General features: G+C 36.0%; 1 long non-coding RNA gene across 1 annotated transcript; it reads right to left on the minus strand.

The window, feature by feature from the left end:
- Positions 1–7,800: 7,800 nt before the first annotated feature.
- LOC107649760 (uncharacterized) lies at positions 7,801–45,595 on the minus strand. Its single transcript, XR_001623969.2, has 3 exons — positions 45,565–45,595; positions 42,132–42,385; positions 7,801–8,411 (listed from the first exon to the last, which is right to left on the minus strand). It is a non-coding gene; the product is annotated as an uncharacterized LOC107649760 (long non-coding RNA).
- Between the last annotated feature and the right edge of the window lie 26,494 nt (positions 45,596–72,089).

A 72,089-nucleotide genomic window follows, 5' to 3' on the forward strand; every position in this document is an offset into this window, starting at 1 on the left:
CAAAATGGGTGAAAGACTTAAACATAAAGAAGGAAACCATAAGTAAATTGGGTAAACACAGAATAGTATACATGTCAGACCTTTGGGAAGGGAAAGACTTTAAAACCAAGCAAGACATAGAGAGAATCACAAAATGTAAAATAAATAATTTCGACTACATCAAATTAAAAGGCTTTTGTACAAACAAAAGCAATGTAACTAAAATCAGAAGGAAAACAACAAGTTGGGAAAAAATCTTCATAAAAACCTCTGACAAAGGTTTAATTACTCAAATTTATAAAGAGCTAAATCAGTTGTACAAAAAATCAAGCCATTCCCCAATTGATAAATGGGCAAGGGAAATGGATAGGCAGTTTTCAGATAAAGAAATCAAAACTATTAATAAGCACATGAAGAAGTGCTCCACATCTCTTATAATCAGAGAGATGCAAATCAAAACAACTCTGAGGTATCACCTCACACCTAGCAGATTGGCTAACATGACAGTTATGGAAAGTAATGAATGCTGGAGGGGATGTGGCAAAGTAGGGACATTAATTCATTGCTGGTGGAGTTGTGAACTGATCCAGCCATTCTGGAGGGCAATTTGGAACTATGCACAAAGGGCGATAAAAGAATGTCTACCCTTTGATCCAGCCATAGCACTGCTGGGTTTGTACCCCAAAGAGATAATGGACAAAAAGACTTGTACAAAAATATTCATAGCTGCGCTCTTTGTGGTGGCCAAAAATTGGAAAATGAGGGGATGCCCATCAATTGGGGAATGGCTGAACAAATTGTGGTATATGTTGGTGATGGAATACTATTGTGCTCAAAGGAATAATAAAGTGGAGGACTTCCATGTGAACTGGAACGACCTCCAGGAAGTGATGCAGAGCGAGAGGAGCAGAACCAGGAGAACATTGTACACAGAGACAAACACACTGTGGTATCATCGAACGTAATGGACTTCTCCATTAGTGGTGGTGTAATGTCCCTGCACAATCTGCAGGGACCAAGGAGAAAAAAACACTATCCAAAAGCAGAGGACAAACTGAGGGAATAGAAACACCAAGGAAAAGCAACTGCCTGACTACAATGGCTGAGGGGACATGACAGAGGAAAGACTCGGAGCGAACACTCTGATGCAAATACTAACAACATGGCAATGGGTTCAAGTCAAGAACACATATGATACCAGTGGAATCACACGTCGGCCACGGGGGGTGGGAGGGAGGAAAAGAAAATGATCTTTGTCTTTAATGAAAAATGCATGGAAATGATCAAATAAAATACTATAAAATTTAAAAAAATATATATTAATTCATCTGGGATGGAGTTTATAGGGCATAAAACCACTCTTCCTACTGTCTCAATCTTACTTGGGAAGTTACTATGGTTTTGGATCTGAATATGTCCTTTATATCTTTAGTTTTTCACTTCTGGCTTCAGACTTAGTTATACATGTTTCCATAGGATCTTTTTTCCCTTAATAAGAATAGGTGTTGATTGCTATTGTACTTTCCTTTCAGTCTAAAGGATACATTCAATTTTCTGCTCTACTCATTGCACAACCTTGTCTTTCTCAGCTCATTTTATTATCTTTGTGGGTTTCTATAGTTTTTCTTTGCTTACAAAGTATTCAAGTGTCTCTGGAGATTTAGACATATAATAACAATTAGATAATATCCAAGGGACCTAGTCACACAAATGAGTTTTACTCCTCAATTTGACACAGTCGGGGACAAAGGACAAGTCTTGACTGTCTGAACAATATCAGAGATAGGGAGGAAGGCAAATGAGAATAAGGAGGGAGAGGATTGCATCTCTCTCATTCATTTCGATTTCTTGATTTTACTTGCAATCCAAAATGCTTTTTAATATTTAAGAATTTTTCTCTCCTCAATAGCTGTTCTTGAGTTGTATAAAATCATATTTCATCACAGCATATCATCATCCTGTCAGGCACAAATTATATATCAGTTTCTGTTATATCCTAATGAAGTGATTGCTCCCTTATGTAGCAAAGCTCGGTATTTTGTGTATTTGCAGATCCTCCCCACTATGAAAAAAATGTTTATTATTTTAGGAACTAATACTTATAGACACAAGGCATTCTCCTATAGTTACTAAATTGAGTATTTAGTGAGACAATATGCATTTATTGCATGCCTACTCTAAGAGTTGGAGATACAAAGGAAAGAAAAAAAAGCTCCTGCTCTCATGGAGCTCACTAATGGTAGAGTCAACATACAAACTACCAGATATAGGCATGCACGTAGGCATATAAGGGCCCATGCAGAAAAAGAATTTTATATTCTTTTAAAATACATGTGCTGTTTCGTACTTGAAGGGACATGCATTTAGAAATTATTTCTTAAAAGCAAAACTAAATTCTGGAGCTTAGTTTATCAAGAATCAACTTGATATTTTCACAGGAAACAAAACTTAAGAGGACAAAAGGCAATTGAAGCTAAATGGAAGGATGGCTCCAAGGTTCTCTTCAAACAAAGGATTGGCAGTGTTCGGCTTTCCTATGTGCCCAAAGGCAAAGTGACACATCATTTAATGGGGCACTTGGTCATCTCATTTTTCAGTGCTCAAGATGAGCATAAGCATAAAAAATGACTACTGTGAAGATAATTGCAGCTCTTCGTCAAAATGTTTCAGAAGATGAAGAGGTCCAATAATTCTACAAAAAGCCTGATAAGTCAAGCTTTTTATTATTATTATTTAGGGACAAATATAAAAGTGAACACAGAGCAGTATGGGGAAAATTTAGAAAAAAATAATTAAAATTTGAACAATAAAAAATTCCAACAGCTTGTTGACCACTTAGAAAACTTACATTTGCAGGAAATTATGTTTTCTTCATAAGAGATAGTAGAGGTGCTGGTTATCGTAAGAAATTGCAACATGCAGACACAAAAAATGACTTTCACTGTATCTTAACAGACAAAACAATTGATTACTGGTTTGAGATGAATATCAGGTTTAGATATCTGTGTCAAGTTAAATCATCAATTAGTTGTAAAAAAAAAAGGTCATATAAACATTAAATCATGAAAAGGGATGAAGAGAATATGAAGGCACTTAGAACCTAGACAACAGCTTCAATCTGAACTGTTCAAATAAAAAATCAGTTCCCAGAAGTCAGAAATGGAAAAAGGCAAAGATATTGAAAGAGGGTTTCCTCATGGATTGGTTCTTCATATTAAACAACACCAAAAGTACTCCTATTTGAAATTTGTAATGTTTTTGAAGGCAGCAGAACATACGCTCTTTTTTCCATAATTATCTGTGTCTTGATAAATCTCACATAGAGCATACTTTCATCATTTACTTTCTCTACCCAAATTTATAAGCTTTTCAATAGTCCTCAAAAAAATCATCCAAAGGTATCAACGGGGTCCATTATGAATTTACACTTTCCAACAATAATTCTCTTAACTCCTTGATTGACCTTGCATTGTTCCCTTCATGGTGACTATTCCAAGACCTTTGGGAAGATACTTGTATGTGAGAGGCTTTTTTGGGCTCGCTCAATCCACGTGGTCATTCAAAAATTCAAAATATGAAGAGCTTCTGAGTCTTCAAAGCACTTGAAAAGTAGAATTTACTGAAATATAACAAAAGTTTGATTCATTTGGATCTTCATAGTCCATCTTTTTTGTTTCCTAAATATTTTCTCATATAAGTCTTTAATCTATACTAATCAGTTGTTTCCCTCTTAAGTAAGATTTGTACAATCTTGTGTGAGTTAATGGCAAAGATAGAGACAGAGAAGTTCAATGAGACATCAGTAAGGAGGTTCAATTATTTTCAGTTTCTACAGGGAAGAAAGGATAAAATTCATTTCCTTTCAGTTCCTGATCTCTTTCTGAAGGTGCTAACTAAATTGACAATTCTTACAGTATTTATGAAAGCCTGGACACCTGTTTATGTGCCAGATTTGCTGGAGACCACCAACTTATTTCACATTAATCAAGCTATTATTAATGGCAAGGACTGAACTCCTACATGGGCTCAATTTTTAATGTGCTTTAGACAAAATGGTAATAGATTTTTCAAGGGGAGTCCACAATTCACACTGTCCTACTAGAGGTCAAGAGAGCTTTGTACTGAAGTGTACTACTGAGCAGACAAGTGCACTTTCTTATGACTGAAAATACTTTACACAACAGCAACAATGGCAAAACAACAACAGCAACCACAAACCTCACAACAATAATCTGATTCAGGGATAAACTCAAGAAAGTATTGAGATGAAATATTTTCACTCTTCTTCTAGTATGTCTAGCCTTATGAAGATAAAATAGTGTCTTAATATCTTTTCTCTGATTTATTGACATTTTCTCCCACTTACTACTGCCTTGTTTTGATTCATTCCAACATCCCAACATTTCACCAGTCAGCATCTGAAACAGCATAGCTATGTCTCCAGCAGAGATGTACTTGCCCTACACAGCCTTATCACACTTGTAGAATGCAAGAAGGATCAAGAACACATATTCTGCTGAGGCAAGAAGGTCAGCAGAATTCATATTTTTATTTAATATTTCCCTCCCTTGCTTGTTGAAGGAAACAGATTGTTCTGAAGACCTGAAAAAATCCTCCAAGAATGCATGCTTTTTGTGTTCTATTCATGGTGACAGTTTCTGAATTTGTAAAACTACATGACATCATGAGATAACATCAGGTAACTTACTGACATCCTTTATTGCTAAACAAAAAGAATCAAAACACTTGACTGGGGAAAAGAAAACAGCAGGAAAGAATGACCTTTGGGCAAAGTGACCCTATTTTCAGACATGTGATGATATTTTGCATTTATAGAATTGGGACATTCCTTACAACCTTATGATCTCTGTAAGGAAAGTAAAATTACCTCCATTTTATAAATGAGGTAACTAAGACATGGGGAGGTTAGGCAGCTAGTATAGTGGTAGCTATTCATGAACAGAACTGGGACCCAAAATAAGCTTATTTTGTTCAAAGAGGAATGTGCTCTCCACCATGTCATGTTGTTTCCCCAATGAAAACTTGAGGAAAATGTCAGCAGGAAAAGTGGATCATTGCTAGTTCCCTGTTTGTCAAAGAGTCACATTGAGGCTTGGGACAGAAACTTTAGGAGAGAGGGTAAGCAAACCCAGGAGAAACCTATACTTCATTCTCCCAAATGAACTCTGAAGCTATGATATTTATAGCACATGATGCTAAGAAATAGAAAAGGCGAGATAGAGAAACACTGTCGGATCCCTTGAATGTTCTATGAAAATTAAGTCTGAAAATGTCATGGTCTTATGACTAGAGCTATCTTTTGAGTCTTGGAGTTTCTCTGGAGAAGACACTAAACAGCTGCCCAACTAGTAGAGGCAGTCAAAAACTGAGAGTATCTCAAGAAAACCAGATCAGTTGACTCCTTCATTCATTCTTCAGTGCAGATAACACTACCTTAGTTATTTCAGAAAATTGATAGTTTCAAATCACAACAAAGTCCACATTTTCAAGTTGTCCTATTTGAATTTATTCAGCTTTAATAACGGTTACTCAACAAAAGTTATTTGTGTAAACAATGAAGAGAAGGAAGGAGGCTATTTGGAAAGAAAAAAACATATAAAAAGAACTTTTTTTCCTTTATTCTATTTTTTCTCTTTCCTCTGCTTATGCATTCAAGACAGGAGAGTCACATAGAAATAACAGTTTCCACTACAGAAGCTGGTTGCTATGGTTATACTCTCTCCATGATATAACAAAGAAAATTATTAGGGCTTTTTTTTTTTTAATGGAGAGGCAGAAACTGCTTAGCCTAGCAAAAATGTCATTAAGAATTTCCGGAGGAAAAAAAAATGAATGTTTTTCTATTGGAAACTTAAAAATATATATGTAGGAGAAGAAATCAGTACCCTTGAGAAACAGAATTCCCTTTTGGAAATGATACCATTTTCAGGCTCATTATGTTAATCACCTTCTTGCATTCAGTGAGTGAATATATTTACACAGACCTGATCTTAATAATTCAACAAAAGAAATAGCTGGCTTGTAGCAGATATGTAAAGTAAAACAAAAACAAAAAAAATGGTTCAGCCACCAATCGCGGCTTGGGATTATTTTTTAGCATGTTGAATCTACCAAGCTTTTTCCTGGTCTACAGTCATGCAACTGAGGACTGAAGTGATCTAATGTTTTGAGTTACTACTCTTGCTCCACGAAGACCCTTAATGGCGATATTGAATTGTTTTTCTTGATGATAATCAACAGAATCCAAGAGAGCTTTGTTTTTAATAAAAACTGTCTATGTTACCCTCAATGAACATCAATGAAAAAGCCTTTGACATCCGATACACTGCTGTATTAATCCCAACAAGCAGCTGAACATTAGATGGCTGAGTGTCAGGAACTTCATATGCAAAATATACTGTTCCTGAAAAAATAGGAACCTGATTCCCTTTGTTCTTAGGGACAGAAGAGAGCTGATGTCATAAAATGGCTATGAAGAAGAAGAAGAATACCAATAGGGCTGTTTATTTAATTAGTAACAAGGTAAAAATCCTTTTAATCCATCTTGATCAAAGGTCAATTTCAGAGCCTTTATAACAAGAAGGTTTCAGAGATCGGCTTAAAAATAATCTCTAGGCTTCAATTTCCCACTACTAAATGGTAATATAATGTAGTATAAGCATTCCTATTTGTTCAGATCTTTTTTAGCCACTGATGATCTAATGTGCAGCAACTGAACAAACACCACCACCCATTCATGTCTGGTCCTAGATGACCTGTGAAGAAAGAATCAATCAAACTGAATCAAGAGAAGAAGGGAGTATTGGACATACGGAAAAAATGCAGAAACAGAAAAGAACTTTGCTTCGACTCACTAGCATCTACACACTCCTTGCAGAAAGTGGAAAACAGATCTAGAAAAGTGAATCCAAAAACATTGTAATTTGTGTCATTTCAAACTTGGGGTTGGATGAAAATTAACTATTATTCATTTTCAAATGTCTGTTTTTTTGTTCTAATGTTTCTTTCAAATATTTCGGACTTTACACAATAATCCCTTCCCTGTTTTCCCCCTGTCCAACAACAGAATCCTACTTTATAAAACACACACACACACACATAGTAACTGACTGAATGCATATACAACTTCATTACCATGTCTTTTGAAATTATTGTTATTGTTCAGTCATTTCCAACTCATCATAATTCCATTTCTGGTTTTCTTGATAAAGATTCTGAAGTGATTTGTTATTTTTCTCCAGTTCATTTTATAGAAGAGGAAATTGAGGCAAACAGGTGACTTGCCTTTAAACTTCAATGACTTGCCCAGGGTCATACAGCTTAGTAAGTAAGTATTTGAGGGTAGAATTGAGACTGGGAAGTTGAGGATTCCTAGCTCCTGTCTTGGTACTTGATCCACTGTACCATCAAACTTCCTAGTCTCTCATAACAGTGAGTATTTATATAGCATTTTAATGTTTGCAAAGCACTGTCATCTAATGAGGGAAAAGTCTGTTCCATTGAATTTAATCTGCTATTAGATTTCTTAATGTTTCCATTGGCATTATTTTAATCACCGTTTTCTAGCTTATAATAGTTTTCATCTTTTCATTGTTTTTATTTGTTATTTCTTACAGTAAGGATGAATGATACAATCATGGAATCCTGGATTAGTAAGTAGGAAGGACATTAGGTGTCATCTAGTCCAACAACCTCACCTTACTGGGTAACAATCATTACTCTGGCCTTCATTGCTTCAGTGTCAGCTGTGTTACATTTCAGCCCTCTCTCAGGATTTGTCAGTATTTAAGAGATTGGAGAGCAGCCTCTGCCTTTGACTCGGGTCCTCCCCAGTTGCATTCCCTCTACTTGTTTTAGGATTCAAATAACCACTCTGGGGTCACATTGACTTGGAAGAAGGAATATTTATTTTAAAGGTAACTAAAGAAAAAAATCAGTCATTTCCCTCAGCATAACAGAAATGCCATCTAGCCTGGATTCCCTCCATCTCTGGGGCAAGAAGGACATTCAGCTCACATTTGGCTCCATTCTGACTTAGCATTAGACCCACCAAAGCTCAAAGTCCAAACCCCATCTGGACATGCCTATCAAGATCCCAGCTTTTCAGAGCTTCCCTGGAAGGCTCGCTGGAAAAATAACAAAACCCAAACCCAAATCCATTTTTCAGGACCTGAAATACTTCTTCTCTGCCCTGTTCACTGCAGAGAGCCCCTCCGCAGGGTGAAGAAGCTTTTCATCTCTGGGGGCTCCATGAAACAAGAGAGCATTATTGCTTCAGTTGGGGAGACTTAAAGATGCAGCCAGTTCTGGCCAATGGAAAGAGGATCTCCCCAACAGCATTATAGATCCAATGTCATCTTCTAGAATCAGATCCCAGGGGTCTCCCATGGGCTGCCTCCATCATGAGTGATCTGGGCATGAAGCAAAGGCAAATATTACAATAGTCATATTTCATCACAGTCCTATTCCATAATGGGTTCAGTTATTTCCTAAATAGCTACTTATAAAAAGTGTTATGAAGACTTTTATTATCAGAACCTCCATAAGGATCACATTTTGAGATAATATTTTTAAAATATGTTGCAAACCTTAAAACACTATACACATGCTGGCTATTATATATATATATATATATACTTCTATGCATATAAACATATATGCACACATATATATTATGCAGTAACAGAATAGATGTGAAAACATTCCTCTATGCCAATCTTTTATCAGAGATATTTGATGCTAATATTTCCCCTCAGTTAATGACTTCCCTTATTTTTCAAGCTAATTATGGCAACATAATAGATTTTTCCCTCTCTAAAAGCTTTTAACATTTTACATACTTCAGAGGCAACTCAGTGGAAGCTGAGTAAGAACCAGGGCTAGAGATGGGAGCTCCTGCATTCAAATCTGGCCTCAGATACTTCCCAGCTGTGTGACCCTGGGCTAGTCACTTAACCCCCATTGCCTAAACTTTAGCACTCTTCTGCCTAGGAACCAATACACAGTATTGACTCTAGGAAAGAAGGTACGGTCTTAAAAAATTTACATAGAGCAAATTGTCTTTTACAATCATTCAACCATTTTTTAATTAGAGATTCTCATCATAAAAAGTTATGAAATAACTATGAAATAGTTATGAAAATAGCTATAATTTCTCTCTCCAATTTCTTTTTTTATTATTTTTAGTAGTAGTAGTAGCAGCAGCAACAGCAGTAGTAATAGCAGCAGCTGCTGCAGTAGTAGCAGCAGCAGCAGCTGCAGTAGTAGTAGTAGTAGCAGCAGCAGCAACAGTAGCAGCAGCAGCAGCAACAGCAGTAGTAATAGCAGCAGCAGCCGCAGTAGTAGTAGCAGCAGCAGCAGCAGTAGTAGTAGCAGCAGCAGCAGCAGCAGCAATAGTAGTAGCAGCAGCAGCAGTAGTAGTAGTAGTAAATTGACTATTTCTATTTATGTTGGTTTTCCACTTGGAGCTTGTGTCACATGCTAGAAAATGCTAGTCTAAGTCAACTTTCTACTTTCTAGTTTTCCTAGTAGATTCTTATTGAAAAAGGAGTCCCTGTGTTCTTGGTTTTATAAATCCAAACTACTGGGCTATTTTGCCCCTTGGTCTTATTTGTTTAATGTGTTTCACTTGATCTTCGTGTGTGTTTTTTTTTAAACTTTAGTAAATAATTTTGAAGATGACTGTTTTACAAAACAGTTTGATATCTTGCAATGTCCTCCCCTATTTCTCCTTTTTTCATTCTTTTCCTTGAAATCCCTGACAATTTGAAATAAACTATTTTTATAAAAATAAGAAGAATCACAGTACTGGAAAGAATTAATATTTGTGTAACTTCCCACTTAAAAATTGACCCTTTTATGTTTCTTCTGGGGGGCAGCTGGGTAGCTCAGTGGATTGAGAGCCAGGCCTAGACACAGGAGGCTCTGGGTTCAAATTTGGCCTCAGGCACTTCTGTGAAGATCAAATGAGATGATATATGGGAAGCACTGAAAAGTTTTTAATTTTGATATGAATCCCATATGAATAGGAGCAGCAGTAGCAGCAACAGCAGCATCTCCTGTTGCCAGTAAAATTTCAGGGTTTGGGGGAGGCAGAGATTTCATCTTGTGCTTTAGAATAACTCATGTTCTTTGTATAATGCAGGTCTTTAGCATACTGTAAGCCATCATGATGGGTCTCATTAAATGAGTGAGAGGGAGCTAGGTTGTGTTTGGCTCTAGAATCAGGAACACCTCGGTTTAAATTTAGCCACAGAGATTTATTAGCTGTGTACATCTGGGCAAGTCACTGAAGCTGTTTCTGCCTTGGTTTCCTCGTCTACAAAATGAGGATGATAAAAGGGACTGTTGTGAGGATCAAATAAGTTAATATTATTAAAAGATTTACATCAAACTAGGTAAAACCATATAAATGCCAGCTAGTATTAGTTATTAAATAATAAATGTTTGTGGCTTTTTTAAAAGAAGGGAAGAAGGGAAGAGAACCCATCGGTGTCTTAGTGCCTTTGTAATTGTTGATAATTTCAGAAACTTTCAAAGGTTGTGTTTTACAGCTTGTTTGTTTGCTTTTTAGTAGTGCCTCTTGGAATTCTTTTTCTATAGCAATTGGAAAATGTTTTAAGCACTATTGACACACCTGATATTACTATTGGCTAGCCCGTGGGCTTGTGTGCTCCTCCTGCACCACTATTTGAAGATTTAGCCTCCATATCCCTGCAGGTTTGCCCTCTGACTCCTTATTTCCTTAAATGAACATTCTAATGGCAACTTCCCTGTTTCAGACCTAAACTCTCCATTTCAGAGGTTTAATCCTGTTAGTTCTTCCCCTGAGGTGTGTAATCAATACAAAGGATTTAATTTTGTCTTCCTTTTGGGTTCATAGTTTAAAATTTAGCAGATTTAGGGGCCTTTCCTTAAAGGATTTGTTTCTAGACAGTTGATAAGAAAAACATTAAAAAAAATCTTTAGTTAGCTGTTCATTAAATTGGGTTCCTTCCTGGACTTTTGTGAACTTCACTTGACTATCAAAATTAAAAATGAGAAAAAAACAAAGTGAGATGAAGAAGTGTGACTGTGAAGTCACGAAACCTTCTTTAGGAGAGGATAAACATCTCAGAAACACGAAATCGGTAGAAAGCTATTCAGGTGCATGCCTTGACTTTTCTTGCTGTTTTAAATTGGAAAGAACATCTCCTGAAAGTAGAAATTAAGGTGGTCAGGCCATTAATAAATTATTTTGGATGCCCATTTCAAATTGCCCAAACCATTCCTCCTAAGAAAAAACGTGTCTGCTGACGTAGAGAATGCTAGGAAATACTCTTGGAAAACATTCCTCACCATTTGGCTCTCCATCATTTTGTTGTTGCTGAGTTGTTTCAGTGGCATCCAACTCTTTGTGACTCCATTTGAGGTTTTCTTGAGAAAGATAATGGAATGTCTAGCCATTTCTTTCTCCAGCTCATTTTACAGATGAGGAAACGGAAATGAACAGAATTCAGTGAGTTGCCCAGGGTCACACAGCTAATAAGTGTCTGAGGTCAGATTTGAACTGAGGAAGAGGAGTCCCCTTAACCCCAGGCTTATCACTCTATCCACTGTGCCACCCAGCCAACCTTCTTGTTACGGCAGACTAGACTTATTATTAATTGGTTACTTGATTCTCTGAAAGTTTTGCCTAAAGAACTTGTTTTCCTTCCATTATCTTAAAGTGATACTAGTCAGTAATGATTTGAATGAGCTACAGGTTATCCTTGCATGCGATCCTAAAGGAAAATGTTTCTTGGCTTACTTCCTTTTTCCTACAATCTTGATAAAAGGCTGAGAAACTTCTGTGCTGTGTTCTTTTTGGTGATTACTTACATGGGAAATTAAGCTAGAAGGAACATAACACCGTCTTACTATTTCTCTGAAAAGGGTGCATCTCTTGTTTATTCATTTAATTGTCTATAGATTCTCAAAAAGGTTGTTGCTGTATTTGTTTGGCATGTGTGGTGTGTTCCTCTTAGAAATACTGGCTTACCAAAACTGTGAGTGGCGTGTCAGATATACTGATAAGAGCTCTTGGTGTGGAAATTCTCCTAATAATGGACAGTATGTTGGATGTGGAGTCAGGAAACTGACCAGGAATATGTTACAGCTAGCTCAAATGACTCAGTAGAGCCCTGTTAACTTTCTTTCTTTCTTTGTAACTTTTGTCTTAGAATTGATATTAAGCATCATTTCCAAGGCAGAAGAGTTCCAAGAAGGGTTAAGCAATTAGGATTAAGTGACTTGCCCACAGTCCCCAAGCAGATTGAAGTCTGAAGGCAGATTTGAATCTTGGACCTCCCATCTCCAGGGCTAACTGTATCCACTAGACTACTAGCTTGCCCCCGTTTGTTAAATTTTTAATGTGAACGTTTTATACCTCTGAATTTGACAAACATTCTACATCAGGACTTGACAGTGTTTTATTGATTGTTTAAACTTATGAAAGTGATAGAGTAAATGAAAATGCATATTTGGCTGAAAACCATGTCATTTAGACCTATTTTGGAGTGCCAATTCTTAAACATTTACTAGCCTGCTGATGCATGTCACTAAACCCCTTAGAGAGCCTCAGTTTCTTCATCTATAAAACGAGAATGATCCTTTTGCACTACCTACCTAACGGTTGTGAGGAAAGCACTTTGAAAGTGTAAAAAACTATTTAACTAAATATAAGTTATTATAACTCATTATTTCCATTCCTAATAGTCTGGCCACCAGTCTTTGGGGATTCTATTCTTTTACCTTTGCCCTGACTGATGACCACTCAGAGGATTTGGATGAGTCAACAAATAAATGTACTCCTGGAGGGATAAAAGACCTCAAGATCTTCCCATCTGCCTTGCCATGTCTTCCTAGCATTTGTCTTTTCTCTATCTAATATTGCCATCTTAACCACAATGTCACTAAGGATCTCTGGGCTTTGCAATCACTGGCCCTTCCACTGGACCCCTGGGCTGAAACCACGTCTTTTCATCTGTCTGTTAACTGAACTTAATCTGTTGTTTCTTCTCATTAGAATAGGAGTTTCTTAAGAGCAGAGATTATCTCCTTTTTCAAAAAATTTCCCTGGAAAACTTTAATGGACTCCTAACAGAAAAGGCTGCCCACTGCCATAGAAGGAACTGACAGTCTGAATGCTGATTGAAAGATACCATTTTTCACTATATTGCCTCCATGAATTTCTCGCTAGTGTAAGTGATAGTGTAAGTGTCTTCTTTCACAACATGATGAACATGGAAATTGCATTATAACACATGTACACCCTAATAGCTGACACCTTGGGGAGGGAGATGGGATGGGATAGAGAGAGAGAGAATGGATCACAAAAAGTCAGAAAATGATCATTTCAATTTAAAAAAAAAAAAAAAAAAGAAGGAGGGGGCAGCTGGGTAGCTCAGTGAATTGAGAGCTAGCCCTAGAGATGGGAGGTCCTAGGTTCAAATCTGGCCTCAGACACTTCCCAGCTGTGTGACCCTGGGCAAGTCACTTGACCCCCATTGCCTACCCTTACCACTCTTCTGCCTTGGAGCCAATACACAGTATTGACTCCAAGACGGAAGGTAAGGGTTTAAAAAAAAAAGAAGGAAATGGCAAAAATAAATAAATAAATATTTTAGCCCTGATTCTTAGCTCAGTGAATAGCGCATAGAAGGGTTTAATAAACGATTTTGAATTAATTCTATGATTTCAGATCCCTATATTCTTCCAAGTGAATTATATGAGAAATCAATGTGAGGCAGAAAAGAATAAATGATAAATATAAAGAATAAATAGGTAAAGCCAAAGTCTACAAGTTATATTTTTAAAGGGGGCACAGAAAAGTAGGTAAGTGTTGAAAATATCTTGTTAAATTTAATATATACTTCAAAATTATATATAATAAAGATTCACGGTATTATATGAATACTCTTTCTTTTCACTGAATAAAGAAATGTTCGTTTTATTGATGCTTGTTATGTTTAGAATTTAAAAAGAAAAGATAAAGAAAAGGAACTCAGTTGTATTCTTCTACCTTGTCATAGTTTAAGTAGTCTGTGTGTGGCATGCTGGAAAGAAGGGATGGGAAGCATGTCTGTTTAACTCAGTCATTTTAAAAATGGTTCCTTTGAACATAAAAGGCTGCTGAATACTCTATTTTAAAAGTTGAATAAGAGCTTATTTAAAAATTTATAACAGGAAATAAAATTGCTTAAGGAAGGCAATGCATTCCAGACACCACCATCACCACCAACACCACTACCACCATCATTCTGCAGTAGCCTGATGCTTAAAAAGCAAATGTTGCCATAGAGCCAATGGCAGGGCTCGCCAAATAACCAATGAAAGACAGATGTGACTACTGGAAAAAGAAATTGTTGAGTGAGGTATGTGACAAAAGGCAATTAACAAGTTCCCCTTTTCTTTCCAGGAAATGTTCTGTCTCCCAAGAAGTCTCCTCCCCAAGTCCTTCCCTTTAGAGAGAAAACTCCAGTGAAGCTTATAGCAGAAAGAAATGCATTTTTCCCTTTATGACATCTGACCAAAAGATATTTCTCCTTCTTCTTGGAACAAATTGGCATCACTGGCTATGCTTGAAACTTGATATAAAATGGTACTGCTAACAAGGCATAGCTATACTTTTTGACACTATGGTGATCCCTTTCTCTCCTAATTATCCAGGGAGTGAGGACCAGCATTAGACTCCATGTGCTCCAGCTAATCACTTGTGAGTGCTGGAAGCAGGGCTGCACTTGTAAAAAGAACAGCAATCAAATATGGTAAGCAGATGGCTGTTTCTCAGAGTGAGGGTTACTACAGCAGGCACAGTTTATTTATAATATTATGGTCAAGTAGCAAAAGGGCTACAGTAAGAGCCTCTCTTTTATTAATTGGATAATACCTTCTGACGTACCACTGGAGTTTTAGCAGACCTGGGCTTGTACACAAGGGCATCTATTCGGATTCATAGCTCCTTTCCAGTGAAAAAATCTATAATACTTTCTGCATGGCAATTTCCTTTTAGAGTGTCAGGAAAAGGTTGGGAGTTTTCTTTACAATAAAGACTAAGTATGGTACGTTTTTAAGTATTCTGGCTACCTCCTAGGATGGAAGATGGAGGATGGAGAATGGGGCTTGTAGATGACTGTTCAAGGGATCGTGGTTTTAGAATTCTTTAATTTTGTAACATCTAATACAAAATAAAAAGTTACAGGATTCATGCATTAGAGGGCAGAGAGGGTGGAGAAGGATTGAAGGTTAGTCTTTAAACAAATATACAAATATTAAAGTTACTGTAGATCAATTCATTTCTGAAACAAATCCTTTTGTTTAATTACAAATTAACATTAAACAGAAAACTGAGAATTTCCTTAATCACTATCAATTAGTTGATCTGACTACATATATAATAGATATAAACATGCACACATTTATATACGTGTGTACATATATTTTGTATGTGTGTATATGTGTATTTGTGTGTGTTTATGGATGTGCATATATATGTGTATATATATGCATGTACACAAAGACCACTAATCTTCATCTGGCAAGACGTCAAATTGAGGTCTTTGAGGGCAAACTTAAAAAAGGCAAAAATGTAGTTTAGTGGTTAGATCTAACCATTGGAATTAGGCCTCCTGGTTCCATTATTGACATCCCAAATGACCGGTCTTTTGGTGCCCAGGTTTCCCTTGTTCTAAAAAGCCAAATATGATATTTATGGCAAAGGCACTTTTAGATTGTTAATCAAACTGCATGAAAAATCTGATGTGCTGCTTTCATGCTAATTCATAAGAAAAACACCCTGCTGTGTGAATAGTTCTATACAGGGTGATCATGGAGGAAAAGCCTTCTCAGAGTGAATGCATTCTACTGTCAATACAGTGACGCTTCTATTTTTATCCCAGTTTGAGGAATCTCAGTGGGTTTTTTTTTAAATAATAATACAAAGGATGATCAGTAAGCATTCATTTCTCTTCCTTTTGTCTCTATGGTAGAAAGAATTCAGTAATTTAGAACATGAGAAGAAAGCATCTTCTTTCTCAATCCATTGACACAGCATTCCTATTCAGGGTTTTCCAGTAGTTGTGATACAAATATTAAAGCTCGTTGGCTGTCATCACTCAAGGCTGCTCTCTAGAGACCGTCATCTGCATAAGCATCATTTCTCTCCCAGTTTCTACCTCTCCCACAAGTCAATGGGTTTGTTCCTTGTTAATTGCTCACGACCATCTAGGCTTTAATCACCTGATCCATCAAAACCCTTCTCTCCCTGGCTATCCTCATCTTGTCAGTAAGTGACATTTTGGGTAATGAAAACAGCAGAGCTATTGATAGCATCCCTCAACTGAGGAGAAGGCATCGAGCATCAGCTTTGTCTTCCAAAGCAACCTTTTCTATTACAATTGACCTCCTCTGGCTGATTACCACACAAATCATAGCCCTTTCCCCTCCCCTTCTATTAGACTATTTCTCCAGCAGCCTTTCAATTGCCTGACTGCAGTTGGTAATTGGATTCATGTTTTGGAGCACGGCTTTCTAAAGAGAAGCCTGGAATAATTCAAATGGAACACCCTGGCCTAAGGCTGGGACCATATGTTAGACTCAGATTTGTGTCAGAAAAGCCTGCTGCTGCCGCAATAATAAAATCCACGCTCCTGTCGCAAGTTACGTTTTATTGGCGAGTTGAACTTATTTAGGGTTGTCGGGGAAGCCAAATGTCCATGTCATTGCAATATTAAGATGTCTAAAAGGATGAAAACATTTCTCTGACTTGGTAAATTATTGAAAAGGAAGGAGAAAAAGATCCCACTTGGGCAACTACACTGTCTCATTCCAGTTCTCAGCCCTGGTTACAAGGAGCTCGCAATTATATAATATCCAAATTAGAGGCTCTCAAAAAACCAACAGTCTGGCAGTCCAGCCTGCATCGAACGCCCACTTCTGAGTGGAGGGAACATGGAAGCCTTTCAAACTTCCCTTGACTCTGCTTAGACTGGAAAATCTTCTCAATTCTCTCCGTGAGAGGCAGAGATAGCCTTTAGGTATGTGTAGCAAATAGCGAGGGGGTTTTGTACTGGTAGCAAGACAGTCCTTTAGTCTTCTGATGTATGTTTACAGGCTCGGAACTTTTAGTTTCTCCTTAAGAATTGTCATTCCCTCTCCAGTTCTTTTTACAAGTGAGGAAACTGAGGCAAATAGGGTTTAAACTGGGTCACACAGCCAGTAAGTATCTGAGATCAGATTTGAACTCAGAAAGATGAGTTCTTTCTTTAGTTTCTCCTTAAGAACCTCACACAGTCTCCAGATCTCCTTTTCTTAACAACACTAACACCAATCAAAAAGCTTCAGAAGGTCTGAAAAATAATGAACCCCAAAGAAATAAGACAAAACTATTCTGCAGGGATGAATCCGTTTCTTTATCCCATTAAGATAACCCTTAATCATTTGTTTTGGGTCATTTCAACATTTTCAGTTGGGTCCCCTTTAGGGGATTTCATGGCAGAGATACTGGAATGGTTTGCCTTTTCCTTCTCTAGCTCATTTTATAGATGAGGAAACTGAGGCAAACAGAGTGAAATGACTTGCATGAAGTCACACAGCTAATTAATGTCTGGATTTGAGCTAAGGTCTTCTTGACTCCAGGTCTGGTGCTGCATCTACTGCACCATCTAGCTGTCCCAATTCAATCATTAGCACTCCATGATGAGAAGGATTGGCTTAGAGTCCTGGACAAGGGGCCAACAAAAATGCTAATTTTGTTGTTGTTGCTGTTCAGTCATGTCCAGCTCTTCCTGACCCCATTTGAGGTTTTCTCAGAAGATACTGGAGTGATTTGTCATTCCCTTCTCCAGTTCTTTTTACAAGTGAGGAAACTGAGGCAAACAGGGTTTAAACTGGGTCACACAGCCAGTAAGTGTCTGAGACCAGATTTGAACTCAGAAAGATGAGTCTTCCTGACTGTAGGCACTTTATCCATTGAATCACCTGTAATAATGATAGCTAGCTTACACACTTTCAAGTTTTCTTAGAGTTTAACATATGTTATCTTATTTGCTCCTCACAATAAGGCTGGAAAATGGGTGCTTTTCTTATCCCTATTATACAGACAAAGGAAATGAGACAGAGTTATACAATTATTGTCTGAGGTCATAATTGAACGGCGGTCTCCCTGATTCAGCACTGTCACTTAGCTATGCCTGCCCCAACGAGCTAGGAAGACCCAATTTTAATTGGGTCCAATTTCTGATACTTCCTGACAATGTAACCAATAAACAAGTGAGTTAACCTCTCTGAGAGTCAGTGTTTTCATCTCTAAAAAAATAATAAAAATATTACCTGTCGAACTTCTCACATACAGCTTGTTTGTTTTTTTTTTTTTAACCCTTACCTTTGTCTTAGAATCAACACTAAGTATTGATTCTAAGGCAGAAGAGCATTAAGGACTAGACAGTTGGAGTTAAGTGATTTGCTCAGGGTCTCACAGCTAAGAATTATCTGAGGTCATATTTGAACCCAAGATCTTGAGTATCTAAGCCTGGATCTCTATCCACTGAGCCATCTTAGCTGTCCCATCGAGTGTCTTTATAAGATTTTAAGTTAATAATCGCTATCAAGATCTAAATGTGTCAGTGATAATTATACTAAATAATAGTGGGCAAAATGTGTTCAGGAATATACTTTAGATCATAATTTAAATAACTAATGATGATCTGCTTAGTTGGCTTCCGGCTATGTCTGTTTCTTCATGACCCCTTTTGGGGTTTTCTTGACAAAGATACTGGACCAGTTTGCCATTTTCTTCTCCAACTTATTTACAGATGAAGAAACTGAGACAAAAGAGTTAAATGGCTTGCCCAGAGTGACAGAGCTAGGTCTAGATCTGAGGTCTAATTTAATCAGATCTTCTTGACTCCTGGCCCACTTCTCTATCCACTGTGCCATCTAGCAGCTCTAACTAATGGTGTAGATCATGAAATTAACACCTCCATAATGCCCAGTAGGGAAATATCTCTGAGAAATTTTATTTGTCCTTTCTCAAAAAAAGGTGGTCTAAAAGGAAATACTATATATAGTTCTATGATGGGAAGGGGGGAGAGAGAAGGAAATTATAAGAGAATCTTAATTCCTTGGGATGCACCTCTAACCACTAGAATTCAATTCAATTGAAATCAAATGAAAAAGTATTAAAAATCAAATATATGAAAGTGGGGCAGTAAGATGGCCCAGTGAATAGAGTATCAGACCTAAAGTCAAGAAGATGCCATCTTCCTGAGTTCAAATATGGCCTCAGACATTTGCGACACTGGGCAATTCACTTAATCTTATTTGCCTCAGTTTCTCCATCTATAAAATGAACTGGAGAAGGAAATCACAAACTATTCCAGTAACTTTGCTGTGATAACCTCAAGAGGGGTCAAGAAGAGTTAGACATGACTGAAAATGACTGAATGATGACAGCATTAGCAATGTTGTTGCAATGTGCTACAGGATATCAAATTTGGGTAAAAAATACAACTACCATCAAAGAACTTCCTATCTAGTAACAGTGTTGTATAGTAGGAAAAATGCTGGATTAGTGATCTGAAGAGTTAGGTTTAAAATATGAGTCTGCTATTTACTACCTGCTATCTTATTGATTGTAAGCAATGTACTTTTTTCCTCCTCAGTTTCCTCATCTGTAAAATGAGTGTCAAACTAGATTGCTCTATAAAATACCTTAAAGTCTTAAAGCTTGATTGAATAATTTCTACTGCCTCTTCCTGCCCTAAATCCTCTGATCACAATGTACTTCCAAATCTAATTACACTAACTCTCCAATACTTTTGCAAACAGAAGCTAGATTACCAGAAATAAATCAAAATGCTGAATTGCATCTTTCTCCCCTCATACTAATTCACTTTAATTCGGCTTCTGAGTGTATTCTGTACTTATATATACCACTATGGGGCAAAGTCTTTTTTTAGACTTTGTTCTTCCTCATAGGCATATGAAAGTCCCAGGATTACTATTGAGCGGAGACAATGAGCTCAACTCCTGGACTCAGTTTTTCTTTGCAATTTTTCTCCACCTAGTCATCTATATATGAAAACTAGAGAAATTTGGGGTTTAAAAACTGAGGTTCTCAGATATTTTGTAATAATTCGGGCAGGTTTATGGTGTATTTTCAGAGGAATCATGAAGTTATAGAGTACTCATCATAAATCAACATGAGTTCTCTGATGGAGCTTGATCAAACCAAGTACCTGAAGAATGCAGATAAGTTGCACAGTTGATGGAGTACTGGAGCCTCAAACCAGAAATTTACTAGCCATGTGATTCTGGGCAAGTCACTTAATCCTGTTTGCCTCAGTTTCCTTCTCTATAAAATGAGCTAGAGAAGGAAATGGCAAATCACTCCAGTATCTTAGCCAAGAAAATCTCAAATGGAGTCACAAAAATTTGGATATAATTGAAATGACTAAATAAGAATATAAGGTGGAATTTTATATCATTTATTCCTGACTCCAAATCATCATTCTATCCACGAAACACAAAAGGATGTCCATCATTTGGGGAATGGCTAAACAAGTTGTGGAATTTGATTGTAATGAAACACTACTATTTAACTCTGTGACAAAAAGGTTAATTTTGGGACAACATACATGAAATTATGAAAAGAAAAATAAGCAGAACAAAGAATGTTATATACTGCCCCAGAAATATTGATCTGATAAATCAAATTTCCTTATTAATTAACTGTGTTCAAAAATGTCTCTTTCTTATCTGTCAGGAAGTGAGTAGAGAGTCTCATCTTCATTGCATTAGTTTTTCCCATACCTTCAAGGGAGTTTAGGGATGTCCACTCTCTGCCATTAGTTCAAACCTTCTCCAATTGTTTTGTCCCAATTCTAAGGGATCCTCGCAGGATAATTCCATTTAATTACCTAGACTAGCTTTTATAAGGGCACATTTACTTCAAAGTTATAACAAGAACATACCAATGTGTTTTCTATATCAGTACTTGGGCAGGGCAGGGAGGCAGTGCCTCACCACTCTATTACACTAAATCAGTCTCTAGAAAGTGACAGGGGAAGATGTGAGGGCAATTAGAATCTATACAGTTATAGAGTACAGTCTCAATAAGTTTTAAGTCCAAATTCACTCCAGGCTGACATCTCAGTAGCATGGCTTCTCTATTCTTCTCTTAAGAGCTGGCAATAACATTCAGCCTGAACATTTCTTCCACAGCCACTGTGGCTTGAGCTTGAGGAGCAAGATTAAAACCTAAAGCCTGTTTCAGGGGACAAAAAGTCCTGTAATGTAGCCTTTCTCTTCATATCCAAGTCAGTGCATGGTATTAAAGCCTCAAGTAAACAGGTACCCCCTCCATGAAAAAAAAAAGAGGGTAGAATATTGCCCCAGTCTAATAGCCTGAATGGCACAATCTATTCCTACCATATGAATTCCTACTATATATATTCCTACTATGGAGCCACTAGAAAGAAACCGTTCCCACCCACATGGAGGAGGAAAGCAGAATATCTTCTCTTAGAAGCAAGTCCTTGACATTTCCCATGTAGGTGCTTCGACTTTGGGGGCTCCTATTACCCCTATTTCAACATCTTTCCATCTCTGGAAAGTAGGTAGGTGGTATATTTTGAATGCACTCTTTGTTTCCAATTCAGAACTGTTCCCTAGGGATTCTGGAGAGGCACATGCAATGCTTGTTTACTTTCTTTCCCACTAACATACAAGAAAAAGTCTCCAAACAGTAACTGTTGCATGATCTTATACACGCCTCCACGTATAAAAATCAACATTATCCCCAAGTACAAAGTTTTGTAAATTGAATGAAACAGACATTTCTCAAAATTTACCAAATGTTTCTGCTTGATTAACCTTAATAGGTACCTTACAAAGTTTGTCTCAAGTCCTCAAATAAGAGAAAAAGAAAAGACAAAGAAAACTGATATCCCCTCTCAGAAAGAAACCTCTTCCACATTTACCAAGTTTTCCAAACTGCATGGGGTTGTCCCAAAATGAATATGGGACCCAAGTCATCTAGACGTCACTCCTCTCTCAGGCAAGAAAACCATTCTATATGGAAACTGTGACGCATAAGCCCATCCAAATACGGTCTGGACAGAAATTGACTCTTTCTACACAGGGAATACTAAAATTCTCTAGGAAAAGACTTGTACAAGAATATCCATAGTTGTGCTCTTTGTGGTTGTGGTGCAAAAAAATTGGAAAATGAGGGGATACCCTTCAATTGGGGAATGGCCGAACACATTGTGGTATCTGTTGGGGATGGAATACTATTGTGCTCAAGGGAATAATAAAGTGGAGGAGTTCCATGGAGTCTGGAACAACCTCCAGGAAGTGATGCAGAGTGAGAGGAGCAGAACCAGGAAAACATTGTACACAGAGACTGATACACCGTGGTACAATCAAATGTCATGGACTTCTCCATTAGTGGCAATGCAGTGATCCTGAACAACTTGGAGGGATCTATGAGAAAAAACACTATCCACATTCAGAGAAAAAACTATGGGAGTAGAAACACAGAAGAAAAACAACTGCTTGAATACATGGGTCAAAGGGATACGGTTGGGGTGTAGACTCTAAATGAACATCCTAATGCAAACACCAACATCATGGAAATAGGTCCTGATCAAGGACACATGTAATACGTAGTGGAATTGCACATTGGCTGCGGGAATGGTGGGGGGAGGGAAGGAAGGGAAGGAATATGATTCTTGTAACCATGAAATAATGTTCTAAATTGACTTAATTAATTAATTGAAAAAATAAAACCATGAGGGAAAAAATAAATAAAATTCTCTAGGAACTCTGAAATATAGATATTTGCCTAGGGAAGTGGACACAAATTTCTTCTGGTTCCTTATAAAAGAAGAATACCATTTCCTCTTGGACCCTTGCCACTGCAAAGGAAAATAATGGAGTTGCAAACTGTCCCACTAGGACAAGACAAATTTTCTCAGAGAAGTTGAAAAGAACCTCAGCTAGTCATGGATTTTTTGTACAGACATGCTTACCCTAAGAAGATGTAATACATAGTGCTTTTGTAAAAGGCAAGTAGTTTTTGTTTAAATATAAAAGCAATAGGAACATTTCTACTAGGCAGTAGCATTTTTATAGACGTATACTCCTGATTTTTAAATGAAATTCAGTATCAATACTTATAAAGAATTAAGAGTACAGATAGTATTAGTATTTGAACTGTCAAGCAATTAAACATAGAAAAGTATAAAATTTATATCAATGGAATTGGTTTTTAAGTGAATCCAAGAGAGCATTTTATCTCATTTCTTCTCAAATTCCTCTGCTTTTGGTGATCAGAATCAACAGTTTAGTGATTTTAAAATGCACTTATATCACAGATTTCTTTGGTATGTACTTATTCTGGCTCAGTCATATTTCTGTCTCCTTGATTGTCTTTTATGTATATTTGATAAAGATTTTTTAAAAAATCTAAATATAATGTCCCCTGATTTTTGCTGATGAGAACAATTCTTTCTAGAAACTCCAGATTTGTTCAATGTTTTATCTCTTGTCTTTCTGATTTTTTCTACAAATCCTTGATGTTGCCTAGTTTAGTTGGCTTTCCCATTAGACTTTCCACAGATTCATTTTCTCTGCAACAAGTATTTGCTGTTTTGTAAAAAGATAATATTTATAACTTTCCATTATTGTTCCTTACAGTTTTCCAAAGAAAGTAATTCTCTAAACTAGTGTTGTCTTTTGCTTCCAGCCCTTCTTTGCTTTGGTGGGTACTGGGTATTCTCATTTTGGTGAGTGTTTTGCATTTGGTAACTTAATCTAGGGAATGACAGTCATAATGACTCAGCCTGAATCATGCTCTACTCTTCACTTTTGCTCGTCATAGAAAAGAAGGTCAAGTCCTGTCAAGTCTTCTTCTACAATGTCTCTTAAACCGGTCTCATCTCCACTCACTCATCCAACACTCTTTTGCAGGTGAGCATGAACTTTCTGGACTGCTACATGGTTTCTTTAATCTGCCCAAAGCACAGGTCTAAAGATGCCACTCATGCTTGAGAAGTTTAAGTGACTCCAAATTGCCTCTTGAATAAGATATAAATTGGTCCATTTGGTATTTTAAAACCTTCAATCCTACCCCAATTAATTTTTCTTTGTTTTGTTTAGACTTATTTCTCTTTACTTCTTTTGACTCATGCTACAGTCAAGACAACCTGACCTACTTGCAAATTATCATTTCAGGCTATTTCCCCTCCCTCCACTATTTCCAGCAGAATGGGCCAATGAGAGCAATTTGTTCCAGCCGTCATGAAAGCAGCTTGAAATACTGTGGAGCTTTTAGAGCTTGGTCAGTAATCAAAGAAATCCTTTGCTCCATCTTGGACCATCACCAGTCATCCTGACTTTTGTCTTACCACTTCAGTGACTGGAAGAGAGAGTGAAGCTGACAACACTGTTCAACTCTGCCTCACTTCAATTAATTCAAAAGTCATCATCCTGTGATGTCACTGGTTCTCAGAAAAAAATAGGAACAAAAATTCAATTGCTATCTCATACAGTAGTTTGTCATTGTAATCATCATCATCAGTAGCACTTAAAGGTTTGCAGAGCACTTTATAAATATTTGAATTGATCCTTGCAACAACTATGGAAAATAAGAGCTTTTATTAACTCTATTTTATATGTGGGAAAACTGAAGCAAACAGCTGTTAATTGACTAGATTGGGATCACAAAACTATTAATTGTCTGAATTCAGATTTGAACTCAGATCTTCTTGATTCCAGGTCCATCATTCTATCCAACACTACCATTTGATCCCTCCTGTACTCATTATTTCATTCTCACTCCTATTCAAACTACTTTGTATACCGAGTTCAAATCATGCTTTAAATTCAGTAGTTGTGTGTTTCTAAACGAGTCACTCAACATCTGTTCACCTCAGTTTTATCAGTTATAAAATGGAGATAATAATAGAATCTACATCCCAGAGTTTTTCTGAAGATAAAATTAAATACTATTAATAAAACATTTTATAGACTGTAAAGTACTATATAAAAAAATGTTAGCAATTCGTAGTCTTGTCATCTATATACATACTGTTTCTCTCCAGTAGAATTTAAATATCTTGCATTCAAGGACTGTGAATTTCAAAACTATTCCACCCTAATCAGACCATTCTTTAGAATATCTGATTTAGCTATTTCCTGATCAATAACAATAGAGATACTTGGAATGACAAAATCAGTTCTTGGAAACTACATTCTCCTCCCTTCTTAGTTTAACAAGATTAGGAAAGTCTGCATTAAATTCAAGATTTAATTATCTGAGAAAATGGCCTTCAACAGACATGTGAAAAAAAAAAAAAGGACAGACCTCTGGACTGTCCTAAGTCAAGTTTGAGCCACCATTAGCACATGTGAGATGCAGGAAGTAAGGTAGAGAACAGCCTCTGGAATTCTCATGACTTCCTGTGGAGAGGGCTAGAGTTCAGTTCTATCCTGGAGCTTGAGCTTGGAGGAACCCTGCAGATAGCTTTCCTTCAGACCAGTCACGTGAGTGATAAAGACTAACCCCTTTCTTTGCCTTGGTTTTCCAAGGTCTTAATGCCTGCTTTGGCTCAGTCTGAGACAGAGTGGCTCTGACTTAAACTCCTTTCCTTCTCTCCCTCTTTCCTTCTCTCCCTCTCTCTCTTTCCCCCTACTATTTTCTTCCTCCTGTTGTAATTAAATCACCATAAAAATTTGGCAGCTGACTTGGGTATTTTATTATTTGGGATTTCCCTTGGCGACCATTTAAATTTAGATTTTTTTAGTCTCAACCATAATATTCACCCTTTATAGGACCAGATCATTTTTGTCTTTGTATTCTCAAAGATTAACATGTGGATTTGCTTTAAAAGACTGCATACCCTTTGATCCAACAATACCACTTCTAGGTTTCTACCCCAAGGAGATAATAAGGAAAAATACTTGTACAAAAATATTCATAGCTGCACTCTTTATGAGAGCAAAAAATTGGAAAATGAAGGGATGCCCCTCAATTAGAGAATGGCTGAACAAATTGTGGTATATGATGGTGATGGAATACTATTGTGCTATAAGGAATGATAAACTGCTTGATTTCCAATAGAGCTGGAAGGCCTCCACCAACTGATGTAGAGTGAAATGAACAGAACCAGGAGAACAGTGTACACAGAGACTGAAACATCGTGGGACGATCATATGTGATCAACTTTGCTACTAATAGCAATGCAATGATCCAGGATAATCCTGAGGAACTTATGAGAAGGAATGCTATCTTCATGGGTAGAAAGAGCTGTGGGAATAGAAATGTGGAAGGAAAACATTTGATTTTTCACTTGTTTATATAAGTATTGGATGTGTGGTTTTGGTTTTTAAAAGAGTATTACAAAAATGGTTAACATGGAAATAGATATTGATTGATAATACATGTATAACCCAGTAGAATTGTTTGTTGGCTCTGGGAGAGGGGAGGGGGAAGGAGGAAGGAAAGTACATAAATAATATAACTATGGAAAATTATTAAATAAAGATTTTAAAAAAACATAAGGAGGCGCAGTCAAGATGGTGGAGTAGAAACAGCAAAAGTTCAGACCTCTGAATATCCTTCCTTACCTTTCTTACAAACTAACTGCTCCAAGGGGACTGAAAATCAAACCTAACAAGACAGAACCAAGGAACCCTCCTGCTAGACTCAATCCAAAAGGTACGCCCCCCCAAAAAATGGAATTCAAGAACACTCATGTTTAAGGGGAAGGCAGAAGGAAGGTCCCACAACCCCGAGCCCTCCCCCACCAAGAGCACTAAGCCTCAAGAGGTAGCGGGAACCTCTGGGCGGGCAAAGGCGCTTGTCTGGAGGGTATACCTTACCAACAGGGCTGTACCAGGCTCAGAGCATTGAACACAGGTGGTGGGGAAGGAGCTAGACAGAGAGCGCAGAGTGGGCAGCCTGGTCACAGAGGTGGAGACCCTCCATATTGCTCCAGCCTTCCAGGAGGTTTTGAACTCAGAGTACATCCAGCCCAACCCAGCTGAACTTAATCCCATAAAAAGTCTTCAGACATCAGGGAAGCCCAAGCTCCAACACCCCTCCCCCACAGACTGCACAGAGAGATCTTCTGTCAAAGCTCCAAGAGGGGAGACTGACAGAAAACCCCAAAACTAAAAAAATGAGAGGAGCAAGAGCACAGACAAATATGGGGAGTAAAGAACAGTTAAATATAAGCAAAGAACAGAAAAAGAAGAAAAATTACAAAATACAGCTTCTATACAGGCAACAAACAAAGAGCAAAAGGAACAGAGGAGGAGGGATCATCAAACGATAAATCAGAAATCCCACCACATTGGATAGAGGCTTTGGAAGAAATCAAAATGCAATTCAAACACAATTAAGAGAGGCTGAAGATAATTGGGGAAAGAACTTAAAAACTAAGATAAGTCATCTGGAAACAGAAAATAATGATTTGAAAGCCAAAATAAACCAGCTTGGAAATGAGGCAAAGGAGATGAAAGATGAGGCAAAGGAGATGAGAGATGAGTTAAAGAGAACAAAGGATGACCTCCAAAGAAAATCAGACCAGAAGGAGAAGGATGACCAAAAAGCCAGGGATGAAATTCAGTCTTTAAGAACCAGAATACAACAACTATAATTAAGTGACCTTACAAGGGAGCAGACACTATAAAACAAAACCAAAAGAATGAAAAAATTGAGGAAAATATGAAGCATCTCATTCACAAAATAGAGGACAATTTAAGAATCATTGGTCTACCAGAAGACCATGACAAAACAAAAAGCCTGGACATAATACTACAGGAAATTATTCAAGAAAACTGCCCCGATATTCTAGAACAAGGGGGAAAAGTGGAGATTGAAAGAATCCACAGATCACCTTCTGTACTTAATCCCCATCTGACAACACCCAGGAATGAGATAGCCAAATTCAAGAACTATCAAACCAAAGAAAAAATATTACAAGCTGGCAAGTAGAAGTCATTCAGATACCATGGAACCACAGTGAGGATAACACAGGATCTGACTGCATCTACACTGAAGGACCAAAAGGCATTGAATATGATATTCCAGAAAGCAAGGGAACTAGGTCTACAACCAAGAATCAACTACCCAACAAAACTGACTATATTCTTACAGGGGAAAGTATGGTCATTCAACAAAATAGAAGAATTCCAAGAATTTGTAAAGAAAAGACCAGACCTGAACAGAAAATTTGGTGCCCAAACACAGAACTCAAGAGAATCATCAAAAGTTAATTGAAAAAGAAGGGAAAAAGAAAAACACACAAAAAAAATTTTTTAAAGAGACTCAATAAGTTAAAATGATATGTATCCCTATAAGAAAAGAGGTCATTGGGAACTCTTAAAAACTGTTGTTATCACCTGGGAAGCTAGAAGAATTACACTCAGAGGGAACAGTGACAAACTGTATAGGATGAAATAACAAGACATAAATAGGTATATATATATATATATATATATATATATATATATATACGCATAAATACATATGTGTGTATACACAACTTGAGCTAAAAAAAGAGGTTAATACTAAAAGAAATGGGAAAAGAAACAAAAGGGGGTAAATTTATATGTCACAAAAAAGTTCATGGCAGGAGTGGGGAGAACATCAATACACTGGAAGGGTAAAGAGGTTGGAGATAGGAAATACTCAACTCTTACATGCATTGAAATTGACCCAAAGAGGGAATAACAATCCAATCCATTGGGTCAGAGAATACATTCACTCCCTATAGGGGAGTAGCATGGTAACACATGGGACTTGTGGGGAGGGAAGCAGTATAAAGGAGGGAAAGGGTGGGGGGGTAGTCTTTAAAAGACTGCAAAAAAATAAGGGGGGAATAAGAAGAGAGGGAGTAGAAAGTAAAGTAAAATAAGGGTGGGAACTAGGGGGATTGATTAAAAACAAACATTTGTGTAGAAGGAAATAGAGAAAGAAGAAAAGGCTGGACTAGGAGTAGAAATCAAAATGCTGGGAAATACACAGCTGGTAATCATAACTCTGAATGTGAATGGAGTGAACTCACCCATAAAACGCAAGCAAATAGCAGAGTGGATTAGAATCCAAAACCCTTCCATATCCTGTCTACAAGAAACACACATGAGGAAGGTAGATACACATAGGGTGAAAGTAAGAGCATGGAGCCAAATCTATTAGGCATAAACTGATAAAAAGAAGGCAGGAGTAGCAATCATGATATCTAACAATGCCAAAGTAAAAATAAATCTAGTTAAAAGAGATAGGGAAGGTAATTACATCTTGATAAAAGGCTGTATAGACAATGAGAAAATATCAGTACTCAACATGTATGTACCAAATGGCATAGCAGCCATATTTCTAAAGGAGAAACTAGTGGAGCTCAAGGATGAAATAGATAGAAAAACTATACTAGTTGGAGACCTGAACTTTCCTCTATCCAAACTAGATAAATAAAAGCAAAAAATAAATCAGAAAAAGGCAAGAGAAGTGAATGAAATCTTAGAAAAATTAGAGTTAGTAGATATGTGGAGAAAAATAAATAGGGACAAAAAAGAATACACCTTTTCAGCAGCACATGGTACATTCACAAAAATTGACCATGTATTAGGGCATAAAAACATTGCAAACAGCAAAAGAGCAGAAATAAAAAATGCAAACTTTTCAAATCACAATGGAATGAAAATAATAATTAGTAAGGGTACATGGAGAGGTAAATCAAAAATTAATTTTGAAATTAAACAATATGATTCTCCAAAATCAGTTAGTCAAAGAACAAATGATAGAAACAATTAATAATTTCATTGAAGAAAACAACAATGATGAGACATCCTTTCAAAACCTATAGGATGCATCCAAAGCAGTACTCAGGGGGAAATTTATATCCTTGAGTTCATATATTAATAAATTAGAGAGGGCAGGCGTTAATGAAGTGAGCATGCAAGTTAAAAAACTAGAAAGTGAACAAATTAAAAATTCTCAGATGAAGACTAAATTAGAGATCCTAAAAATCAAAGAAGAAATTAATAAAAGTGAAAGTCAAAGAACTATTGATTTAATAAATAAGACTAGAAGCTGGTAGTTTGTAAAAACAAATAAAATAGACAAAGTACTGGTCAGTCTAATTAAAAAAAGGAAAGAAGAAAACCAAATTGACAGCATCCAAGATGAAAAGGGAGACCTCACCTTTAATGAGAAGAAATTAAGGCAATCATTAAAAACTATTATGCCTAATTATATAGCAACAAATATGTCAATCTAGATGATATGGATTAATATTTACAAAAATATAAATTGCCTTGACTAACAGAGGAAGAAATAGATTACCTAAACAACCCCATTTCAGAAAAAGAACTTGAACAAGCCATCAAAGAACTCCCTAAAAAAAATTCCCAGGTCCAGATGGATTCACAAATGAATTCTATCAAAAATTCAAAGAATTATTAATCCAAATTAATCCAATTAATTTTTATAATTAATTATACAAACTATTTGACAGAATAAGCAAAGAAATAATTCTACCAAATTCATTTTATGACACAAATATGGTACTGATCCCAAAACTAGGCAGGTCAAAAACAGAGAAAAAAAACTATAGACCAATCTCCCTAATGCATATAGATGCAAAATCTTAAATACGATTCTAGCAAAAAGACTCCAGCAAGTCATCATAAGGGTTATTCCCTATGACTATGTTGGATTCATACCAGGGATGCAGGGCTGGTTCAATATTAGGAAAAATATCCACATAATTGACCATATTAACAAGCAAACCAACAAAAAATCACATGATTATCTCAATAAATGCAGAAAAAGCCTTTGATAAAATACAACATCCATTTCTATTGAAAACACCAGAAAGTATAGGAACAGAAGGGTCTTTCCTAAAAATAACACACAATATATATCTAAAACCATCAGCAAAGATCATCTCCAATGGGAATAAACTAGATTTATTCCCAATAAGATCAGGAGTGAAACAAGGATTCCCATTATCACCTCTATTATTTAACATTGTACTATAAACACTAGCAGTAGCAATTAGAGAAGAAAAAGAATTTGAAGGTATTAAAATAGGCAATAAGGAGACTAAGCTTTGCGGATGATATGATGGTTTACTTAACGAATCCTAGAGAATCAACCAAAAGGCTAGTTGAAATAATCAACGACTTTAGAAAAGTTGCAGGATACTAAATAAACCCGCATAAGTCATCAACATTTCTATATGTCTCCAACCCAGTTCAGCAGCAAGAATTAGAAAGAGAAATTCCATTTAAAATCACCCTAGACAATATAAAATACTTAGGAATCTATCTGCCGAGACAAACACAGGAACTATATGTACATAACTACAAAACACTCTCCACACAATTAAATATAGATCTAAATAATTGGAAAAAACATTGATTGCTCATGGTTGGGATGAGCTAACATAATAAAAATGACAATCCTTCCCAAATTAGTTTATTTATTTAGTGCCATACCCATTGAACTACCAAAAAACTTTTTTATTGATTTAGAAAAAACCATAACAAAATTCATTTGTATAACAAAAGATCAAGGATACCCAGGGATATCATAAAAAAAATGCAAACGAAGCAGGATTTGCAGTCTCAGATCTCAAACTATACTATAAAGCAGTGGTCATCAAAACAATTTGGTACTGGCTAAGAGACAGAAAGGAGGGTCAGTGGAATAGACTAGGGGTAAATGACCTCAGCAAGACAGTCTATAATAAGCCCAAAGATCCCAGTTTTGGGGACCAAAACCCACTATTTGATAAAACTGCTGGGAAAATTGGAAGACAATGTGGGAGAGATTAGGTTTGGATCAACATCTCACACCCTACAGCAAAATAAACTCAGAATGAATGAATGACCTGAATATAAAGAAGGAAAGTATAAGCAAATTAGGCAAACACAAAATAGTATACTTGTCAGATCTTTGGGAAAGGAAAGACTTTAAAGCCAAGCAAGAGCTAGAAAAAAATCACAAACTGTAAAATCAATAATTTTCATTACATCAAATTAAAAAGGTTTTCTACAAAGAAAACCAATGCAACCAAAATTAGAATGGAAGCAACAAATTGGGAAACAGTCTTCATTACAAAAACCTTTGACAAAGCTCTAATTACTCAAATTTATAGAGAGCCAAACCAGTTGTACAAAAAATCAAGCCATTCTCCAATTGATAAATGGGCAAAGAACATGAATAGGCAATTTTCAGTTAAAGAAATCAAAACCATTTATAAGCACATGAAAAAGTGTTATAAATCTCTGATAATCAGAGAGATGCAAATCAAAACAACACTGAGGTATCACCTCACACCTAGCAGATTGGCTAGGATGAAAACAAAGGAAAGTAATGAATGCTGGAGTGGATGTGGCAAAGTTGGGACATTTATGCATTGCTGGTGGAGTTATGAATTGATCCAACCATTCTGGAGGGCAATTAAGGGTGCTAAAAGACAGTCTGCCCTTTGATCCAGCCATAGCACTGCTGCATTTGTACCCCCAAAGAGATAATAAGGAAAAAGATGTACAACAATATTCATAGATGTGCTCTTTGTGGTGGAAAAAAATGGAAAATGGGTGAATACCCTTCAGTTGGGGAATGGCAGAATAAATTGTGGCATGTGTTGGTGATGGAATACTATTATGTTCAAAGGAATAATAAAGTGGAGGAATTCCATGTGAACTGGAATGACCTCCAGGAAGTGATGCAGAGTGAGAGGAGCAGAACCAGGAAAACATTGTACACAGAGACTGATACACTGTGGTACAATCGAATGTAATGGAGTTCTCCATTAGTGGCAATGCAGTGATCCTCAACAACTTGGAGGTATCTATGTGAAAAAAAAAAACACTATGCACATTTAGAGGAAAAACTGTGAGAGTAGAAACACCAAAGAAAAACACCTGCTTGATTACATGGGGTGAGGGAATATGGTTGAGAATGTAGACTAAATGAACATCCTAATGCAAACACCAACAACATGGAAATAGGTCTTGATCAAGGACACAAGTAATACCCAGTGAAATTGCATGTCAGCTACCTGAAGGGTTGGGGTAGGTAAGGGAGGGAAATAATATTCTAAATTAACTAAATAAATTAATTTTATAAAGGAAAAAGTAATTTACACAGAAAGTAGTTCAGGAAGAAATAATTTAAGAATTGTTTGACTATATGAAAGACATGATGAAATAGTGTAGATGTCATATTTCAAGAAAGAATAAGGGAAAATGCCCTGATATCTTAAATTTAGAAAGTAAAATATAAATTGAAAGAGTCCACTGGAACAAAATGCAATCTCTGTGGGTCAAGGAGATATGGTTGGGGATATAGACTCTAAATGAACATGCTAGTGCAAACAACAACATGGAAATAGGCTCTGATCAAGGACACAAGTAATACCCAGTAGAATTACATATTGGCTGAGGGATGGGTGGGTGGAAGGGAGGGAGGGAAATAAAATGATTATTGTAACCAAATATATATATATATATATGTATATATATATAATATTAAAAAATAAGATAAATTTTAAAAAATAAAACATAAGGCCCTAATCATAAGTGTTTAATAAATGTTTGTTATATAAATGAATGAATAGATATGATCAGTGCCTTGATTTTTTTATTCCCACTTCTGATTAGAATTAACAGATTCATTCCCATAAGTTAATGCTTCTGCTATCACAAGCATTTTTTTTATCTTTCTTCCTTTTGGTGTCTCTTATGTGCTTTTCTTAGCCATTTGTCTGACTGGTTGACTCTGACTTGATTACTACAACTTAACTAGATGTTTACTGTGAATTAGTAAATAGTCAGTTTCATATTTAATGATATTATCTAATGTTTGACTGAGGGTTCTTTAGATCTCTTCTTGAAAAAAAGGATACACAACATTTAAGCATGATGTACACTAACATATAACTACATATATGTGTAGAGAGAGACATATATCCACACAGAGAGATACTTGTATATTGTTGTTCATCCTTCATTTTCAAAGGGGACCAATGACATCACGGGGTGATGTCTTGACTCAAATAAATTGGATTTAAGTGAGGCAGATTTGTACTAAATTGTCAGCTTCACTCTCTTTTCCATAGTCATTAAAGTCCATTGGTTAGTAAAAAAGATAGGACACCTGGCAAGAGTTCAAGGTAGTGTATGACCTTGGCATTTTTAATGCCAAACTAAGCTTTAAGTGCTCCATAGCACCTGTTCCAGCTGCCTTCATGGCTGTTGGAACAAATTGTTCTCATCTATCCCTTCCGTTTACCCTTATTTGGAGTAGACATCCCTTTTACTTACTGATGGATTTGAGACCTTTTGTTTACCAAACTGGTTTAGTCTGTTAAGTGAGATGGTTTTATGGTGGGAGGGATGGAGGGGGTGTAGCCATTGCACATGCTATAACTTCTTGAAGTCATAGGTGAGAATTGGGTGAAAGATGGACACCCATGGTGGGTGAATAGTCCTGAAAAGGACTCAGTAAACCTTTACACTGGTGGTGTCAGTCCTCCCTGAATCTGCCATACACCCCATATTTATATATACACAATTTTTACTAGGGCATTCAGTAGGTGCTTAAGAAAATGCATACTCACCTTAATTGTATCTCTCTCATTCCTCAATGCCAACAGAATATCCAATAGAGTTTGATCAACATATCCTATGTCTACATTTAAGCTAAAATCATATATTATGGAAGTACCAATTAAATCACAAATGTATGTGCTGACTTAATTTGGAAAAAAATTGTCATAAATTTCACAGGATTTTTCAACTTCCTTATCCTCACAAAGTATATTACAGCATAAGCTGTAATTATCTTAGGAGTGGACCCTTTGCTTATACTTACACAAAGATTTAAAGCTATGATCCTTCATTTTCCTTTTCATGGAGAAACTATAAGCTATTCTTCCACTTATCTATAACTGTTTTATTTCTTGATTAATTGATAGCAAAAATTAAATAAATTAGATTGTTTTCTCATTTTTATATAGATCTTTAAGATTTTACAAGGCATTATATATATATATGCCTATTTGATATTCATAATAACTCTGTGAAGTAAATACTATCAGTATTAAAACCATATTAAGGGACAACCAGATAGCATAAAGGTACAGTGGTGGAGTTGGAGACAATAAGAACTGAGTTTAAATCCTTCCTCATGCTATCTCTGTGATTCTGATCAAACCACTTAATTTTCTCAGTCTCAGCTTCCTCTATGAGAAAATGAAAATTATAATAATATTTACCTCATAGAGTTGTTCTAAGGATCTTATATAGGCAACACTGAATCCACAACCAGTATCAAAGATCACATTTGATATCAATCAGCTTCTGACTCCAAGCCCAGAACCACTCATTCCACTATACCATGCTGACTTATTAGTATAGAAATCGAATTATAAGAGAAAAGAAAATCAATTAAGTATGAATTAATATTTTAAGACTGAATTGTTTTTAGAATCCTTCTTATGGATCACTTATGAAATAAAAGAGCTGATAATCATTTAATATTCTTTTCCATTTCCTTGCCAAATCTACTACTCAGTGACAAAACATTTTGGGATGGGCTCTGTACTAAGACAGGTTGGTCCTGAGTCACACTTCCACAGATCATCAAAAAACTTATATTTTGAGACTTCCCCATCTTGATAGACACTGTTAAACCTTCTGTTTTTAAAGCAAAGCATCTTTAAAAATTATGCTCTTGGGGCAACTAAGTATCAGAGTGAATAGAGCACCAGCCCTGGAGTCAAGATGATCTGGGTTTAAATCTGACCAAAGATATTTCCTAGCTGTGTGACCCTGGGCATGTTACTTAACCCCAATTGCCTAGCCCTTGCTACTCTTCTATCTTAGAACTAATACTAAGCCAGGAGGTAAGGCAAAGAGAGAGAGAGAGAGACAGAGAAAGAGACAGAGAGACAAAGAGACAAAAAGACAGAGACAGAGGCAGAGACAGAGACAGAGGCAGAGAGAGACAGAGAGAGGGAGAAGAAAGAAAGAAAGAAAGAAAGAAAGAAAAAAAGAAAGAAAGAAAGAAAGAAAGAAAGAAAGAAAGAAAGAAAGAAAGAAAGAAAGAAAGAAAGAAAGAAAGAAAGAAAGAAAGAAAGAAAGAAAGAAAGAAAGAAAGAAAGAAAGAAAGAAAGAAAGAAAGAAAGAAAGAAAGAAAGAAAGAAAGAAAGAAAGAAAGAAAGAAAGAAAGAAAGAAAGAAAGAAAGAAAGAAAGAAAGAAAGAAGGAGGAAGGAAGGAAGGAAGGAAGGAAGGAAGGAAGGAAGGAAGGAAGGAAGGAAGGAAGGAAGGAAGGAAGGAAGGAAGGAAGGAAGGAAGGAAGGAAGGGACGGAGGGAGGGAGGGAGGGAGGGAGGGAGGAAGGGAGAGAGAGAGAGGGGGAGGAAAAAATTAGATTTATCTCCAAGCCATTATAAGGCTGAATGGAATTTCTTGTAGAGGAATTCTAAATAAACTTTGGCAAAATTGGCCCATCCATATGTCTCTTTCCCCCTTTTTGTCAATAATTATGTAGCAACCTACATAAATCATCAGCATTGCTATATATTAACAACCACACCCAGCAGGAAGAGAAAGAGAAATTCCATTTAAAATACAGACATTATAAAATGTTTGAGTCTACTTGTCAAGACAAACTAAGAGACTATATGAACATAATTTAAAAAACCTTTTTCACACAAATAAAGACAAATCTAAACATTTGGAGAAATATTAATTGTTTGTGGTTAGACCACAATAAATAAATATAGCATAGAAGAAAAATAGCAATTCTACCTAAGTTAATTGGCCTCCAGCACCACATCAGTCAAACTGCCAAAGAATTATGTTATAAAATAAGAAAAAAATAGTGACAAAATTCATCTAGAAGAAGAACAAAAAGTCAAGTATATCAAGGGAATCAATGGAAAAATATGTGAAGGAATTCAACCTAAAAGTACCATATTTCAAACTGTAACACAAAGCAGTAACCATCAAAAATAATCTGGTACTGGCTAAGAAATAGAATAGTGGATCAGTAGACTAGATTAGGTGCAGAATACATAGTAGTAATTGATCATCGTGATGTGGTGTTTGATTAACCCAAAGGTACAAACTTGCAGGGCAATCACCATTTGAAAAAAAAAAATTGCTAGGAAAACTAGAAAGCAATTTGGCAGAAAATAGGCATAAACTAAAATCTCACATTATATACAAAAATAAGATCAAAATATTTAAATAACTTAGAGATAATGAATGATATCATAAATAAATTGGAGAAGCATAGAAAAATGTACTTGTCAGATGTATGGATGAGGCAAGAGTTTAATAATCAAACAGAAAGATAAAGAGCATCACAGGAAGTAAAAAGAATAATCTGATTACAGTTGTTCCTAGCTATATCACAGTTCACTTATCACAGTTTCACTGTATCATGAGTTTTTAAAAAATATATATCTAATTCTGTTTCGTAGAATTACATTTATAGGCACACTATTGGTTGATGGAATGACAGGTGGCCAACTACTGTGCTGTGTTCTGTATCCTGGGTTATGATTGACTCAGTGACTATATAAGTTTATAGGAGAGTGGGAAGGGTTTATGAAGCCTTAAAATACATATATAATAAAATAAATATAATGCTGCTACTTTGAAGATTTTCACCTATCTTAGGGGTCTCTGGAATAAACTCCCACAATAGGTGAGGGATCACGGTATATAAAATTTAAAAGGTTTTGTACAAAATTTGAAGGAAAGCAGAAAAGAAAGCATTTCTTTGATAAAGGCCTCATTTCTCAAATATATAAGAAATCGAGTAAAATTCGTAAAAATATAAACCATTTCCCAATTGATAAATGGTCATTAGATATGATCAGGTAGTTTAAAAAAAATCAAAGCTACCAATATTCACATAAAAAAAGTCAAACTCTGATACTGCCTCAAACCCATCAGATTGGCTAGTAGAAAAAGAAAATGATAAATGCTGGTGGGAGTGGGGAATGAAGAAAAATAGGTACATTAATGCACTTTTGCTAGAGTTATGTACATAATGATTGAGCCATTTTGGAGAACAATTTGGAGCTATGCAAAAGGACTGCGCATACTCTTTGACCTAGCATTACCACTATTAGGTCAGTATCCCAAAGAGCAAATAAAAGGGGAAAGTAACTATTAAGTACAAAAATATTCATGGCAGCTATTTTTTGTGGTGATAAAAATTGGAAACTGAGGAGTTATCCATCAACTGGAGAAATGGTTGAGCAAGCAGTGTTATATAATTGTGAGTGGATTATGGTATAAGAAATAATGAGCAGGATAGTTTCAAAAAAACCTGGGAATATTTATATAAACTCATGCAAAGTAAGGAGTCCAGTAAGTAAAGGAGAAGATTGTATCTGGTAACAGCAATACTGTATCAATGATCAACTCTGAAAGACATAACTACTCTCTTTGATGAAGAAAATAATCCAAGACAATTCCAATGGATCAGTGATAAAAAATCCTTTCCAACTCCAGAGAGAGAATTGATAGTCTGAGGATATGTAGAAGCATTCTTTTGATCACTTTCTCTATTTTTTCTTGTGTTTTTTTGCAGTATGCCTAATATGGAAATATATTTTGCATAATTTCATAAGAATAATTGAGACCACATTGCTTGCCTTCTCAGTGGGTTTGGAAGGGGCGGGATAGATGGGAAAACCTTGGAACCCAGAAAAAAAAATGAATTTTAAAATAAAATTACAAAGCAGAGAATGACCTGAGAAAGAGCTTAAAGATCTTCTATTTGTTCCATCCATAGAATTTTAAGCATTTAAAAAACTACATCCCAGGGAAACTCAGTGTCTTGCTTAAGGCTATGTAGTCAGTGGTTAAACCAAGACTAGAACATGGTCTCATGACTCTTAATCCAGTGCTATTATCCAGTATACCATTATAACTGTTGGGCATTTTTCCCCTCTCCTTCATATTTTTCCTTCTGCCCAGAATATAAACCGATGCTACTCATCTTAGCCATCCAGAAAAGAAAAACATAATTGAACTACTAGATAATCCAATCACATAGAAAGAGTTCTATGTATTTATTTATTCAATTACTTAATGGAGAGAGATAAATAGGATTAAAGAAGTCTTCAGAGAAGAATTTTGATTATCCTGGAAATTTTAAAGAAAAAAGTAAACAGCTAATTTCTACAGATGATTTTAGTCCAGTCTCATGAGTAGAGATGAGGATAGAGAATATGAGATTTCAAGATTCTATTCAGCCCTGTAACTTTTTTTTCATGCTATCATAGAGAAATTCTTAGGTTGGCCATGAAAATATTTGTGGAAAAGGACCCACATACACAAAACCATGTCCTTTTCAAAACCTGAAAATATCTTCCTAAACACTATATCATCTCTGGAGACAGGAAATTCTTTTAGAGACTCTGGACTGCATTTTCTAATTAGTATGCTGTAGTCTTAAGCCAATATGATATGAATTTAAGAAGTTTGGTCTCTGGGGTTACAAACCCATATGATTCATTATTGAAATATTTTTCTATTAAGGAAGCAACTTCGCTTACCTTCTTTTCCTTGAGAATTTCACATACATATATGCATTTGCAAAATCAAGTCATCTTTAAATCCAGATATTAACCATTAGCAGTCAAAAAATGACCATTACACAGAAAACTTTTGTCTTCTTATCAATGCATATTTACTGAATACGAACACGAATCATCTTACAACACTGCTTTATTTTTTCTTGGTTGAAGGTAGCTTCAGGTCCAGTCCTCAAAGATGATTTCATATATAAATTAGTCTGTGAAGCTTAAACAATACATATATATCCTCCAATCAATGTGAGGAATTTGAAGAGAGGTAGTAAGGTGGAGAAAAGAGATTGGTCTCGCTTCAAAGCAGAAGACCTGGGTTTGGGTCTGAGACATGACCCTTAATAGTTGAATAACTGCGGGCAAGCCCTTCATCCTCTCTGAATCCAAATTTCCTCATGTATGAAAGGAAAATAATAGTACCAGTACCAGTTAGTTCATTGGATTTCATTCAATGACTACTAAGTGTCAGGCATTATGTTAAGCTCTGTAAGTTATTATGTCATTTAATCTTCAAAACAACCCTTGGAGGTAGGTATTATTATCATTCTCACAATGGACACAATGGATAGAGTGCTGGACCAGGAGTCAGGAAGACTTATCTCCCCGAGTTCAAATCTGATCTCATAATACTTATTAGTTGTGTGGTCCTGGGTAAGTCACTGAACCCTGTTTGTCCGTTTTCCCATGTTTAAAATGATATTGAAAAAAGGAAATGGCAAACTCTCCATAATCTTTGCCAAGAAAAACCCCAAATTGGGTCACAAATTGTCAGATATCACTGAAAATACCAAACTCGTTCTCGTTTTACAGTTGAGGAAACTGAGACAGACAGAAGTTAAGTGATTTGGTCCTGTGTTTTTGTTTCTGTTTTTAAATTTTAATTAATTTAATTTAATTTTGGTGACAATTACATTTATAATCTTAGTTTGCTTTTGGCTCCGGGTTTTTTCCCCCCTCAGCTACTCAATTCATTCATTCTACAGAGGATGATGACTCAGGAAGTCCAGTAACTCAAAAGCAAAGTCATATAAAATTGGAGCTTGAAACTTTTTCAGTGTTACCTCATGTGAAGAGACTTATCTCCTAATATTGAAATCACTTATTTTTTTGGAGACTTCTCATTTCTTTAGCTCATACCTCTTTCTTCTCCCTTTCATCCCCCATAATCTGGGAACATTGGCATTTGATAACCTCTCTATTCTTGGCTCAAGTGATTTTATAAATATACAGGCTTACAAAATGAAAAGAATTAGAGGACGATTATTTATAGAAACAGAAAAAACTCAAAACAAAATCCTTGGAAAATAAAATTGCCCAAGAGGGAACAACTTTTCTCCACAGTCCCATATTAACCCTAATAGAATTGTCCTGGGCGATGTTCCAGTTCAGGGTCCCTGAAATTTGACCTCATACACCATTTTCACCTTATATTCTATATTCCAGATTTCTATTCAGTGTTGTCTTTGCTACTTTTTTTTTCAACTATGATGTCTGTGAATATTTTGGTACTTAATTGAATTGGCAATAGCCAATCTATAATCAGCTATGAAGCAACAGAAATATTTGCCATGTGGAATCATTAAAAACAAAGATTTGAGTAAAAAATAAAACCTTTTCTTAAGTTTCATTACACAATTCTAGGTTCTATTTTAACGCAAAAGTCATCAATAGCACATGAAAGAAAATTACATAGTGTTAGCAGCCACAGTCTATATTTTTAGTATGGAAATGCAAACACCTCATATTGTTAACTAAATTTTATCCAAAAGGTTTGAGGTGCTATATCTTGCCATATGTTGTAATCACTTGAGAATAGGTTAGCGAAACTTTAATCTTTTTAGTTCCATTATAAAAATCAGATTTATATTATTTGAAGCACTCTGTCAGCTTCATCAAAGGTAAAAAAGAGACAAATGAGCAAACCAACTGTATAAAGTCTCTATAAGAGATTATCTTAATTTTTCAAATATTTCAGTATGGAAAATAAAAAAAATTTGAAGACTGGTTTAGAATTTCATAAAATGCAAACATATATTAAAATTTATTGACAAATTTTTCTTATAGTATCATAAGAATTATTTTCTCTTAATGCTTCGATTCAACACCAAGGCCATGTATAGAAAATACTAAAAGAAAATATTGAAATCAATCCAATGGCAAAATTATTTCTGGGTAAATAATGTGGAAACAAGGATGTACAACACCACATCAACATCAATGGTACAACAATACCCCTGAAAGCTTCCAGTGAATTGGTTATGTCATTTGTAGAGGGTTTATGGAAACACAGACAAAATCACACAGAATGAAAAAGTTGGGGGGAAACAAATGTATAGGTTGTATTAGTCTATAAAATGGCCATGAAAATTTCAAATAGATATTTTGGATGCTAATACATCGATTAATATAGAAATAATAAAGAAAATGAGATAAAGAGGGAAATTTTAAAATAAAATTTACTAAGGTGAGGCTGCATACCTTTTCTTAATCTGCAGATGAGTTCAGAAATCCATCCTTTTGAATGCTGTAAATTTCAAATTCAAAGTATCCCAGGCTGTCTTCCTTTGCTAATTTTGCGTGAATTCCTATTGTTCTCTTACTTACATATAAACTTGTAAAAGGAGGCCTACTATTGGTTTATGTGGAGATGAGACAATTAAATTGTCCTTTTCTCTTCCCCCATGAGAGAACAGCTCAGGGATTTTATCCCCTGTGGCTCAAGAAGGAATAGCCTGTAGAAAAAAAAATCCAGCTAATTAGTCATAACTGATATTTACTTTAATTTTTTTCTTTATTATGAGAGACTGATGAACACTAGACTTCAGGATGAATGTCAGGAAATTAAATATATTAACAACAAAAAAGAATAACAATAATAGATGTTACCTAAAGATAAAATGAAGGACGACTATAGAAAGTCTACACAAAGGAAATCTGGAGAAAGCCCATTTAAAAGACATCCTGTATTAAGTAGGGTTATAAAGGTATACACACATAAGTATATATGTGAAATTAAAAAGTGGTGATTAAAATCCCTAAGTGAAGACAGTACTTAGAATAAAGGTAAATCGGTGTACATAATGTAATGATCTAAGAAAGTTACTGCCATTGTTTATTGGATGATATAACTCTAAGGTTTGAAAATTAAAACATCAAAAAGAATTCATTATGACTTCCAGTTAGGATGTGAACTTAAAAAGTCATGAAGAAGTCCAGCTCTTTGACAGAGATTCCAAAAAACATCTGGAAAACTCCCCATGTAACATCAGCAAAAAAAAAAAAAAACGGGGGGAAACAAATAAGTAATTTCATCTGGCCAATAAATAACTGTAAAATAATCTTATAGGCAAAAACTGAGAGAGTTAAATTAATGTGGCCCAATAGGAAAGCCTGGACCAGGTCAGGCAAAAATTTGGATGGTTCAGTGATAGGAAGAATAGTCACGCCAGGGAAGCCAATGCTAAATCTGGAAACCTTGGGAAGCTAACCAAGATAAGGAAAGGAAGGAAAGGGGGGAGTCAGTATAAACTCCATCAAACAGGCTAGAAATCAGTCAGCAGTCTGAACTAACTCAAATATTGGGCTCCTAACATGAAATCCTAGCCCTAGGCTGACAAAACAGAGGTGAGGAATTGAATCAGCCCTGGTAGGGCATTGGGCAGGGAGACACATTCTGGCTTTGTACTTTTTCTGAGGTAATTGGTTGGCAAAGTGACCTGAATTCAAGAAGAAGCAACCTGAAATCTAGCCTCCGACACTTACTAACTATGTAACTCTGCCTTTTTCAGTTTTCTCTACAGCAAAATGGGACTAATAGCACCAACTGATCTCCCAGGGTAGTTGTGAGGATCAAATGAGACACTATTTGTAAAGCACTTGGCACAATGTATGGCAGTATAATAGTAGGCACTTTGAAAATGCTTAATAGCTCTCTCTCTCTCTGTCTGTCTGTCCAACCATTCTGGAGGGCAATTTGGAACTATGCCTAAAAGGCCAGAGTCACAAAATGCAAAATAAATAATTATGACTACATCAAATCAAAAAGCTTTTGTACAAACAAAACCAATGTAACTAAAATTAGAAGGAAAGCAACAAATTGGGAAATAATCTTCATAACAAAAACCTCTGACAAAGGTCTAATTACTCAAATCTATAAAGAGCTAAACCAGTTGTACAAAAAATCAAGCCATTCTCCAATTGAAAAATGGGCAAGGGACATAAATAGGCAATTTTCAGTTAAAGAAATCAAGGCTATTAATAAGCACATGCAAAAGTGTTCTAAATCTTTTATAATCAGAGAGATGCAAATCAAAACAACTCAGAGGTATCACCTCACACCTAGCAGATGGGCTAAGATGACAGCAAAGGAAAGTAATGAATGCTGGAGGGCATGTGGCAAAGTTGGAACATTAATTCATTGCTGGTGGAGTTGTGAATTGATCCAACCATTCTGGAGGGCAATTTGGAACTATGCCCAAAGGGTGATAAAAGACTGTCTGCCCTTTGATCCAGCCATAGCACTGCTGGGTTTGTACCCCAAAGAGATAATAAGGAAAAGGACTTGTACAAGAATATTCAGAGCTGTGCTCTTTGTGGTGGCAAAAAATTGGAAAATGAGGGGATGCCCATCATTTGGAGAATGATTGAACAAACTGTGGTATATGTTGGTGATGGAATACTATTGTGCTCAAAGGGATAATAAAGTGGAGGAATTCCTTGGAGACTGGAACAACCTCCAGGAAGTGATGCAGAAGGAAGGGAGAAGAACCAGGAGAACATTGTACAGAGAGACTGATACACTGTGGTATAATCTAACGTAATGGACGTCTCCATTAGTGGCAATGCAGTGATCCTGAATAACTTGGAGGTGTCTAGGAGAAAAACCACTATCCACATTCAGAGGAAAAACTGTGGGAGTAGAAAACACAGAAGAAAAACAACTGCTTGACTACATGGGTCGAGGGAATATGGTTGGGGGTGGAGACTCTAAATGAACATCCTAATGCAAACACCAACATGGAAATAGGTCTTGATCAAGGATACATGTAAAACCCAGTGAAATTGCGCATGAGCAACGGGAAGGGTGGAGTTAGGGGAGGAAGGAAATAATGTTCTAAATTGACTAAAATTAATTTTAAAAAAGAAAAATAATTTACACAGAAAGTAGTTCAGGAAGAAATAATTTAAGAATTGTTTGACTATATGAAAGTTCTGATGAAATAGTGTAGATATCATATTTCATGAACGAATAAAGGAAAACTGCCCTGGTATCTTAAATTTAGAGCAAAATATAAATTGAAAGAGTGCATTGTGGTTCAAGAGGATATGGCTGGGGTTATAGACTCTAAATGAACATCCTAATGCAAACACCAGCCACATGGAAATACGTTCTAATCAAAGACACATGTAAAACCCAGTGGAATTGTGTGTCGGCTATGGGAAGGGTGGGGGGACGAAAGGGAGTGAAAGAATATAATTCTTGTAACCAAGGAATATTGTTCTAAATTGACTTAAAAATAAATAATTCTGCACATTGCACATATGCATTTGAACATGTATGTTGAGTAATGTAGCTGTGTGCCCAAAAGTACGTAATCCTTGGGGAATAAAAATAAATCAGCCCTGTGCCTGGTGGCAGCACTTCCATGCAAAGCTTGGCCCCAGGCCGACACACATAGCTGTCTTCCATCATTTACGTCTTTGCCGTCACACCTCGCTGGGAACCCCTGAAACTGTGAACAAGGCAGGCCCTGAGCTCGCGGCACTTTAGAGTGTAAGATTTAAATTAATGTCCAATACTCCGAGTATTATATTTTATAAAGCTTATTAATAATCATTTGAAGTAAAGGAATAAAAAGCTAATTATCTAACAAAATATAAGGCCACATGAGAAGATTCCCCTGCCACTCACCTCATACCACCTCCACCAAACTGGATCACAGGAAGAAAGAGCAAGAGGCGGGGCTACACAAAACTTATATCCTGCCTATGTCAGAACATAATGTGCGAAGGAGAGTGGGGTGCTGGGAATTGTAGTTCTTGGGTTCAGGTTCCAATTTCACAATAGCTGGTAAAATCTCCATGTTAGATTTTAGAGAAAGAAGAGGAGAGGATTCAGGACATAGGAGAGAGATCTAACAAGGAGGTCTAGTGACAGGGAATAAAAGCCATAACAGAGAAATATGAAAAACAAAAACAAAACAAGACAAAACAGAGGAGAAGAGGGTATTCAGAAAAAGGACTGGCCAACCGTATTAAAAATTGGGATAATGGAGCAATGAATAACAAAGCTAAGTTATTCATCTGTGGTCAGGCATTTAGTTTCACCAGAAGAAAAAAACAAAACAAAACAAAACAGCAGTTTCTTATTCACTTATCAGTTGTATATGGTTTTCAAAATCTTTGTCAGCTCTGTTATACTTAACAAAAATGCTTGGAAATGATAGACAGATAGACAATCAGAGAGAGAGACAGAGATAAATAGATAAACGAGTATTAACATATACTATAGTATTTAAATAAAACAAATTTTTATTTTTATTTTTAAAATAATATATTTCATGAAATAAAATTTCCTAAAATATAAAGATAACATAAATATTTAAAAAATAAATTTGCTAAAATTCCATTTTTTCCCTATGGTATTTTGGCTTATCATTGTAGGAAATGTTATTTTTGGTTCCACATTTTTTGCCTTCCAATAGTTCATTTTCCCAATATTTTTTTTCCTTTCTCATATTTAATGCATAGTTATCCATGATTGCATCTGGAGTTCCATTGTAATACTCTGTCTCCAACTAGATCATAGTATTTTTTTCTTTGACTTTTGTCTAAATCCAATCAACCATATTTATAGGCATAATATATCTGAGGTTCTCTTTGGGAAACTGTGAATTTTATTAAGCTGCAATTTCCCCTCTGGTTTGTGAATCTTAAAACTACTCAGACTGTATTTTAGAAGATCTGGTCTAGCTATTCCCTTATTGTAACAATGGAGATACTTGGTCTAACAAGAATCAGGAATGTATTGTGAACTTGGAAATTACTCCACCCTACTTAGACAGTGCCTTGGGAGAAGATAAAGTTGTAAACTCTTGATTGAACAATGACTCATACCTTATAATAAAGCTAGAACCTTAAGCTAGGTCTATTTTTAGATCTAATACAAAAAGGTGTTAAGTACCTCTGAAGGTTAAGTTAGTACCTAAAAAGGTCAAGTAACTTACAAAAGGCAAGATTAACAAAGAGGTGTGAAGTTCTCAGAAGATTTAATCTAACCAGAGAAGGTGAAAACTAAGAATGGGCAATCCTGGAAAAAAGCGTCTACTGTGATTGGTAGATGTGAAAATTTAGGGGAGGTGACATAAGAGAAAAATCTCTAAGGAACAATTCAGGGACAATTGAATTCAGTTTGGAGAGTGATTTCAGTTTGTAGTGGAAGAACACAGTCTTGTGGTGAGTGATGAAGACTGACTTGCTCTCCCTTAGGCTCAGGCCTAGGCCAAAAATGGCCTAGGCCTTTTTCTACTTCTTGGCTCAACCTGAGCCAGAGCAGTTTAAATTAATTCTCTCTCTCTCTCTCTCTCTCTCTCTCTCTCTCTCTCTCTCTCTCTCTCTCTCTCTCTCTCTCTCTGTCTGTCTCTCTCTCTGTCTGTCTCTCTCTTCTCTCTCTCTCTCTCTCCCTTAATTCCTTCTTTCTTTATTAATTAAAATCTCCATAAATCCCAGGTGATGGATATTTTCATATTTGGGAATTCCCCATGGCAACCACTTACTTAGATTTTAAGTCAAAACACTAAAAATTATCCTTACAGGTTCTACTACTTCTGGTAAATTTTCTGTTATAAATTCTTAAAATATAGGATTCTAGGTTTTGTTTTGTTTTGTTTTATTATGCTAGGAGATGAGTGATTTTTAGGCTGGCTTTTTATGCCTTCTCCTTCTCCTCCTTCTATATAATGTTTCCTAACTTCATCCTGTGGTATTGACATTCAACTGTTTTGTTGACTCATTTGTCAATCTGTTGAAGCCTATACAATCCTTGGAATATTTTTAATGTTAAAAAAATATCAGATTACAAAGGAAATCAATTATATTGAAATAAAGTTATCAAAATATTTTAAATTAACTTTATGGGCTTCTTTAATTCTTTCTTTTATTTTATAATTCTTTAATCAAACCTTTTAACCACTTCTATAGTTTTGTATCTATTGCACATTCCTTTCTCAGTGATTGCAGAATTATTCTCTTCTGAAGTCATATTGGAATTCTTTTATTATGTAGTATTTATTTTTGCAATAGGAATTTCCCCTTGCTTATTCATTTCCTTTCCCCTCTCCTCCCTTTTGGAGTCTTACTGAGAACAGACCTCCAAATCTGAAATAGTTTTTGAAAGAAACTTAATAGGTCATTTGATAAAGGAGTACAAGCTAGAAAGGGAATCTCTCTCTCCTCTCTCACTCTCTCTCTCTCTTTTTTTTCTCTCTCTCCCTCCCAGATTTTAGAAGATTTAAATTATATAGGAATTTGACAAAGGCTTACCACCAAAGAAGCCCATGCATCCCAGGATGTTACTCTATTTTGTCTAAGGGGCAACCTGAAAACAAGGTAGATTGAGAATGATATGAGGAGTTCCTGGGTAAGGTAACCCAAAACAAGAAGGTGTTGACCTGGTGTAATCAATAATACTTATATCTATCTCTAGCAATTCTAGAGAGTTACTAGGGTTTAGTGGCATTCTGGGTATGGCAACTTCAAATTTAAAAAGTTGAACTTAAACAGTATAATCATCTTTCCTGGACACTATAATAAATCCTTTCCTCTCATAATTTCTTCCTTTTGGACTTTTTGAAGCTCAACTTTCTTATATTAGCAAAAGTATAATTACAGAAGCAAAAGGCTGAGCTAAGGTTTCAAAGGAAGTTCATTAACCTGAGACAATGGAATTGTCCTTATTATCCATTTTGTCTAAAGTTTGGAACCTCTGGGTAATAGTTGGTAGTTGGTAGGGATTACTGGTCTCTTTTCCACTTGAATTGCTTCCCCAAAGGGCTAAGCTAGAATCAGGACTGGGGATCTATGGATTTCTGCCATTTCCAGTGTTCTTGTATAACCTGGGTGAAAATTGGTTAGTAATTATTATTTATGGTGGTGAGGAAGACAGGCTATGATCTCCTATTTTATCCAACATCAAATGTAATCTTCTATTCAGTGCTATGCACAATCTAACTCTTTCTATCTTTCCCATTTTTAAAATTTTGCTCTTTCACATACTCTATAAATCCAGCTCAAGTAGCCTCCTTGTGGACCCTCACATATGACATTCTAACCTCCTGCCTTTGCACTGGCCCTCCTCCATGCTTGAAATGCTTTCTCTCTTAACTTTCACATCTTAGTTTCCTAGTTTACTTTGTCTCAACTTAAATCTGTCCTTCTTTAAGGGGTCAGTCTCAGTCCTTCCAGCTACTAGTACCTCCTTATATAAATGTACCTTCATTCTACTCTGAATATAAATTATACACACACACACACACACACACACACACACACATATACATATATATTTAATTATTTTCAAGTCCATCATTGGAACATGAGTTTTTTGAGGACAAGGACTGTATTTTTGCTTTTTTTGTATTCTTAAACTTTAGCACAAATGTTGGCACATAGGGAATACTTAAAAATGGTGATTACTTAATTGTACTGAAACCAAGTCTCAATTCCTGAGTCATAAATCTTCTGAACCAATTAATAAATTGACATTATATGTTATTATGAATTTAGTGTTTCAGCCTCTCAGATTCTACTCTAAACTGAATAAGCTTATAAAATTGGAATTGATAAGTCAATAGGTAGATTGATCTCAGTGATTCCATGAAGGACATATGAAAGATGAACCTTGGACTCAATGGTCATTTAGTTCCCTTACAACACTTAATTTTTTAATCTTTAATTTGAAGCAGTTTAGACAGGGTAGATAGAATGCCATGTTTACAGTGAGGAAGACTTAAATTCAAATTTTGCCTAAGAAACTTAGCTCCCATAGGAATGTAGGTAAGGGATAGAGTAAATTTCATGGATTAGCTTTAAGAGGAAAAGAGGAGAGTTCGGATAAAAGCCCTGGGAAAGGATTCTGAGAAGGAGAGAAGGAGTATGGGAGTTTGTACTGGCATTAACTGTCATTCACTCTCTCTTCTGTTTTTGACTGAGCTAGAAGGAGGTTTGCTCTAGCAATTTTTCCCTTGGTAGTCCTAATCTCATGGAGAGATTATTGATTCCTTGATTTGAGAATCTTCCTTGGAGTGGACTGTTTTCCCTGAGGTAGAGAGACCATATATGCCTATGATCCATCTGCCAGAAATCCACTTGGTCAAGGTAATTAATGCCAAGGACTTGTCACTTGGGACTTGGGGTTATCTAGTGAAGCCAACCCCAGGCTATAGGTAAGGTCTCTCAAATACCCCTGTCAGTCCTTTCCTCTTCTTCTTTTCTTAATCCATTTTAAATAGGTTAGTTTATAGTCAGATTTTGGAGTCTTAGATAAGAGAAGGGAGACATAAGAAGGGCTTGAGAAGACCAGAAGAGCAAACCCCATGGGAGGGAAGGGGGGATGTAGATTGGAGAGGAGGAGCTTTAGCTGGATAGATTTAGGACTGTCATTATCATTTTCCTACCCTTAATAAACTTGTTTTTACTAATTTTAAAGGTGGTGCTTTACTGGCCCTGGGGAGGTTCCTAGGTGGGTTTTATCATCTCCCATCCATTTAGGAAGGATTTTTATTTCACACCTATCTCCCATAGTAGCTGTGAAGATCAAAAGAAATAATATTTATAAAGCACCTGGTGCAGTACTTGGGACATAGGAAGTGACTGAAAAAATGCTTGTTTCCTTTCTAAATATCTGTGGAACAAATCAGAGATTGGGTTGAGTATGTTAACTCTTCTATTCAGTTTTCTTGTTCCAATATCTGGTCTCCACCCAATTCGCTCAGTCAGTCAAGCTATAGGATGTTTTTTTTTTCTTTTTTCCTTCTCAAAGTAGGTTAATATTGTTGCCATCTCTTTAGAGAGGAGAAAATAAAATGTGTTAATTTTTCAGGAAGTCTCTGTGGTAGGGCTAGAAAAGGGAAACTGAACTGGCCAGCAAAAACAGTCATTCTCCTCAGATTTCCATTCCCTTGGTCATCTTAAAGAGATTCTGAAAGGTTCACAACCATTAAGCATTTCTTCTTTAATAAAAAATGTTCATGTAAATTGATTAAATTTGCCATAAAATATTCACATGGGCATAAAATGAAAAAATCAAAGTACTGGATGAATCATATTTAGAGTTCCTCATAACTCAAAACATTTGAAAAATATTCAAAGCAATAATTCAAAAATGAATTCCACTCCAGAACACACCCAGGTTCACTGACCTTTATTGTGTGTGCACAGGCATGTCAGAAAACCACCTGGACCATGCCAGGGTTGAAATGAAAAAGCTCCGCATGTGAAAAATAGGGCACATATCTCTAATACCTTAGTGTCCCCATAAACCTAATTGAATTCACATGTGTAACCAAATATCTTTAAAATAGGCATTTGCTCTCTCCCTTCTTTGATTACTTCTGTAATGCTTTTTTGGATAGTGACTTTAAGCCATTTGGCAGAGACTGCCTCATTGGTACTTACTATGTCTCTTCAGAAGAGAAACTTACTTACTTTGTTACAGCTCTCCCTCTCCCATCACCCTTCTTTCTTTTTCTTTTTCTTTTTTTTTTATCTACACTTATGATTCCATTTGTGTAAGGAACTTCCCGTGGAGATACTCTCTCCACTTACTTCCTCTGTAACTTATCCCTCTAAGTGAGTTTCCCGGAGAACTAAGAATCCAAATTATATTTCCAAGGTCACACATTCAGTATGTAACAAGGACAGCCCTCAAATCCCAGTGATCTGGATTCAAAAGGTAGCTTGATAGTCACTAAACTATGTTGCATCTCCATTATTACATCCTCTCCAATTTACTCTGTTTACTTTTAATTGTCATTCTCTTCTATTTATTATGCGGGAAAGCCTTAGACTCCATTTTGGCCACCTCTCTCCTGAATTGCTTACATATCTAGCACCACACCTTCTCTTCTGTAGATATCCTTTTAGAGCACTGCTAACATTATTAGTAGTTTGACCATGCTACCATGCTACTTGAGACCTTATGCTGATGCACAATTTTAGGATAATAGTGCATTTGGGGAACTGGTCAGTTAGGGTTCAGCTCTTAAGGCATATTTAAATTCCCATTCCTGGGGGGTTATAATGAGCACATATAATGTTCCCTGCTTGGTTTCAATCTAACATTTGGAGGCTTGATGGATGAGGGACTAGGGGGTTTGGTGCTATATAGTGGCAAAGAATATTTTGGTTGTTTATGGAGCTAGAAGGTAAGGGGATTGGGGAGAGAAGCTATTATTGTCCTATTTCTCATTTACTCCATCTTCCATTCAGCTGTCAAAGTGATTTTCCTAAACTACAGTTTTAACCATGTCACCATGCCTCATCCTTACTCAATATACTCCAAAGTTTCCCAATAACTTCCAGGTTCAAACATGAAATCCTGAAAAGTCCTTCACAACCTACACCCCTTCTCACACCTCTCCAGGCTTCTTATACTTTACATTCTCCCACCACCACATATTTAGAGATCCAGTGACACTGGCTTCCTTATTATTTCTTGAACAAAATATTCTATCTCTTGAAGCTGCGCATTTTCCTCATTGCTGCCTCCCAGCTTCCTTGGTTTCCATAAAATCCCAGCTAAAATCCTACTTTATAAAAGAAGCCTTTCCAAATCCTTCTTAATTCTACTGTCTTCTTTCTGTTGATTATTTCTAATTTATACTGTACATTCATCTCCACTATTAGACTGTGGAATTCTTGAGAGGAAGAACCATCTTTTACCCTCTTTGCATCCTTAGCACTTAGCCCAGTATGTAACACATAATAGACACTTAACAAATGCTTAAAGACAGACTGATTTTTGTATTTACTCTTTCCTGATTTTTGATGAACATGGTTGGGACTCTAGGAAAAAACAAAAAAGACTCCCAGAACTATGAGTTGAAAGTTACACTTCAGTTCGACATGATCCTTGTATGGATGACTCTCCCTTTTGTACTTGAAATAACTCTCCCAAAGACCTTGTGTCTTAAGGGACACAGTGACTATATTTCCAGAGTTAGGTTATAATTACTGTTTTTGTACTATATTCTAATTGAATACTCTATCTTTTTTTCTCTAAACCACGCATCTTTATTTATTTGTTTGTTTATTTTAGAATATTTTTCCATGATTACATGATACATATTCTTTCCCACCCCTCCTCCCTCCTCTTTCCCAGAGCCAATGAGCAATCCTATTGGGTTATATATATATATATATATATATATATATATATATATATATATATATATATATATATATATATATATATATATATATATATATATCATTGTTCAAAACCTGTTTCCATATTATTACTATTTGTAATGGAGTGATCATCAAAAATCAGCATCCCCAATCATATTCCCATCAAATCATGTGATTAATCATATGTTTTTCTTCTTTTTCTACTCCCACAGTTCTTTCTCTGGGCATGGAGAGTGTTCTTTCTCATAAGACCTTCAGATTTGTCCTGAATCATTGAATTTCTGTTAGTAGAAAAGTCTTTTACATTCAGTTGTGCCACGGTATATCAGTCTCTGTGTACATCATTCTCCTGGTGCTGCTCCTCTCACTCTGCATCAGTTTCTGGAGGACTTTCCAGTTCCCATGGAATTCTCCCAGTTCATTATTCCTTTGAGCAAAATAATATTCCTTCACTATCAGATACAACAATTTTTTCAGCCATTCTCCAATCAATAGACACCCTTTCGTTTTCCAATTTTTTGCCACCACAAAGAGTGAAGCTATAAATATTTTTGTACAAGTCTTTTCCCTTATTATCTCTGGGGTGCAAACCCAACAGTGGTATGGCTGGGGCAGGCAGTCTTTTAAAGCACTTTGGGCATAGTTCCAAATTGTCCTCAAGAATGATTGGACCACTCTATCAGCAGTGTATTAGTGTCCCAATGTTACCACATCCCCTCCAACATTTATCACTTTTCTTTGATGACATATTGGCCAGTCTGCTAGGTGTAAAGTGATACATCAGAGTTGTTTTGATTTACATTTTTCTAATCAGGAAGGATTTAGAACACTTTTTATGTGTTTATTGATAGTTTTGATTTCATCATGTGAAAATTGCCTATTCATGCCCCTTGACCATTTGTCAATTGGGAAATGGTTTGATTTTTTTTTGTTAATTTAACTTAGTTCCTTATGTATTTGGGAAATTAAACCTTTGTCAGAGAGTTTTGTTATAAAAATGTTCTCCCAGAGGCGGCTAGGTAACTCAGTGGATTGAGAACCAGACCTAGAGATGGGAGGTCCTAGGTTTAAATCTGGCCTCAGACACTTCCCAGTTGCTTGACCCTGGGCAAGTCACTTGACCCCCATTGCCTAGCGCTTACCACTCTTCTGTCTTGGAACCAATACACAGTATTGAGTCTAAGATGGAAGGTAAGGGTTTTTAAATAGAGATAGATAGATAGATAGATAGATAGATAGATAGATAGATAGATAGATGAATGAATGAATAAATAAATAAACAAATAAATAAAATAAAAATGTTCTCCCAGTTTGTTGCTTTCCTTCTAATTTTGATTGTATTGACTTTGCTTATACAAAACCTTTTTAATTTGATATAATCAAAGTCATCCATTTTGCATTTTTCAGTGTTCTCTGTCTCTTCCTTGGTCTTAAATTCCTTCCTTTCCCACAGATCTGAAAGGTACACTCTTCTATGTTCACCTAATTTATTTATGATTTTACTCTTTATATTTAAGTCATCCAGCCATTTTGAATTTATCTTGGTACAGGGTATAAGATATTTATCTAATCAATACTCTATTTTAAGGGGTGTATGGGGTGCTCAGGGAGGGGTAATATCTCTGGTATGGAGGGCTTGTCGTGCCCTTCTAGGGCAGCTCTCCAACCTCAGACCCTCACCTGACACCCAGCTCTCACTTGTGGCTCCCAGTAGCTGCTAGCATACAGCAGCAGCCACACCCCGGGCAATGGCTTCGACAGGCCAGCTAGACCTTGTGCCATTGGGTCGCCGACCCCTGGTGAACCAGGGCTTTGCTCACCCAGCAAGTGAAGACTGCTTCAGTGGAACAGACAGAAGAAACCAATAAGAAGGTTCAACGGCTGAGAGGGCGACGCAGCAAGGCACTGTGGAGTGCTCAGGGCGTGTTGGAGCACAAAAGACAACACGGCCATCCAATGCAGCTGAGGAAGTCTCCAGGTGTAACAATTTTTCGTGCCACTGGACCCAGGCTTCCAATGCCGAGAGAGTGGGACTGTCTCTGTGCATCGACTTTTCCACTTAAATCTTCAAGCACAGGTGTCTTTGTGCACAAAAACGCACAAAGACAATCATCTTCCTTGGTTCGAGAGACAACCAACCAACTCTATCTTAAAAACTAAATGATGTCAAATAATTGTTTGACATTGGGGAGTACACAGTCATGAGCAACAGTAATAACAAAATTCCTCAGTTACTCTAAGAATACTGAGGAAAATAACCATCTCTCTAGAGGGACAACGAGCTAGTCTTGGATGGATTTGGCAAGTGAACTTAAAAGCTGTTATATGAAATCTATCTATCTATATTTATTATTGTTGTTTGGTCATTTCAATCATGTTCAACTCTTCATGACCCAATTTGGGATTTTGGTTTGCCATTTCCTTTTCCAGCTCATTTTACAGATGAGGAACTAAGACCATCAGGGTCAAGTGATTTGCTCAGGGTCACATAGGTAGTAAGTGTCTGAGGCCAAATTTGAACTCAGGGTGATGATTCTTCCTGACTTCAGGCAAAGCACTCAATTCACTGTGCTATCCTGCTGCCTTATCTATATTTATAGATAGATATAGGTAGTTATATCTATCTGTAGATATAAAATACCAATATGGAATTGCACAGATCTATGTAAACAAATACATCCTGTTTGAATATACATAACTGTTTTGTCTACTTCAGTATTGTATGTACTCCTTGAGATCAAGGTCTGTCTTTTTTCTTTATATCCCCAGCAGTTAGCATAATTCCTAGCACATAGATGATACTTAATAAATGTTTGTTGATTGATTGATGCCATAGGATAATAATTTTGGAAAAAGTAGACCTCAAAAGATCCTCAAATTCATCCCCTTCATTTTAAAATTGAGAAGAACTGACACTAAGAGATGTTTAGTGACTTGCTCAAGGTCACAAAGGTAGTAAGTGGTTAAAGCAGGATTTGGAACAAAGTCCTCTGATTTCACATCTGGTGTGCTTTGCCACTATACCATGTATCAAGACAAAGAGAAGCAAAAGTAAAGACTCATAGGAATGAGTCACCTCCATAGGTAACTCCATTTCCCTCTTTTACCTTCAGGTCTTTGGTTTAATCCTGAGTATTACTCCCTTAGCCCTTCCAGAAAAGCCCATTCAAAAAAGAAAGTTTAATATCTAAATTTAAATTATATTCTATGCTAAGATTACCTTAGGCCCATATTAATGAACCTTTCTTTCTGACATGTTAGGTTCAAAAATTCCATTTCTTCTATGAAGACTTCCCTAGCTAAAAAATATCTGATAAAAATATAAGTTCCTTACTTTCTCATTATGCATCAAATTATAAAGCACTTAAATGTATATATTTTTAAATAGAATATTAATATTGGGAGCTTAAACATTAAAAATATTCTATTAAAAATCCCTCCCATTTGACAGTAAAGGAAACTGAGTCCAAGAGAGGCAAACTAACTGTCTTGAAGTCACGCAAGTAGTTAGTAGCAAAGGCAGATCTAGAAGTCAGGTCTCCTTACTGCCAGGTCAGTACTGCTAGCTGCAACATAGGCTAGGATCAAAATACATCTTAGTTTCAATATTCAAAATGACAGCTTCCCCCCCCCCCCAAAAAAAAAGCATAAGGGTACTTTACAAATGATTGCATAGGATTTTGAACACATGATTTAAAATTATTTCTTTTTCAATGCTAGCCCAGTAAAAATGGTAGAAAATGCTTCTGGGTTAAAAAAAAAAGTGATAATCAATAGGATTTGATGGGAAATTCTGAGGAAATAAACATTAAAGTGAAGGAAATAGTAAAACTAGCCAGTGTCTCCATCAAAACCTTAGTGTTAACAAAAATTGAATTTTAATGTTCACACTTCTTAACTCTGATCCTAAAGTTGGCTGGCAGCCAAGTAGCAGATGGAGCCCTGCCACTGATCCAGGAAACTGGTCCTTCTCCCAAACTCTCCCACTAACTAGATGTGTGGCCTTCTTGACATTGGTCATAGTGTACACATTTGTGAAATGAAGAGGTTGACCTAAATGATCTCTGTGGCCCCTCCTCCTAACATTTTTTATTCCTTGGCTTAAGATTTCAGTATTGTCATTTTTTAAAACTATCTTTCATTTGAAAATCAGTACATAAACATGAATTATACTCCTACTATGTGCCAGACTTTCTGTTAAGTATTGAAGCAAAAAAGAGGCAAAAGACAGACCCAGCTAGGCTTCATGGAACAGCCTGGAGATTAGTGTCACTGAATCAGAACACTCCTTTGGGAGTATGGTGTAGAAAGACTAGAAAGGGAGGTGAGGGCTTGAAACATGATTGGCCACCTTCCTTGAAAAATATCTATCTGAACTAACCTCTAGTTTTGCAAACTGTAGAAAGCATTTAAAGCAATTTCACTGGAGATCCTTTCTTTACATATAATTAGAATTTATTTCCAAGTATGTCATCCCCTCCTCATCCTCATTCCATAATAAACAGATATGTATATCTAGATTATGTCTTTCATGTTTCCACTTGTTACTTCGTTCATTCTCTGGAGGTGGGCATCCATAAGTTATTCTTCAAAGATGATATTCTTCAAATACTCAAAAATTAAACAAATATTAAAGCTGTATATAATGTTCTCTTGGTTCTATCCATTTTTCTTTAGTCACATGTAGTTCTTTCAAAGTTTAAAAAAAATTCATCTGCTTAGTTTCTTACAGTGCAGTAGTATTCATTCACATCATATGCTACCATTTCGTTTAGCCTTTCCACAATGGATGTACATCTTGATTTCCAGTTCTCTGCCACCACAAAAAGAGCTGTTCTATATATTTTGGAACACATAAAGTTGTCTTTGGTTTTGTTTACTGGAGATTCTTTAATAGATACTCTCAAAAAATCTTGATGACAAGGGGAAAAAAAAACATGCAGGGAAGAGAAAATGGACCCCAGACTGGAAGAGCTATCACTCACTGGCCACTTTCTGCTTATATTTGACTGCATGGTCCTGTTGCTACTATCCCTCTCAGCCAAGATGGGAACATCGGAAGAGAGATCTTGAAGTTGTAGTGTCTTGGGAAGAATGCAGGAGCCTTGGTGTCTTATGAGTCTGGGAATATACGAGGGTGAAATAGCCTGGGTTTACAATGTAGGATCTGTATTCTGGGAGGAATCAGCCTGGCAGCTGTGGTAATATTGACCTCAACCAACACATATTGACCAAGAATCTCATCCTCAATTCTGTAGCTTTCTCTCTATTTTCTCTAACTATTGGCAGAGCAAATGCTAGACAACCTCTTTTTGTAATCCTTCTTCCTGTGTCAGGAGGATTCTGAGGAAAGATTATCAGATGAAACTCTTTCTTAAGAGTTTTGCTATGGAACAGTTCCATTGACAATTATTCACTTAATTTGCTTTCATAAATCATATGTCCACCAAAAAGTTAATTCTCAGATTTTTATGAGTGGTTCGTAGATTTCAGAAGATTTCCCTAAAGAGGGTCCAGAATATTATTCTATCCTCCTCTTCCTCCAAAAAATAAGCCCCCCATATACCTAGATAAATATTAAATTGATACCAAAAGTACTCCTTCAGAGTCCGGAGAACTCTGGGTGTTGTGAGGTGATGCTGGTAAGTGCCCTCTGGTGAGCAGTGGAGACATCGCAGCTTTTATGAAAGCCTACATTAAGTTTGCTAATACACTCGGACAAAGCAAGAAAAAGTGAACAATAAACACATGAGTATTGGCCCAAATGTAGTTCCACCTGGAAACTCCCCTTCTGATTAATTCATTATTTTACATCTGTCTTTCCTAACATTTGTAGAAAACAGGGAAATATGCCAAGTGTGGACCACCAGTACTACCATGATGCAATGTACAGCTATAACACTTTCACAGCAGTAATAATATTTTACGCTTGTGTGATACTTTATACATTTTTAAAATACATTTGGCTCAAGCTTCACAACAATTCTTTGAGCTTATCCTCATTTTACAGATTAGAAAATTGAGGCTCAAAATACTTAAACAAATTGCCATGTACTGGTTATCCAACTATGAGGAAATCACTTACTAATACAAAAATTAACTGGGAAAAAATTGTTTTCAGGAAATTGCTATAATAAAAATCTGATATTCCAAATCTCTATGGAAGAAATAGAAATATATGAGGAATAGCCATTCATTAATTGCTAAGTAGTCAAAGAATATGAATAGACAGTTTTCTAATGAAGAATGCAAATTATCAATAGTTACATTAAAATGCTTCAAATTACTATAAAGAATACAAATTAACCACTCTAAAGGTCTGCCTTTTATATCCATTGTTTTGGGTTGGTTGCTGTCCTTTGTACTTGAAAAGGACCACAGTGCTCATGGAGCACAGTGCCTTCTTTTATGTGGGCATTCCATGGATGTTTTTAATCATTTTTTACAATGACAAAAGAGCAAAATGGGAATTATTATAGAGGCTGTGGGAACATGAGCACACTAAAGCACTGTTGGTGGAGCTGTGAATTTATCCAACTATTCTGGAAATCTATTTAGTCTTATACCCACTGATTCGTGCATGTTCTTTGACTCAGTGAAACCACTTTGGGCTCTTATCCCCAGAGAGATAAAAGGAAAAATAGAACTGAAAACTATTATGTCAAAGAATTTATCATAAGAAAGAATTAATATAATTGATTCAGAAAAAAAATTGCTGAGATTTGTATAAGCTGATGAAAAGTTATGTCCGGACTCTCACAAAAGACCTCAGAATTTGCACTGATGCAAATAAACAATCATAATTTCTTAAGACTGATGGTGAAACAAGTTCCCTAAATTGACAGAGAAATAATGAACTAAAATCTAGAGATGAATTTAAGTAGCATCATGCTTTTTATTATATTGGTGTCAATCAAATATGAATATTAAATATCATGTCAATAATTTATATCTTCCTTTATTTCTCCAAGTATTATTATAAATTATATTTAGTATTCCTATATGTTTGGATAGGTAGTTTCCCAGATATTTTGTATATATTATAAATATCTTAAATATATTTTTCTGTCTTCTGTCTCATTATTGCACAGGTTTTATTAATAATGTAAAAATGTGGGGCAGCTGGGTAGTTCAGTGGATTGAGAATCAGGATTAGAGATGAGAGGCCCTAGGTTCAAATCTGGCCTCAGGCATTTCCCAGCTATGTGACCCTGGCAAGTCACTTAACCCCCATTGCCCAGCCCTTACCACTCTTTTGCCTTGGAACCAATACATAGTATTGGTTCCCAAGACAGAAGGTAAGGGTTTAAAAAAGTAATGTAAAAATGGTGATATATTTGAGGATTCATTTTGTTTTTGCTGTTGATATTAATTCTCAATTAGTTTTGAATTTATCTTCTTGGGTTTTATAAATAAATTACCATCCCATCTTAGAATAAACATTCGTTTTCCCTCCCCTTTACCAATGTATAGTCCTTTAATTCGTTTTCTTATATCCTTGCATTTCTAGTTCCTTGCCAAATATCTATGGCAAGAAGTATCCTTTCTTCAGGTATGATATTGTTCTGAATCCTCCTAGAATTCCTCCATTTTAAATGCTATTGCTCTTGACTTTGTATAAGTGATTTTAGTCATTTTAAGAAAAATCTCCATCATCAAATTTTTTGAGGATTCACTTTTAACTTTTTCCTTTTTATCTTCTATAGTACATGGAGGATAAGGACTTTTTCTCCACCATCATCATTACTCCTATCCATCAAAATGAAAAGTGCTAATACGCATCAAAAACACATGGACCTGGAAGATATGCTTGTATAATATGAAAAGAGAATTCAAGAATCCAGTCTTTTATGTAGAGCCAGGATTCAGAAAGAGAACAAGATCTTGTAATCTAGACTTTTAACATCAAACAGAAGTTTACTGAGACATTGCTTTATGGGTACTAAGGTCAAATTGTACCAATTCACAAAAGTCCATTGTTAAATTGTCAATATAAATATTTATAAATTGGAAATTAGCAAACACAAATCATTGTTTGATTTTGGTTTTTTGATTGTCTAAGTTTAAGAAAGTGATGGAGAAAATGTAAATGTTACACATTACAATAAAACAGACTAAATTTAAGCAATTTCATGCATTTTTTGAAAAGTTGATTCTTAAAATTTATCATCATACCACTGGGTGGCACTAATTCTGTACTAGGGATCAGAAGATCTGGCTTCAAATTCTGGTACTGGCCCCAAGTAAGTGTATGTCTTTGGAAAAGTTATTTAACCCCTGTTAGCCTCTGACACTTTATTTTGGAAAAAGATTATAGCATTGAGAGATTTAAAGCTGAAAGGGATCTTCAGTATCAATCCATTCATTTTATATTTGAGAAACCAAGACCTAGAGAAGTCAATAAATAACTTGCTCAGGAGGACATAAATAGTACTTGGCAGACCTGGGATTTGAACCTAAGTGTTCTGTCATCAAATCAATCAGTCTTTGCAATAGATGAACCACAATACTATCTCTCATAATAATATTTGCTCTGCTTACCCAATATGGTTATAATAGGTATTCAATAAGATATTGAATCTAAAGAGCTTTATAAAATTATCTTAATATCAGCCATTATAAATGGTGAAAAAACACTAAGAACACTAAGGAGCTTGAAGAATCCATCTACATATTATATAGGAACTTTTTATTCACAAAAAAGATTTGCATCAAAATATTTTTCACCAGGTTTGTGGTTTTAGTTGTAAAGGCTACTCATTTAATACTGTTAAATTTCATCCTCTGCTGTGTATTCAATCAAAGCAAGAAGCTCTGTACTGCATGAAAGGTTGATAGACATACTATCCTGCTTACTTTAACCTGGCTTTAAAAAACCCACAAGAGATAAAATCACTAATAAACCATAGAATGATCTTAGCTCAGTGGCTACTACCTAAGGCAAAAGAAACTTATATTGGCATAAATCATATTATATTTTGTTTGATCAAAGACAATTTTTGGAATTTACCCTAGTACTATTCTGAGAAGCTATACAGGAGAGAAGAGAAAGGGAAGGAGGAAGGTATATTCATTTAAATAACACCTACTAAAACTTTAATTAAACTCCTACTATGTGCCAAGAGTTGTGCCAGAAATAACCTCACTCTTCATCTTTTTAGATCTCAAAAACAATGAATTTATTTAGCTGTTATTGGAAGAAGAGGAACATGGAGGGGAAATTTTCTTATATTATGAACTAGGTAAAAGAAGATATTAGAGAAAATAAATTAATTTCTTATGATTTAAATAAAGATCAATTAAAGGTGCTGGTTTTACATTGGGCTTGAAAAGATCTCATAATCCCTAAAAATGTTATAAATATTTATCTTCCACAAAGTCTTACTCTCATGCTTCTTTGTGGCATGATTTCTTGAAAAATGTCCAAAATAAGTTCTAGCACTCAATGCCATTGTGGAAAGGAATCCCTGGCACTACGATAAGTCTGTTTCCTAAGCAGCAACCTAGCTAAGTAGGAAGAAATATAACAGCTATAGTCTGGTCACTTGGTAGTGATTTTTTTTGAAGGACAGGAATGAGGGGATATCAGTCCATGAATAGAGTCAATGAATAAGAATGTATTAAGTCGAGTATTATGATAAGCACTGAAAATGGAAATGAAAAAGAAAAGAAAAAATATTCAATAAAAAGTCCCTGCCCTCAAGGAACCTACTAAAGAGAGAACACAAAGGAAAATACAAAGGACACAGAACAAAGTCACTTGGTATGGGAGGTTATGGATAAGATACCATTTTATCAGGGGGGAAAACATCAGAACTGATGAGATTCGATCCATTTAAATAGAGATAATAAAAGAGCTCGAAATAGAGATGGAAAGATGATCTCCAAACACAAAATGATCATAATTTTTAAGCCTGCTTTTTACCTTAAATGGACAAATAGTAGTGAATTGGGGAGCTTTTCCAGAACAGCCTACTTGTTCAAGCAAGAATCTCTGGAGAACTCACTACAGTAGCTATTGCTCTAGTTTTCCCTAACCACCAAGATCGGCTATTATTCAGACTAATGACATTTTTACAGGGTGAAGGCCCAGAAAACCCAGTGACTCATAAGCATACATTTTCTCTGGCTTTTACAGGGAATTAGGCATGCAACTTCTATTCACAATAACACGAGACAGAAGTTGTAGATCTAATTCCCCTCTCACTAAGCTGAAACCCAACCCCATAATTTGAAGGCTTTGCAGCTTTAAGTAAGCTACATTTGTGATAGAAAATCACATGTGATGAAATGGAAATGAAGCGGGGGGACTGCAGAATGCCTTGCTCCTTGCTAAATGTGCTTCCATTGGACAAAGATTCTCAGATACAGATTAAAATACAGGACAGTCCCACTGAAGACTATTTGTTGTATCACTTCAATGATTCCCTGACCTCTTAAAAATGGTGATACCCATCTTTTTGAAGCAGCCCTTTAGGTGGTTGGTTTTTTTTTTAATTTTTTAAAGAACTCTGCTATTTTGACAAGAAAACAGTTCACTCTACATTTATTTTCAGTGTTGAATATAATGATTAGGAGGAGAATTTTAATGGGCTTCTTTGCAAAGAGGAGGCAGGGCATCTTTAACAATACAAATGACCCACCGTTGGTGTCATTATTTTAATTGACATCTGGGAGCATATTTTTGTAAAGTTACATCAAGACAAACGAGGGCCTTTTGTTGCCCTCCTGACAGTGATGGCAATCATTAAAGATTTACAGGAGTCATTAAAGAGAAATAGTAGTAATGCAGAGATGAATTTCACCCTCCCATGTGTATTCAACAAAAGCAAGAAGATACCCACTCTAGGATAAGTTGATAGCAATGCTGCCCTCGTCACTTTAAATCTGTTTTTTTTTTTCCAAAGGAAGAAACAATGGCTAACTAGATCCCAGAATGGTCCAGCTGCTATTTGACGTCAAAGAAATTTATACTGGCATAAAGCATATTACATTTGGTTTGATTAAAGACGATATTTGGAATTGACTATGGCACTTCTCCAAGGAACAACAGAATAAAGAAGGGAAAGAAAAGGGGAAGATTTAAGCACTTATACAGTCCTTACTAAACTTTTATTAAGGTTCTACCATGTGTTCTACACACACACACACACACACACACACACACACACACACACACACACACACACACGTTCAAGAAAGGACATGGAACTAATAACTAGCCAAAAAGGTTTTCAGTAGAGCAAACTTTATTGGTTGGCCATCAGACAGTTGTGGGATCCGTTTTCTTTGTGCATCACGTTCCCACACCCTTAGACCTAGATGCCCAGCTACCATCGCACTGCCAGTTTAGAGCTGCTCTCCCCTTCATGAATCCTAGGCAGTTGTAACAGATTATATCCCAGGCTTTGAGAGTAATACTTTGTAACTTTTGTTATTGCTGCAGCATTTGAATAAATGCCATTTCTAAGACCTAATTCAATAGACCAACTAATTGCTCTTGGAATACACGCTGTCTAAGAAGTAGAGATGGGCAGGAAGGACACTCCAGGAACCAGATTTGGTGTCTGCAAATGCCTGGAAGCAGGAGATGGAATGCCAACCACAAGGAAGACCAGTCTGACACGAATGCCGTGGGTGTATGGGAGTTGTATGAAATAAGGCTGCAAAGGTATGCTGCAGCAGAAGTTTGAAGGGCTGGAGACAGTAAGCCTTTTCTATTTTATTCTAAAGGCAATAGGGAGCCAAGAAAGCTTTTCTGAACAGGAGAAGGACGTAGTCAAGCTTACGCTTTAGGAAGATTTTTTTTGACAGATTGTGGAGATGAGAAAGGAGACTAGAAGCAGATAGTGAAATTAAGAAGCTGCAGCTCTAGTCTAATCGAGCTGTAGAGGCTAGGTGAGTAGAGAGAAATAGAGGGTAGAGAGGAAGAACGTTACACATGGTATGGAATGAGAATTGACAAGACTTGGCACCTGCCCAATGAGATTAAGGTCATGAAAAAGTGTGAAAAGTCTAAGGTGACTCCTAGGTTGCAAGCCCAGGTGCTGAGAAGGATCATGATATCTGGGAGATACGTAGGGACATTTAGGAGAAAGGGAGACTTCAAGGAAATATTACCTTTTAAAAATTATAATATCAAGGGTCAGCTAGTGGCTCAGTGGATAGAGAGTCAGGCCTCAAGATGAGAGGTCCTGCATTCAAATCTGGACTCAGAAACTCCTAGATGTAACTCTGGACCAGTCACTTAACCCCCATTGTATAACTCTTACTGCTTTTCTGCCTTAGAACCAATGCACTGCTTTGATTCTAAGATGGAAAATAAAGGCTTAATTTTTTTTTTGTAAGACAGGTTATCATTTACCACTAACATTCTCATTTCTTCATATCTAGATTTCTCCACCATGCCCAGAACAAATGTCCACATTCATCCCTTAAATTTACAGAGGAAAAAGAAAGTATAAATTGTTTTCCCTGAACTTGATTACCCATTCAATATGTTTACTGTATCAGGAGTAGGAGAGATTCCAAGTGAATGCTAAAAAATGGGGGCCAATGAGAATAGAAAAATTACTCTCATCACATCCCAGGTGCCTGAAATCCCCCATGTAACACAATTCACCTTTTTAAAATTAAAGGTTTATAGTAGCAATTAATCATCCACTATCCTTTGATAGAGAAGGTGAGAATTCTCTGACCTTTTAGTCAGTATGCAAGGTGTTAAAGCATGCAGGTTTCAATAAAATATAGATTTCTATTTTAGTTAAATAAGCCTAACATTTCTGAATAGTTTGGCATTATCCTAGCTGTTGGAGAATGGAATTGATGGGGCAGAGTGTCTGAAAGGAACTCCCTACATCACTTAGAGATGCCTAACGACTGATCGCAGCTCCAAAAAGCCCCATAGAGTTTCCCAAGAACTAGACGTGAATCTCAGCAAAAAAAAAGAGACAACCGAAAGGGGCTTTATTGCTTCTTTCATGTGTTGAAATATCATAGATCTATCAACATTTATCCTGGATCCTTACCAGAAAAAGAACTTCATAGGATTTTTCCTTGAAAATCAGAGAAAAAGGCTAAAAATAAAATTGACTGTCATCTTGTGATGCATGTGCAGTTATCTTCTCTTGTGAATTTTTATCATAGGAAATTCCAGTGGGGGGTGGAGGAAGGTGGAGAAAGTGGAGGGCAAAGTGCCTAAGGTTTGGAACCTGTATTCACCTTTCTTTGATTATCTTGTGTGTTATATCAAATAATGTAAGAGGGGGGAGAAAAAGAGATCCCCAATGGGAATAAGAAGCCACTCTTGGTGTGAATCCAGACCCTTTGATTTCCCTGAGCAACCCAGATTAAAGATAGCCTTTATTTCTGCCTGATATGTCTCACTGTGGTGCTGGCTGGGGGAAAGAGCTAACTTAAAAGGACTCTTTGTTTGGCATGATCTCTTTAACTACCGAAACATCTTCCTGGATGAAGTGACGAGACATTTCATGTTGGCTGGACTAAAAACCACTGCCTGTCCGTCAAACTAAGTAACTGGCTTCATGGTTACAAAAAAAAAGAAAGAAAAACAAAAGACATGCAATGTGTGGTTCAAAACAACAACAGAAACAATATACACAAAACTCCACAAAATCAACTTAGTCTTAAATTGCCATCTAATTCCTATAACCAAAGAAAGTTGAGGACAGATGCAATCATCAAAACAACATTTAGCAAATAAAAAGGGTGACATTTTTGCTTCCCCACCCCCAGCAAGTTATTGTCCTTAGCTAGAAATTAATAGGGACAATCCTGGCCATTAAATGAAAAAAGAACTAATGTCCTATTCCAGCCTTACTTGCAATGGCAGTGGGGATGATCTGGAACCAGCCGCCATCACCAAACCAGAAGAGCAAACATGTTTAAACATATGTTTTACATTGTACAATCAATCCATATACAAATAGTGTATCTAACCCTTTGTATATGGCACGAATACACCCCAAGAGTTGTGCTACAGAGAGATAACACATTTCCCAGATCATGGAAGGCACTAATTCCCTCCCCACCCTCCCATGCCTCACAGCATTTTCTGAGGAGTGTGTTATCTCGAAATAACACACCCTTGGCTTATGCCTTATTGCTTAATTATAATCCAAAAAATGTCAGATCAGAATAATTGCCATCCCAATTTACCATTACCCATTGTAGGTCTTCTGACTTAGCATTTTAAAAAAGATGCTGAAGTTGTAATGACCTTGGAAATAGAGATTCATTTCCCCCCATACAATTATTCTTAGTGAGCTGAGAACAAATTGGGGAATGAAGGCTGCAGAGCTGGACAATGTTTTTACATTTTCTTGTTTATGCCATATTCATTTCTTATAGCTCTTCTCATCTATGAGCGAGAAAGAACTTTCTACCCCACGAGGAGTATTAGTATACGCTCGGAACACAAACACTTGCTTTAAAAGAGGGCTCTACGACTACCTTCTCTTATTCAGTTTGGAGCAGACTTAGAGCAAGGGGAAAGATTTCTACCCCCCAAATCATATACAAATGCATTTGTTCCAGGTGCTTGGTTAAGGATCTAAGCACTCCATCTATTTGATGATGTTCCTACCAGACATTCAGTCATTTTAAACTTACTGTAAATTTCTCCCAAAATAGGGAAGAGCTGTATTAAAATCTGTAGATCAATTCCAGATATCATACCCTTACAATTTAATTGAAACAAAAGGCAAACTATTGACCCTTGGAAATTTGTTCTCAAAATATCCATTAGAAATACAGGAGAGTGACAGTATTGGCTTAATGAATAGTGGATTACACTTGCAGTCAGTAGGAAGACATAGGTGCTGCTTATGAAACTCATTATTTGTATGAGCACGAGCATCATTTAACTTGTCTGTGGCTCAGTTTCTTTATCTGTAAAATCAAGAAGTTGAACTCAATGACCTGAAGAAGCCTTCTATCTTTAAATCTATGACCATATCATCTCTGAGCCTTAAGAATTCTCCAGACACTCCAGACACTTCTGGATTGGTGGCAATCTGCATTATTAAAGAAAAGTCTCATTCTTGAAGTTTCAGCATCATTAAATCCAAAGCCCTTGATACACTGAAATACAAACACTAAGCAAAATGAGGCATGGAATTATTTGTTTTAGTCATGACATCATTCATTTTTGAGTGTTCAACTTCCATAATACAATTTACCAAGATGTCCCAAAAGTACCTAAAAAAAGACAAAGAAAAATTAGAAATAAATCAGCAACCTTTGTGGAGTTCTATAATGAGACAAATGATAAGATGAGATACAAGGAAATATTGAACATGATCCCTTTCCTCAAAAAAACTAGCAATAATAATAATATCCATTTATATATTACATTAAGGTCTGCAAAGGCTTTTTAATCCAATTTATCCTATTTTTCCACTATACCAAAATATCTCTATTTTACAAGTGATTAAAAATGATTCTCTATAATATTAAATGATTTGCCCATGATTACACAAACTAGTAAATGCCAGCAGTATGATTCACACCCAGTTCTCCTGATACTAAATATAACATGGTACCTGACTGACACTCTCAATGTCTTTCTCAAGAACTTTGTGATACCTGGGGGGATACTGGCCATCTAGCATGGCATGCTCACATCAAAGAAGATGCTGTGATCAGCAAACAAAGCAGAATTGCAGGAGCTCAAAAGAAATATGAGATGAGCAAATTTAGAGGCATCTTCATTCCAAATATTCATATGGTATATTTGTGCTTTACCCGGGGTAGAGTCTTCCAAGCTTACATTGGTCTGATTGGTCACAGTCAGACATACTGAACATTAACCAGGATATAATAATGTCATTTTGGTATTCTTCAGGTGTGAGAGTTAACCAACCAATCTGCTGTCTCTCAATATGATAAAATTAATATGCAGCGTACTAAATTTAGGAATTAAGTTTACCAGGAAAATGAACTCTGGCAAAGAGGCAAAAATGATGTTATACTGACTTAGCATAAAAATGGCCCTATGGTAAAAGGATGAGGCAGGGAAGAGAAAGATACAATTCAGTTCTTCCAAAAAAGCAAGATGGTCCATTTAGGAAAATGTTTGGAGAATCATTTTCTAGGCAAAAATATGACATAAAATCTTATGGATGGTAAAAATTGATGGGAATCAGTGTGTCATGTAGACATGGCTAAAATAGCAACATGATAAACTATCATCTATATTCTATAACACAAAGACAGGAAGATTATTTTATGATTTATGGTTGTATTTTATAATATTTCTTGATTTATTATAGTTTATTTTTATCATGTTGTCTAGTATAAATTATTTTTTAAGTCCTAATATTCTATGTTGGGAAAAAGAGAGAAAGATGACCCTATAAAGTATTCTCTATTCTGAGTATGTGAATAGAGGATTCTATAATGACAAAATATGTTGTTCCTCTGTTCTTTAAGCAACAGTCACTTTTCCTTGAAGGCTTTATTGATGTTCCTGGGCAGCCTGATATCCTTGTTCAAACTGAATCTAGGAAGGATTTTTTTTCTGACATATTTTCCTTTGAATGACAACTTAAGCCTCAAGTGAGTGTTTTAGGCCATAGTCTAAAAATCTTTAGGCCAAAAATTTCTATTTTATTCAGATTATAAAATAAATACAAACTTAGTATTTTCACAACTACTAATCAATTGAGAAAAACTTCAATTTTTATATATTTTATAGAGACTAATATTCAATGAGTCCTAAGAGTATACAGTGAAATAGAAAGCATAATTCTATAATTTTCCCCTTCTCTTCCTTTTTATTTTATTTTTTTAAGAAAAAAAGTGCTTTATGACTCATTTTAAGAGAGAATTTAATAATAAATCTCATTCATTGTGTTTGTGATGTCAGATAAAGTAGAACTTATATGAGTTGGGATTCAATATAGAGTAGATGATTACTTTTTAAATCTTTCATCTATTTCCTTTTTATGTATTTATAAATAATATAATAACTCATTAGATTTAGGCAGATAAGGTTCATTCATAGGGATGCTTGACTAGTGAAAGAAAAGAATCAGGGATCTTCTATCCCTTTCTGACTGTTTTAGTCTCCTGCCTGGAGCCCTGAAGAAAATTTCCTGAAGTTTAGGCTTAGCTCAAGTCAAAGACCTCCCTAATGAAATTAGCAGAGTCCTTTCTAGAAAGAAATTCAATTTGCAAAGAATGTCAGATATTGGATAGCTATTTATTTCTTCCTTCACAAAAGAAATTCATGACAGTGACTTGAAACATGAAATAACTAGCCCATAATTCTTATACTCTTCCTGGTGTTTGATGCTTAAAGCCTGGAATTATTTTCTGGTACATAAGTGGTGCTCCATTTTCACCTTGGTTCTATATAGTCCCAGTAACTCATTCAAGATCTATTTATTCTCATTATCAGGACATGATTTAGGTTTTCTCTCTTAATCCTTTGATCTATAGTATCTTCCTAGTATTTGATTGTCTTCTGTAAGTTGTTTCAAATGTCATTTAAAAAATAAATATCTTCTCCTTTGATCCTCACAACAACAATATGAGGTACATACTATTATTCTCCCTGTTTTCCAATGAAGGAAACTAAGGCAAACAAGTGAAGTGATTTTCCTAGGATCATATAGCTAAGTAAGTGGTTGAGGTTAGATTTTAACTCAGGATTTCCTGATTCCAGTTCCAGAATTTTATCCATTGGACTTCCAACTACCTTGAATCACACACTGCATTTATTGATCTGTTCTTTCTCTTTTGTTGATGAAAAAATTTAAAGACATAAATTTTCCCCTACATACTGTTCTATTTTACATCCCCAAAATTTTGACATATTGTCTCATTCTTGTCATATTTAATAAAATTATTGTTTCTATATTTGATTTAAAATTGCTTCTTGTTCATTGACCAACCAATTCTTTAAGATTAAATTATATAGTTTCTAATTAATAATCTTTGCTTCAAAGATCTTTTGCTGAATATAATTTTATTGCATTATAATCAGGAAAAGATTCATTTGATATTCCTGCTTTTTCATTGGTTATATTTATCTAGGTCTAGAGGGATAAATTGAAGTCTCTTACGATTAAGTATTACTCTTTCCTTCTGATACTCATTTCACTTTTCACTTAATAATTTATATATTATACTATGTAGTGTATTTGTGGCTGTGTACTGGTATTCATTCATTTTCTCTGGTTGGTGGTATTGTTGAGTTGTGTGTGACTCTTCCTGACCTTGTATGAGATTTTCTTAGCAAAGATACTGGAGTGATTTGCCTTTTCCTTCTCTAATGGAAGACAAACAAGAGGTCAAGTGACTTGTTCAGGTCACATAGCTAGTAAGTGTCAGAACAGACTTGAATTAGGATCTTCCTCACTTGAAACCTAACACTATCCACTGAGCCACCTAGCTCTAGCCACCATTTTCTTTGGTGTTGATGTTGGGGTTCAGGTATGTCTGACTCTTCACGGCTCCATGTGAAGTTTTCTTGGGAAAGATATTGGAGTGTTTTTCCATGTTCTTTTCCAGCTCATTTTACAGATGGAGAAACTAATGCAAACATGGTAAATTGACTTGCCCAGGCATCCAATTAGTAAATGTCTCAGGCCAGATTTGAACTCATGAAGATCAATCTCCTGACTCTATCCACTGTGTCACCTCCTTGTTTTTTCCTATTTCTATGGTAAGATTCTTTTGTTCTTGTTTGTTTACTCATTCTTCTAGGCTACTTCTTGACTTTTGCACTTTATATTAGTGATGGGTTCTCTCCAACTCTCGGATGGGTGGTAGGTGGGATTCAGGTCCTCTGTTTCTTTCACAGCTCAAGCTACTTGCCTGACAGCTTTCAGAATTCCCAAAATGTTGTGATCTCAGTTGAAGTCCATTCACTGCCTTTTTGTTCTGAGGTCAGTAAGTCCCTGACCCAGGGAATTTCAGTTGACTGTTTCTAAACTTGGTCACTCTCAGTCTGCTGGGAGCCTTTGCAGGTTCAAAGTCTATTACTCCTGTCCTTCACTAATG

Source organism: Monodelphis domestica, chromosome 8, assembly GCF_027887165.1.
Source record: "Monodelphis domestica isolate mMonDom1 chromosome 8, mMonDom1.pri, whole genome shotgun sequence".
Classification (NCBI taxonomy): Eukaryota; Metazoa; Chordata; class Mammalia; order Didelphimorphia; family Didelphidae; genus Monodelphis; species Monodelphis domestica.